This window comes from Argentina silus (genome assembly GCF_951799395.1).
Source record: "Argentina silus genome assembly, chromosome: 20".
Taxonomy (NCBI): domain Eukaryota; kingdom Metazoa; phylum Chordata; class Actinopteri; order Argentiniformes; family Argentinidae; genus Argentina; species Argentina silus.
Window position 1 is genome coordinate 3,765,354 of NC_139674.1, and position 60,948 is coordinate 3,826,301.

Consider the following 60,948-nt stretch of genomic DNA (forward strand, 5'->3'; position numbering starts at 1 on the left):
TTCAAATAAAGGATTCTGATTGATTGGGTGCTCCCTGTTCTGGTTCCTCTCTCACAGGTAGAACTGGAGCAAGAACTTGTCAGTGGGATGACCGGGCTTTGTGGACAATCTGATATTCCAGGTAAATGACAGCATTAGCATATTTATGCTGCTTACCTCAATGTAGCCTCTCAAACTAAATAATGTTACTGCAACGTTATCAACTTGACTGATCGCAAATCAAGCACAGGATACAAAAATAATCAAATACAGTACAGCCAGGGCACTACTCACTAACCACCGCTGAGGACACCGAGGTCATGACCTCTGTATTTGTGAGTCATAGTCATAGACGTACATATTCCCTATGTATATTATATTTATATTCACTTATTGTCCACCACGATTAAATCGGTGAGGGGACTATGGATTGGTCTCTGTCCGTTTCTATGTCACACGCTTTGTCTCCGACACAATTGGGAAAATGTTTACGACAATGGTGCGTCTTGCCACAGAGATGTGGCATTTACAAAATTATACTGATGGGCACAATGCTTGGTTGCTAATTAACGTCAGGCTAAATCCAAGTAAATGACTAAATATTCACATGAAATAGCCTATTTAGCTTGAAGGTCAGGTCAGGGAGGTTGTACTAACAGAAAGGCAGGATGTTAATTTATGACCTGAAATATTTACCTGGCAAACTTAGCCTCAGGGGGGAACAGTTTACTCCTCCACCCTTTCACAAGTGTTTGCAGCTACCTTGACACCATGCAATTTATGACATGGGACAAATGGACCAATTTTGTGATGAAAATGGTCAATTCTACTATTTGCTTTATTGTATTTTTTATCTCTCTCTTGCACACGCTCTCTCTCTCTCTCCTGCGATTTCACCTGTCTACAAATAGCGCTCATAGATAGGCTATATTGGATTATATTTCAGGGTTTTAAAATTTCTGCATGAAATGCAAGGGCGTGGTTAGGAAGTATATTGTGTCAGCGGAGGTGCGTGTGTGTTAAAAGGGGCACTGGGAGCGGGAAGAGGGACGCTCAAGGGTCCCAAAAAAAAAAAGATAAGATCAATGCGTTCTGATCAAATCTATCAAATGATTCATATGTTCTTATGATATGTATGAATTGCATTGACACAGCTTGTTCATTTTTGCGGAGGGGCATTATCGAAGCTGGCCAAATAAAAGCAAAATAGCAAAGTTGCCAAAAAATGAATACAGCTCAGATCCATTAATTGTATACAGTATGAGAGGACGCCAAATTGCAGTTTCTTGCTGTTGAGCTGAAAAAACCCCTCCTGAACCTCCTTCCTCCTGAACCCTTAGGCCTACATGCGCTGTGCCCTGACATGGGCTGTGCCCTGAGTACAGCCAAGCAAAGCGATGACAATGCCTATATTGTATTCTAGGTGTACCCTCATAACATTATCTCTTTGTGTGACGTGTAGATGATCCTCCACGGTTGATTTCAGAGAGTGTGCTTTCTGATGACACTTGTCAGACCAAAGACGCCATCTCCACGGCGAACACGGTGAGTTTACTGATTAAATCCATCTTAATCAATCATTCAATCGTTCACTGAGCAAAATAAGGCAGCTGATAATTGACATGGTACAGTATAGTGTTGTCGATGCTGCCATGTGGCAACTCTTGAGTACTACTGTGCAGTATGATTCTGTATTGCTGTGCGTTGAATTTAAAGGGATTGTTTAGCCAAATTACAAAATCACATATTTTGTTCCTTAACCTGAAAGGAGTCTCTGGACAAGAACTTACTGCTAACTGTTATTTTGTGTTTATTTAAAATCTTTTTCAAAAAACCATCCTTGTCCTTTCAGGGTAAGGAACCAAATATGTGATTTAGTAATTTAGGTGAAATATCCCTTTCATTGTTATACAGCATTTTAGATTTCTGAACAGTAAACTATATTTTTTCACTTTATAATTTTGTAGGTGTGCAGAGAGTTCATGTCCTACACTGTCCAGTGCCTCATGACTAAAACTCCAGACTATATCAAGCTGTGTGAGGAGAATATCTATGGCTATGAACAGGACGAACATGTGAAATGTGTGTTTTTCAAAGAAGTCGCCCAACAGTGTGGGAAGAAAAGCGCTGTTTGGGAATTCTGGAGGGGAGTAACACACTGCTGTAAGTTATTGATATTTAGAAAACCATTAGTCTCTTTATCTCTTAGTCTGTTTAGGCAGACTTGTAATGTGTGACTTGGTATGTTTCCCTGTAATTCATTTCCCTGTTTTGCTTGGTGTACATTATTGTTAGTTCCTCCCTATGTGTGTTTTATTTGTTCAACATTTGGCCCAACCAGTCTCTTTATTTATTAACACTTAAAAATAATGTTGTTTGGGCGCTTAGTGGCGTAGCAGACTAATGCGCATACCAGATAATCCCAAGGTTCCTGGTTCGATTCCGACCCTCGACACGTCTTGCATGTCATCCCTCCTCTATCTCCCATCCTTCCTGTCAATCTCAACTGTCTCTATCCCAATAAAGCAGAAATGCCCTAAAAACATATTTAAAAATAATGTTGTTTATACTTGTCTTCTTTATGTTATTCAGTTATTAAAAGTTATCACATTGATATTTTTGAGTTGAATATAAATGCTTAAAGACTTGTCTATCTGTTCTAATCCAGCTGAGCCTAGTTGTCCAGGCGACCTGAGCTTTAAGGAACAGGGTGAGGCGTTTGTTCCCACCTGCTCCAACCCTACCCCCAGAACCAGCGACCAGGATATCACCAACACCTGTGTCTGCCCTGAAGGTAGAGTACAGTGTAGTAGGCCCTCCATCTTCAATGTTATGTGGCTTCATATAGCCTATATACTGTATAGACTCAATACATAAAGCCTGGTCAATACACATCATTTATACACATACTGTATACAGTAGTTTCTATGGAGCATAGTAAGACAGTATGAAAATAGGTGAATTGTGTGTGTGTGTACCTCTAACTGCTTATGAATAATTTGTACAACATTAAGAAATGTTCTTGGATGTTTAGTTTTACAAATAGTGTTCGCATGTGTTACAAATAGTTTGTAAATGCATTCATTAATCATTTATTATTATTGAACAGGTTGATGAAAACAAGCCTTGTGACTGTCCGAGAGGAATTCAAAGCCATGATTGAATAACGATAATGTCACAGTTGAATCACCTATTATGATAGTCCGACGCTGTGGTAGATTTGTGTGTCAGCTTTTGTAGTTTTGGGAACTATTTCTCAATGCAGGGCAGAAACCACCTTGGCTTACAAATGAAGGTTATTATAAAGTGTTACTGTATATTCTACTGTAGGGAAGGTCTTGAACGATCGAGAGGACGGCAATCATTGTTTGAGAGTGTCAGACTGCCCCTGTGTATACGAGGGGAGAAGCTACTCACCAGGGGAGATACACAATACCAAATGCCAGTCATGGTAAAAGAGAACGAATATTCTGTTATTGTCGTGGTTTCTGATCGGATAACATGAAATACTCAACTCTACATCCTGCATCATTCCTTAATTAATCAGTCTCTCAATTAATCAATCTCTCTTTAGCATGTGTCAAAATGGCAAATGGAGCTGCTCTGAGAACACCTGCCCAACAAGATGTGTGATTGAAGGGCAATTCGTGACGACATTTGATGGAAAGCAGTATACACTTCCTGGTAAATGCACGTATGTGGCTTCAAAGGTAAGCTAATGTTATGTCTCTCCATCAGTTTTCAGTTATACTATATTTGCCAATGTGCTGTATATATTAATTAATCATATTCTTTTTATGGATGCCCATGAACAGGGACTCAACTGGAGTATAACGATTCAGTTTTCTGAGAAGACACCCTCTATCGAAAAAGTTGTGCTTGAGATTTACCAGGTACTGCTTGTTGGCTTGGACTGTAACTGTCACTCAATGTTTCCTGTCAAACTCAATTTTTATGATATAAAAAATAAAATAACATTACCATGTATGTATTTCAATTGCAGGATACCTACACATTCTCTCCTAAAAGTGTACAATTTGAGAAGGAGGAAATCACAGAGCTGCACCAGTCTGGTAAGAAGAAGAGGTTGGAGGACTATACTGAGAGCTAGAAAAGCCTACTGTTCTATTTACCCAGAATAAAACTGAAAATACTCGTATTATCATGGCCAAATGTTATATCAATGACAATGTCATGAATTCATATGAATTCTATATGAATTAATGTTATAACAGTGGAAAAAAATGACTGATAATGTTATTAACAATGTGTTATGTATGGGTCATATGTCCTTTCTATCACTCAGAGCATGTCCAGGTATACTGGCAGTCATCTATGTACGTTCAGGTGCAGACCTCCTTTGGGATGAAGATTCAAGTCCAAATGTCCCCAGAAATCCAGCTGTATATTGCTTTACCAGGAAACAATACTGGAATGATTGAGGGTATTTTGGTCTTCTCACTAATCCATCATAATGGCTTCATTGTGTGTATTCTCATTCGTCAATCAGTGGTTACCCAATGTTCTTAGGTTACACAAACCTTTTGTGTTCCTTAACTGGTCTCTCTCCTCTAGGACTTTGTGGAAACTACAATGGTGACACAAGAGACGATTTCACCACCAGCAGTGGCATAGTAGAGAACTCAGTGCAGCCATTTGCCCTCTCCTGGAGTGTGGGGGATTGCATGGTGAACATACCCAAAGTCTGCGTCAGCACAGGCAACGGTACTGTCACTACACTTAGAAAAAAGGGTTCCCAAATGGTTCTTCAGCTGTCCCTGTGGGAGAACCCTTTGAAGAACTATGTTGGGTTCCATTTAGAACCTCCTGTGGAAACGGTTCTACAAACGGTTCCCATAGGGATGGCCGAAGAACCATTTATGGTTCTAGGTAGCACCTTGTTTTCTAAGAGTGTAGACTTAATGATTTGTAGAGATGTACCTGAAGCTAATGGATTGACTGTTGAAATACAGTATTTGTTTAATAATGGTGTGAAATAATGGTATTTGTTTGTTGCGTACTGTACAAGACTAAGATATACCATGATGATATGCTTCTTATATTGTGTGGATCTCTCAGAACTGTTTGCAGATGAAAAGTGCCAACCCTTGAGAGACCCCAGCGGGCCTTTTGCCAAGTGTCGTGATCATGTACCGTCAGATTACTATCACAAGGCAAGGAAAATGTAGACAGAAATATGATGCATTGTTACAATTGGTTATGTAATAACTTACAACATAATTGTTTTGTAACAATGGTTGTTTTTGGAGGATAGACTTGCTGTTTGTGATGATTTCCTTGCTGTTTTGTAGGCTTGTATCCTGAGAACCTGTACCCATGGGAGTGGCCTACAGCAGGCTCTGTGTGTTGCCCTGGCAAACTATGCCAAAATATGTACCGATGAGGGCATCGCCGTGGGTGACTGGAGAAAGGCCACCAACTGCAGTGAGTATAATTAGGGCACTGAACCTTCCACGTGAACCTTCCTTTTCAACTGATGCATCCAGACCTCTTTTAAATAGGTTTTACACTAGAGTGTTCCCTGCATGGTTGAATAATGATCAGAATTTCAATTCACTTAATACACAGAATGTATTGAAATTCAATAAATGAATTGTTTTCCCAAGAGGATTTCCCAATTTGTGAATTTAATTTCCATTCACTTTCTGAGTCAATCATTTTATCTGACCCCAATCATGGTCCCCTGAGGTGACGCGGTTGACAAAGTAGTGTGTGACACCAGTTCCTGTCAGCTGACATTGGTGTCATTTCATCTCCAGCTGTATCCTGTGAGAAGAACCAGAGGTTTGATTACAACATGCAGGCTTGCAACCGTACCTGCCTCTCCCTGGCTGGCCTCGACCCCAGGTGTGGGGTGGAGGATGCACCTGTGGAGGGGTGTGGCTGTCTGGAGGGCACTCACCTGAACGGGGGTCTCACCTGTACCCCGAGGACGCAATGCCCATGCCACCACTTGGGGGGCGCAACACCACCTGGGCCTGCTGTCATCGATGGACGTCATTGGTGAGTTTCTCTGAGGCCAGGACAGAACACACAGAGCACAATATGGTCAAGCAAAAGCAGGAGTTCCATTATATAGTTTGGACTGATCCAATCCCGTCAGATCAGTGATTACTTTAAGGAAGGCAGGAAGGAAGGATTGTCAGTGCCTTTGGAACAGGACCCAAGTCTCGTGACAGGAAGTTAGAATGCCTCATTCTTAGGTACATTGTGTACAACATTGTACAGTTCAAAGTTTGATACTAACATTATATTGTTTTACAGCAATTGCGAGAATGGAGTACTGCGCTGCTCTGAGGATTGTGGTAAATTGTTTTTACTGCTCATTATGAAGATCTGTTTAATCTCAGCAGCCTTGTCGATAATCAGTTGGTGATGATAATATTCCATTATTTCTCTTGATAGGTATGTTTTTGATGTCATTGTGCCTATTTCAGGTTGCACTAAAGGAAAAGTTTGCGTGCATTGTACACATTCTCCAGTCAACACAGCTCAGAAAACCTGTAGCAGTATGAGCAAACCAGTAAGTCAACCCAACCCTCAGAAATTAGTATCTATTTCAGACATTTTACCCTTCATACAGCACATTACTCTAGTCGCTAGACCCATAACAGATAAGATGAATAGTAGAATTGTAACATAATCACTGATGTAAGTTTCATTCCAGGAAAAAACTGATTGTCAGTATGACAAAAAAATCTGTGCATTTTAAATGAATTCATATTGATTTTATCAGCATTGAAATGCAGTGTGTTTGTATAGCACTGAGAGTGTGATGTAATTATTAGCTATCCAGTCTTCTAATGCGTTGTCCACATCCTTCACTTCCAGAGTGTCTCTTCGACATGTAAGAGTGGCTGTTACTGTCCAGAAGGCCAGTATGAGGACCATACAGGAGTGTGTGTCAGTCTGGAGAACTGTACCTGTGAGTACAGTGGCAAAGTGTTCAGCGCCAGACAGAGTGTAAAGACCAACTGTAAAACATGGTGAGTGTGCTGCCGCCCACACCGTGACCTCACACGTTGAAAGTGTGTAGAAACTGCTGCTCGCGGCGAGTTTGAAACGGCCCCCCAAATCCCTAAGTCCACCCCTGATAATAGGATCATGAATGTGATGTTGACTCTCTGCTTGCCTCTCTTCCTCTCCCAGCTCCTGTAGTCAGGGCCAGTGGACCTGCAGTGATGAGTCTTGCCCAGGGAAGTGCCAGTTGTACGGGAACGGACACTACCAGACCTTTGACTCCAACTGGTACCGCTTTGACGGCAACTGCCAATACACCCTAGTTGAGGTGAGTCATGGAAGATAGTTGGTCATTTGCTGAATATACATTAGTCAATATACCTCCTCTGAAAAGGACTATACATTGTTTCATACCTGGGTCAAAATAGTTTGGGAAATCAATCAAATAAGCATTTGGTTGAGCCTGCCTGGAGTACCAGATAGGCAGCGTTTGCACTTGGTGGGAAATGAAATCATTTCAAATACTATTTGAATCCAGGACTGCATTGTATCAATTGAATGCGGTCTGCTGTGTTTTCCTGTGGCAGGATGAGTGTGGGAGTGGTGCTGGTTCGTTTGCTGTCAGGGTGGAGAGTGTTCCCTGCTGTGACGAGGCTATGACCTGCTCCAGAACCATAGTGCTGGACCTGATGGTACTGAGCCCTGTTCCTCTCTTTAGTGACTTACCTGATAGGCTACTCAATGCTTTCATTCATTTGTTTGTTTGTTCATTCATTCATTCATCCATCCATCCATCCACTCATTCGTCCATCCATCCATTCATTCATTTCATAGTAACTCATCTGCATTCCCTTGTTGTAAGTTGATATGACATGATGATAACATGATCCTAACCGTGACCTCTTGTCTCAGGGTGAAGTCAGCCTGACTCTGGGGGACATGAAAGTGACGAGGCGGCTACTGGGAGGGGCCTCTCTGGAGGGGGAGCCTCAGTACTCCATCCACACCGTGGGCCTCTACATCATGGTCTCAGTCCCCAGTAAAGGGATGACTCTCATCTGGGACAAACACACAAGACTGACCATCATGCTGGACGATCACTGGAGGGTGAGTTATCTAGACATTAAAGCCGCAATGCGTAAGATTTCACACTTTTTAACGACATTGCCAACTACTGGAATTTTTAACCTTCTACAGCCCCTGATTCGTACAGTACATTGCTGTCCATACTATATCATTGATTCTTACAACTACATCATACGATATCTACATAGATGTGTCAAATTGACAATAAAGGAGGTATATTCTGATCTATTGGGGGTTTGAGGAGGGTACAGTATATGTCATAGTTTCCTATAGAAGTAGGACAACTCAATATAGAACTGGTAATTCTGAAGACTTTGAATAGAACCATACTTGACCTCTGGTCTCTGGACTAATATATTTTTACAGTGAATAACATAGCATACCATTGATTCTAACAAGTACAATGGTTCATCAACACCGTTACAACTGAAATCTTAGCTCAGAAATCTAACCTCAAAATCTCCTAATGTCTCTGGTTTTACCCCACAGAGTCGAGTGTGTGGCCTCTGTGGGAACTTTGACTCCAACGAGATGAACGACCTGCAGATGAGGGGCTACTCAGGTAAAAAAAAAAAAAAGAGATTGTTTGACGTTGTTGTTTTTTGTCCTTTGTATTGTGTAATAGTGTTGTATCTAATTTGTTTTACTTTAAAGTGTATTTAGGTGCTGTGAAAACGCATTTAAATAATGTTTGACTTGACTTGACTTTTTTTTAATGACTTTTTAAGGTCTTAGGCTGTTTCTGCCCATTCATTTTGCCATTCATTCCCCTCACAAATGCGTTTCCTGAAACAGGACACTTACACCTTGAGATTGCCTGTGTAAAATTCACACTGAATTGAATGTGTTCAATTGAAATATGCTTATAAAGGTTAAATAAAATAAAGCACACTGTATGAAATACAGATTATTATTTGTATACTTCTCAGTGGTGTCCAGCCCCGTGGTGTTTGGCAACAGCTGGAAGACGGCCACTCCCCCCTGCTCTGACGTGACCACGGAGGTGTTCCCGTGCCAGCGCTACTCCTACTGCTCAGCCTGGGCCGAGAAGCGATGCATGATCCTCACAGGAGACACCTTCAAGGAGTGCCACCTGAAGGTAATGCACTGGTCACGGAAGGTTCCATGCCGTCATCCATCATGCTGTCATCATACCGTGACGGACTGTATACTGTATACATACGATACCTGGCAGAATGCTCTCTATTCAATAGTTATCATAATAGTCATCATCATCATCCTGGTATTCATCTTCATCATCATCCTGATATTCATCATCATCATCCTGATATTCATCTTCGTCATCAGCGTTGTCATCGTCATCATCATCATTATGATCAAGTTTTTTGTGTCTTTATTTTTTACGATTGACCAGCGAGACACAACCCGTTCATTTCCTCTATTGTTGTGGGCCTTAGGTGGACCCGGAGCCCTACTACCAGGCCTGTGTGTTGGAGTCGTGCTCCTGTGAGTTTGAGGGGAAGTTCCTGGGCTTCTGTACGGCTGTGTCGGCATACGCAGAGGCCTGCAGTGACCAGGATGTCTGTGTGAAGTGGAGGACGCCAGATCTGTGTCGTATGTATCAGTCAGCATGATATGTGAATGTAAATGTATGACTTTAGGGTTTCATATTTTAGTCCCAAGCTTGGCTAACCCTCAAAGTTCCACGCGTTTCATATGAAATAGTTAAACCGGCCTTTAGTTTCTGTGCCCCGAGTACTTTGAACAACTTTCAAAACATACTCAAATTAAAGACCTTGATAAAGGATCTGTCATCTGAGGAATGTACATGTTTTAATTGATTATGTTATGTAAATTGTTGTACTTGTTTGTAATTTTGAATCTACTTTTAATTGTTCATTTTGTAAGCAAGGCTCCCTGGAAAAAGAGACCTTGGTCTCTGTGGGACTCCCTGCATGAATAAACATTTAATAATTTTACAAAAATGATGTACACTGCCGTGCATACAATGGGCTTAAAAGATGCTAGTCTCATCGAGAGAGTTGTCTCTTTTCTAATCTCTTTTCCACAGCGGTGTACTGTGACTACTACAACGAGCAGGGCCAGTGTAGTTGGCACTACGAGCCCTGTGGGCAGGTCAAGACCTGCGGCAAAAACAACCTTTTTACCGGCAAGCTGGAAGGTAACACAACGGCTCACAGGTGATGGAGGATCTCAGTGTTAACTAACTGTAGTAATAGGCTGTAATGTTGGTGCCATTTTCTTTGCACACAGGCTGCTACCCCAGATGTCCACCAGAGGCACCATATTATGACGAAAACACTGAGAGATGTTCTGCTCTGAACAACTGCACGTGTTATTCCAATGAGACAGTAATGCAACCTGGGGCAGTGGTGCGGACCCTCACCTCTACCTGGTAAACTACCCAATCTACAGTATATCAGTGCATGTATTGTATGTTTTATACTTACTGTATGTACATGAGAAAATGTACAATGAGACATTGCAATTGAATTGACACACTGGAGATGGAATAGGCTACAGTGATCTGATATTGTGTTCTCTGTCTTCAGCACTTGTGAACAAGGAAAAATGAACTGTGGTAAGTGTGAATACGTTATTCACAAGTTAGAATTTTACACTCCACAACAGTGGGAAAAAATTATCTGAAGTGAATGAGATGGATGTGAGTGTACTCGAAAAAATAATTTTAATATAATAATAATAATATTTGTGTAACATTTCTGTTCAGATCCAGAACCCACAACAACACAAGTTCCTAAGCCTACAACAACTGAATCAACAACCACATTCACAACAACTGCACCTCAACCAACAACCATCTCTATGCAACCCACAACTATTTTGACACCCACATCCACTGAGTCTACAACAACAACAAAACCTACAACTGTAGCAACAACCACATATACAGAACCTACATCAACTACATCTGAATCAACAACCACATTCACAACAGCTTTACCAACAACCACCTTGATGCAACCTACAACTGTCTCAACAACTATTTCCATTGAGTCTACTACAACAACAACAACAACCCCAACAACAATTGAACCTCAACCAACAACTACAGTAACAAAACCCACAACTGTCACAACAACCACCTCCACTGAACCGACAACAACTACAACTGAATCAACAACTACATTCACAACAACTGAACCAACAACCACCTCCACTGAACCTACAACAACCACAACAACAACAACAATTGAACCTCAACCAACAACTACAGCTACAAAACCCACGACTGTCACAACAACCACATCGACTGAGCCTACAACAACTACATTTGAATCAACAACCACATTCAATACAACTAAACCAATAATTACAGGTCCTAAACCTTCAACAGGAAGCCTCGAGACAGCAACCACATTCACAACAACTGAACCAACAACCACCTCTATGAAACCTACAACTGTCTCAACACCCACATCCACTGAGCCTACAACAACAACAACAACTGAAATTCAACCAACAACTACAGCTACAACAACTGAATCAATAATAACAGGTACTGAAACAACAACTACAGCTGTTAGGCCTACATCAGGATCAGTACACCAAGAGACAACAACCACATTCACAACTGAACTTCAACCAACTACAGCTACAAGACCTACAACTGTCACAACTACATATGCAGAACCTTCATCAACTACATCTGAATCAACAACAACTTTACCAACAACCTCTATGCAACTTACAACTGTCTCCACAACCACCCCTACGCTATCTACTACTGTTATCATCCCAACAACATCTATGGGATCGAAGACAACATCAACATCAACAACAACACCCACAGAAGCCACAACCACTTCAGGTACAGCAGATCTCATTTCAATAATTTGGTGTTGAGTGTTGATATTTGTCGATATAGCTGTTCACGATAGCTATATAGATTCATGTTTCATCGAAATGCAATGATGGCAAAGAGATGTATGCAAGAGTTATGAATATGACTGTCCTGTTCCGTCCAGCAGTGTGTGAGTGTAGGGATCTGAGGAGGAACCAGACCTGGGCATGTGGTGATACCTGGACGGAGGACTGCTCAACTAAGATCTGTCTGCGGGGGAAGATAGAGATGACCCCTGTGACCTGTCCAACCACGCCCACCCCCTTCTGCCCCAGGGGACAGATGAGAAAGGTCTCAGACGGATGCTGTGACACCTGGAAGTGTGACTGTGAGTAGTCTGACTGTCTGTCTGTCTCTGTATCTGTCTTTGTCAGTCTCTCTCTCTCTCTCTCTCTCTCTCTCTCTCTAGTGTGGCTTTCTCTGTCTGTGTGTCTCTCTCCCTCTATTTCTTACTCTCTTTCTCAAGTTGTCTGTGTAGCTTTCTCTGTCTTTGTCTCTTTCTCCCTGTCTAACTCTCTCTCTTTCTCTCACTCTCTTTCTCTCACCCTATCTCTCTCCCTCTCTCTCATCTATCCATATCTATCTATCTGTCATTCTCTCTCCTTCTCTCCCGTATTGAAGCAGCCTGTGAAGGGTTTCACCTGTCTCCTCTCATTTCCCCCTCCCCTAGGTCGCTGTGACCTCTACGGAGACCCTCACTACACGTCCTTCCAGGGCACGAACTTTGACTTCCTGGAAAACTGCACCTATGTCTTGGTCGAGGAGAAGACGCCGCATCACTACCTGACCGTTACCGTGGACAACTACTTCTGCATTCCCGGGCTGTTGGGCAGCTGTGCTAAAGGCATCATCATGAAATACCACAACAATACCGCCACCCTCAGCATCATACCGGACGAGTACAGAGTGGAGGTACTCTAGTGGCTTGTTTCCATGACACAGATTAAGCCCAGTCCTAGACTAAAATGCACCTTCAACTGTGATGTTTTATTGGAAAGGTTATGTAGATCGATTTCGCAATTGATTATGTAATTGATTGATTTAGTTTCCTGCTACAATGCAAATTGTCATTGTAGTGTCATCAAAGTTTGAAGTCTGTTGTGTTCACTCTCTTCAGTAGTTATTTCTTCAACATTTACATTTTTTGGGACCCCTGTGACCTGTAATTGAACCATATCTCACTCAAACCTTTCTGGGCCTCTATGACCTAGGCTACTCTGAATGGCGTGACAGTGGAACCACCGTACGAGAAGCATGGCTTCAGGTTTGAGACCACAGACTACATGGTGTCCATATCCATCAGTGAGATCCGCTCCTACGTCTCCCTCACACCATTCAACACTGTGGTCGTCACCGTGGCCACGGAGTATTTCCTCAACAACACACAGGGACAATGTGGTGGGTATCTGACAGAGGTGTGTGTGTGTGTGTGTGTGTGTGTGTGTGTGTGTGTGTGTGTGTGTGTGTGCGCGCGTGTGTATGTGTGATTAATCTGATGTCCATGTCTTTGGTAGGTGTGTGTGGTGGAAGCTCTTGCGTGCGTAGAGATGGCCAGATAGAGGAGGACAGCTGCTGTGATAAGACGGCTTACGATTGGGTGTATGACGACCCTCTGAAACCCTACTGTCGATCTGCACCCAGGGATATCCCCTGTCATTCACCTTCACCCCCACCTACTGTCCCACCTACCACTCCCTGCCCTGGCAGTCCACTCTGTGACCTCCTCCATCACCCGTAAGCTCATCATGATCTCACACCTTGACACAATGATAGGCTTTATAGCCACGGTTTTATTGGCACAACTATTGCACGCAGCCATAGTAACAGTTTCACTGTCTGCACTTAACTTAGCTTACCTTTCATGCAATTACGTTAGCTTTAAACATTACGTAGGCTACTTTGATTGATAACAGGAAATGGGGATATAGCTTCCAACCAGATTTCCACAAAAGGATAAAGATCAATAAAATCCTGGATCATATAGGCCTTGGGATATTAACTGCATACTCAGCAAAAGTTGGGGCCATGTTGTAACAAATAATGCACCCCTTTTTTTAAATCTGTTTGTAACAAGGTCCGTTCGTACACAGAGGCAGACGCAGTATATCGTTAAGGGAATGTTCCCGTTTATTCATAAAGTTTCTCGGGAATACTGTCCGTTGGCTTTCCAGCCTCCTCAAAAGCCACTCTCCACTCTCTCTCTCTCCTGTGTCGCCGTTCCCAGCTCACCTACTGAAATGACAAAGGCACACACATCTTAAGCACTGGCCAACAAGGCTTCATTTGCAACAGGTGTGCAACGAAGCCTCGCCGACACAACCCTGGCCACGGTCCTGTAGCTCCCTCTACAGGCCGAACGCTGCATGTCCCCCCACATACTCCCACCGCCCGACACAGGCCGGGGACACGACGGCCGACAACCTACTCCCCCCCACCTGCACGGGAGAGGAAGTCTGCCACTACCATCTGCGCCCCCGGTCTGTGCACGACCGAAAAGTTGAAGGGCTGCAACGCGAGATACCACCGGGTGATCCTCGCGTTCACATCCTTCATGCGGTGGAGCCACTGGAGGGGAGCATGGTCGGAGTAGAGGGTGAAAGCGCGACCCAGCAGGTAGTAGCGGAGGGCGCCGACCGCCCACTTGATGGCCAGGCACTCCTTCTCCACCGTGCTTTACCGGCCCTCCCTCTCCGAAAGCTTGCGGCTCAGGTACAGCACCGGCCGGTCAGCCCCCTCCACGCGCTGGGTCAGCACTGCTCCCAGCCCCCTATCCGACGCGTCCGTCTGTAGGGAGAAAGGGAGGTTAAAATCAGGCGCATACAGGACCGTTTCTCCACAAAGAGCTCCCTTAAGGGCCTCGAACGACCCCTGGCACTGGCCCGACCATTGGACCGGATCCGGGGCACCCTTCCGGGTGAGGTCCGTCAAGGGACTGGCCAGCTCTGAAAACCCTGGCACAAACTGCCGGTAATAGCCAGCCAGCCCCAGGAAGGCCCTCACCTCCTTCTTCGTCTTGGGTCGAGGAGAGGCGGCGATGGCCGCAGATTGAAAAGGCACCTCCCCCCGACCCAAGTGGTACCCCAGATACCGGATCTCCCTTCGCCCGATCACGCACTTTTTCGGGTTGGCCGTCAGCCCCGCCTGCCTCAGGGACCGCAGAACAGCAGCCACACTCTGCACATGCTGCGCCCAGGTGTCACTGTGAATGACAATGTCATCTAGGTAGGCCGCAGCATAGGCAGAGTGCGGCCGCAGAATACGGTCCATGAGGCGCTGAAAAGTGGCTGGGGCTCCGAACAACCCGAAAGGGAGCACTGTGAACTGGAACAGCCCGAGCGGAGTGGAGAATGCCGTTTTCTCCCGGGACACCGGCGAGAGTGGAATCTGCCAGTATCCCTTCGTGCAATCCAATGTCGTGAAGTACTTGGCCGTACCAAGCCGGTCCAAGAGCTCGTCAACCCGGGGCATCGGATAAGCATCGAACTTGGAGACCGCATTAACCCGTCTATAATCCACACAGAACCGTATAGCCCCATCTGGCTTGTTGACAAGCACGATGGGGCTACACCAATCACTGCGGGACTCCTCGACCACACCCAGCTCCAGCATGGCTTCCAACTCCCTGCACACAATGTCTCGTTTGTGCACCGGCAACCTATAGGGACGCGTGCGCACCGTTAAACCCGGCTGCGTTTCTATATGGTGGTCGATGAGCGTAGTCCGACCGGGCAGGGGAGAGAACACGTCGGCGAACTTAGCCTGCAAATCTGCAACGTCCGTGGCCTGGCTAGCAGAGAGATGGTTATCAATACCGACCGGAGTGCTAACTTTCGATTTTGGGACTTCCGGACCGAACTCCTCTCTCTCTGGAATTACTGTAGCCAGAGCAACAGTGACCACGTCGTTCCATTTTTTTAGGAGATTGACGTGATACACCTGCAAGCTATCCCCCCGGTCCGAGCGTACTACCTCATAATCCACGTCCCCCATGCGACGTGTGACCACAAACGGCCCTTGCCACTTACGCGAGTAATTTCGTGCTGGAGGTGGGTAACAGTACGAGCACCTTGTCTCCGGGTGTAAATTCTCGTAGGGTAGTTCCCCTGTCGTACAGGCGTTTCTGACGCTCCTGGGCTTGCAGCAAACCCTTCCTCCCAATTTTCTTTAAGAAGGTCTAGGACACCCCGGGGCTTACGCCCGTAGAGTAATTCAAATGGGGAAAACCCGGTGGAAGCTTGGGGGACTTCCCGTACCGCAAACAACAGGGGATCTAGCCTTTTATGCCAATTCCGACTATCCTCGTGTACAAACTTCCGGATCATTGACTTCAAGGTCCGATTGAACCGCTCACAAAGGCCATCAGTGGCCGGGTGGTAAACACTGGTTCGAATCGCCTTGATGTTCAACAAGCCATACAGTTCCTTGAGGGTGCGTGACATAAAATTAGTGCCCTGATCGGTGAGAATCTCTTTCAGGATTCCCACTTGAAACTTGAAACCTCTCCGACACAACCCTGGCCACGGTCCTGTAGCTCCCTCTACAGGCCGAACGCTGCATGTCCCCCCACACTGTTTTATGTTGTAAAGTACTGTATGCTGTTTGCCTGTAGTTGTATGCATTATGTAGTTTATGCTGTATGAACTATGTGTTGTAGGTATTATGTATTGTTATGTTGCATGTACTGTATATTGCAGAGTGTTTGCTGAGTGCAGTAGGAAGATAGACCTGAGGCTGCTGGAGAAGAACTGCAGGTTTGACTCGTGTACGAACGGGAACATGTCTTGTTCCCCCCTGGAACAAGCAGCAGAGGAGTGCAAGAAACAAGGCATCTTGGTGATCTGGAGACACCTGACCAATGGGAGTTGCGGTAATTTCTATTCTATTTTATATTGTTCTGTTCTATTATATTATATGTAATATTCTATGTTGTTCTATTCTTTTATACTTTTGAAAATGGAAATATGCACTGTGCGCTGGTATGGTCCTATGGAATTTCATCAAGCTGTGAAAACATAAAGAATCTCGTATTCTCTTTTGTACTCTTGTCATGTCTCTGTTTCAGTCCCGGTATGCCCAGTAGGGTTGGTATTCAGTGAGTATCGACGACGATTGGATGACTTCTGTAGTGGAGGGTGAGTGACATCATTCAAGTTAACAAATATCAGGCATTGATTTCCCAGACACTCCTAGGCAGCATCTTCAAAGAAGACGTTCCACTGAAAGTGCTGTTTAGCCCAGCACTTCCCTTAAAGGGATGCCCAATATATATTTGTGTTTAGCCCAGGACTTACCTTAAAGGGATGTTCTACTTAATTATTTTTTTCCCTGGTTCATGTTCTTTCCACAGACTCCGTGTGAAAGGGACAGTCCTGGAGGAGCTGACGGCAGGCTGCTTCTGTCCTGATGGCCAGCTCCGAGCTGAGCCGCACAAGAAGATCTGTGTGTCTGAATGCACCTGTGAGTGGGCTGAGGAATTCTTGACTTATTCTCTTGTAGTGCCATCCCCCAGCCCCAAGAGGGCAATATAGCACTCGCTCAAACCATGTGTTGTGTTCATAAGCAAATTTAAAGTAAAAAGAGTAAAAATCTGTTGCTAACGGTCTGGAGTGTGGAGACACGTGCAGGATAAACTTTGAATTACATGTTGATAATGTGACAGGTCAGGTGGTCAGGAATTTCTCAGGTCCTTACTCATGATCTTCAGCGAGACAACATGTGTTTTGATGTGTCTTGATTTGATCTCTTTGTCCTTGGATCAGATTATTGATCTCATGAATTAACCTCATCCTTCATCTTTTCTCTCAGACTGTAAGGGACCGCTGGGGGAACCCAAACAGGTGAGAGTACCTACAGTGCTCAGATAATATGGAATTTTTGGCAATGTATTGGGTTTCTGAATGGTTGGCTATCTATGTCCAGCCTGGATATCAGTCTGTTTCTGCTTCGGCCAACCCGCCATAGTTAGATCGGGGTTGAAATAGTATTTTACTTTTTTCAAATACTTTAAGCCTTTGCACAACATTTTTTTTACTTTTTTCCATGGGGTCCATTGTGCCAGGCGAACTCAATGAAGCACCGCAAAGTATTTGAAATGACACTATTTGAACCTATGTCTGACTGTATGCTTGCCAAACAAGGTAGTGTTATTCACTCCAGAAGCAGTCAGGTAGCCTGGCTAGCCGGTGAGAACAGCACCAATTCTGATACATTCATTTTGAGACTGTGTGTTTCTTCTTTGACAGCTTGGAGAGACATGGCAGGCCAACTGTAGTGTGTGTACGTGTAACAACCGGACCAGGTCAGAGGAGTGTCGACCCAAACCTCCCTCCCCCACCCCCATCTGCAACCAGAACTCAGTCCTCGTTCCCGGTTGCTGCAACACACAGAGCTGTGGTAATAATCCAATTGTGATAGTGATGATACTTTCATATTCACACTTATGTTGTGTAATAACATTGTAATTACACTAGTTAGTAACAAGAAGCATGTTACACTAGTTCCTAAAAGCATGTTTCCCTTCACCTATTGTACATTATTTTTACAGTGGAGAAGATATGTCACTACAAGGGAAAGGCATACAAGGTGAGTTGAAGCTAAAGACTATTTCTTACAGTATGAACCACACAAACAAGGGTTTGTGTATACTAGACCTGTTGCATGACTATTGGTTAGCATCCAACCTATTGTTATTTCCATATCATTCATGCCTGATGTCTGTATGTCTGGTCAGGTGGGGGACAGATGGACAGACACCCTCCTGCCCTGTGTGTCCTACCGCTGTACCAGAGAGGGCACTCAGACAGAGAGACGGGTGTGTCCCAAACAGAATTGTCCACAGGTACCTACCTACCTACCGTCTCCCTGACAGCACCCTTAGCCCCTTTCAGAAGGCATTGTTAGAGTGTTATGTGTAAGTCAAACCCTATAAGGTGTTTGTTCTACTGTTTGTTCCTAGGAGTACAGAGTTTGGGATGAGCAACACTGCTGCTACACGTGTAAGTCTTAACCTCAGAGGTTTGTGTTTTGGTAAATTGCACTGCTTGGTTTAATTCACTCTCGAGACCGTAGTGTGGGGGGCCATCTAGTGGTTAAACTCACCCACGCACTACAATGTCTAAGATACTGGTAAACCTCTTTAATCTGTACTGTGTTGAGTAAAACTGCGACTGAAACATTGGCATGAAAAGTTTCTATTCTACCCTATAGCCCTAGAAATAATAAATGACTGTTTAGCAATACTTTTTTTCACGCACTGTCAATGTCTCTCTACCCACCCCAGGTGAACAGTCCTGTGCTCCCAGAGTGTCCAGTGTGAACATCACACTAGACAACTGCACAGCCACCGTCCAGCTGCCCGTGTGTGAGGGCCAGTGTGAGACGCATTCCAGGTAAGAGTGGTCATGGATCATAACAATATGGTCAATGGTCATATTCTTCCAGTCGTTTACACAGATGTATCAGTCACTCTTTTTATAGTGAGGGAAAGCAGGCATAATAAGATGAGTAGATGAGTCCTTTTTTGTCAACAACTTTTTTTTGATGGATTATGACAGTGTCTGAACTTAACATGGCTGTTTGAGCCTTCGTATTTCAATGCACTTAAGACTGTGCAAACTAGCAATGTTGCATGGAGCTTGTCTTTAAAGGTCTTATCGTTTTAATGATCACTGACGTTTCAGTCAAGAGACATCCTTCAGAGTGTCTTAGTTCAATACACTTGTGACTAGAATATGAATGTCGAATATTTGTCTTTCTCCTCTCACTCTCTTCTCTCCTCTCTTCTCCTGTCATCCCCCTCTCCTCTCTCAGGTGGGCTCTCTCGGGGGATGTCCTCCAGGTGAAGCAGAAGTGCGGATGCTGCAGAGAGAAGGATGTGGAGAAGAGATCTGTGACTCTGTCATGTACAGGGGAGAACTCTCCCAAACAGTTTGAGTATACACATGCCCTCAGCTGTGAGTGCAGGGAGTGCAGCAGCATACTGCGCTAACATTAGCTTCCCATCTACTCTATCCCCCTCAGGGTGTTTCAGGAGGGAACCCAGAGCACTTGAGGCATGTCAGATTACATTTTCTTTTCGATCATGTATATTTGCAGGATTGATTAATGTTGAGTCAGATGTTTGGATTGACAGCTAGATATACAGTGCCTTCGGGAAGTATTCAGACCCCTTGACTTTTTCCACATTTTGTTGTGTTACAGGCTCAATTTAAAAAGGATTAAATTAAAAGATTTTGCCATCAATTTCACTAAAATTATTAAAATTGAAATCCAGAAATACCTCTTGTACTTAAGTATTGAGACCTTTGCTATGACACTCTTAAAATTAGTTACAATGCAAAAATGTCATCAACAAATCACTCAATAAGTTGAATTGAGTCCATCTTATTTCCTACAAAATGTGTAAAAAGTGAAGGGGTCTGAATACTTTCTGAAGGCACAGTATCTATAGATCTATCATCTATCAATTCATCCATCCAACCAACAAGCCAACTAACCATTCATCCATCCATACACCCAACTTTCTTTCAACTACCCAGCAAATCTATCTATCGTCCAAACCATCTTTAAACTCTTTTCTACTACCAAAATACGACTTTTCAAGCCCACAAAGTTCATTCTGGAACTTCTTTTTCTAGTTATTATTATTATCATTAGGAACATTGTGCAGCCTCACCAGGGTGCCTTCCTACTCCTAAACATACTGTGTTGGTGAGTTGAGGGTCTACGTGCAAAACAATGGCAAAATATGTTCTTGGTTTATCAAGTTTTTCAAGTTTTTATTGAGTTTTTACCATAAACTCTCACAAGATAATATTAAAGAGTTAAACTCGTCTCTCATTCATGCTGGACACCAGCATATGACTTCACACTCACAGACAAAGAAACTGTTCTGTTATCAAAGGTTAACTACATTGTTGAAGCAAAATGTCAAACAGAGCAAATACACCAGTCAGAATCATCCAAGCTCCACTTCTATATTCTAGGCCTTTATTTATCTTCAATGGCTGCCTGGGCACCAGACTGTTATGTTAACCTATGACCTCTTCTGCCCGATCCTTCAAAAGTCAAGGAAGCCATTATGAGGCTGAAAAACAATCAGAAACATAGCCAAAACCTTAGACTCACCACAATCAACAGTTTGTAACATTATTACAAAAAAAGAAAGCACTGGTGAAGTCAGCAATCACAAACAGGCTGTTGGCCAAAGAAGACTTCTACAGTGGATGACCGTAGAATGCTCACCATAATTAAGGAAAAACCCAAAACAACTGTCCCATTGATCAGGAACACTCTCCAAGCAGTAGGCGTGAATGTGTCAGAGACTACCATCTGCAGAACACGTTACCAGCCAAACTACCGAGGCTTCACTGCAAGATGCAAACCACTAGTTATCCTCAAAAATAAGGTCAGGTTACAGTTAAAAGCTAAAAAGCTTGCAGAAGTCTGGAATATGGTTTAGTGGGCAAATAAGATATGCCCAAGATTTACAGAACACCACCTGAAACATGGTGGAAGGGGTGCTATGGTCTGGGCATGTATAGCTGCCACAAGAACTGTCTGACTTGTCTTAATTGATGACAGCAGCAGCAGAATGTATTCTAAAGTGTACAGAAACAACTCTTGGAGTATAGACCTAAATTAAGACGAAATGCTTCCTCTTTCCAATACTGTAATAATGCTGTTTATGATATTGATGATATACACTCACTGAACACTTTATTAGGAACACTATACTAATACTGGGTAGGGCTTCCCTTTGCTCTCAAAACAGCCTCAATTCTTCATGGCATTGATTCCACAAGATGTTCGAAGATTGCATCACGCAATTCCTGCAGATTGCATCAGTTGCATCAATGAGTTCAGTGACGAACACTGAACTCATTGTCCTCTTCATGAAACCAATTTGAGATGGCTTTTGCTTTGTGACGTGGTGCATAATCATGTTGGAAGTAGCCATTAGAAGATAGGTAAATTGTGGCCATGAAGGGGTGTACATGGTCAGCAACAATACTCAAATAGGCTGTGGCATTGAAGCGATGATTGATTGCTATTAACAGGCCCAAAGTGTGCCAAGAAAACATTCCCCACACCATTACAGCTACCATGAGAAGGTGTACAGGTGTTCCTAATAAAGTGTCATCAATTTTCACATTTCGAATACAGTTAAATCATCTGATGAACTTTGCACCGTTTTATCGTAATGACCTTCATAATTCTCATTGTGTTTTATATTTGATTGTAAAGTACATTGATTGGTGTTTTTAACAAAAACACAACTGTTTGGTTTCACACAATTAAATTACTTTTGATTACAGCACCTATCACTGTCTTTGTCTGTTCATCACTGGGTAATTAGCGGTACCATTAGCATTGATCAGCAGAACGCAGTGAATGGTGCGCTAATCCTATCAACGGTGTGTCAGTGAGTGCACTACTAACGCAGGATGTGAGAGGTGCTTGAAGTTCTGTACTGAAGCAGTCCTCATCCTGTTCATGGAGGGAGACATTCATTGTTAGAAGCTCTATCTGTCGGGAACAGGAAGACTTTGAACAGGGCCTGGCTACACCCTGAGTTACAAAACCCAGTAAAACTCATAGCTTCATAAGGAGGATCTCAGTAGGCTACATGTCAGCAGTAGATTGAGACACATGAAAGGGTTGTAAGGGTTGATTGCAACCCTAGGCGGTTTCCAACATACGTCTTACAGTAGTACAGTAAGACCAAAGCAATGGATCTATGTCAAGAGATCTCTCCTATGTCATTCTGAGATTAGAGTGTGAGTTTGTGTTTTGCACCTGTGTGCCGTAGTATTCTGTGAAACCTGTGAACTCAACCTATTCAGGATTCCATAGATCAGGTACAGTCATGTTTTTTAGGGGACAGATCTGTTGACCTGACCAACAAGCCTGCAGGAGCACTTGGTTACTGATTAGGACTGATGTTATATTGTCTCTATGATAAGGCTTTGCTGTCGACCAAAGTCCTGTCAGTGAAAACTCTCTACTATACTTACCACATACTACCACATCCCTCCATCTCCTCATAGGACATCTGTTGCTCCACAGGTAAAAACTCCTCTTTTTATTTGTTATTTTTTTTAAATCAATATCCTACTACAGTATTTCCATATGTCGTAGATATTGTATTGGCATAGAGAAAAAAATGATGTGATGGTATCATATATAGTTGGACTGTGTGTTTTAAACAAAAATTGTTTTAAATGTCATCACTCAAAAGGCAACTTGGAAGTTATTGATTTGATTTGGGATCATAGTGACTTAAGTTGTTTGGCACTTGTGTTTGACAATCGCTGTAGTCCAACCCGTATGTTTGCTGTACATTTCTAGGTCCTTTTGCTTCTCAGCATTTACCTGTGTCATTTAGCAACATCTACAGAAGGGCATCATGAGTGTGGAGACCAAAGTGCCACGCAAGGCTTGTTGCTCTAAACTCAAGGTCAGTGGTGCCATCCATTTACATTACAGTTACATTACATTTATGGCATTTAGCAGACGCCTTTATCCAAAGCGACTTACAACAAATACATATTAAGTAAGTGAATCATCTATCCATCAGTCATCATAAGATCACTAATCAATGAGAAGATCATTAATGCTCAGAAGATAAGAAGATAATCAATGCTCAGACCAGGGGCCATAGGCAGTCACAATGCTAGAAGGATTTTTTCAGGAGAGAAACTTGTACAGGGGGGTAGTGGGGGTGAAGAGGTCTTTAGGAGGGACGTAAGATGGAGCCTGAAGAGATGGGTCTTCAATCTACGGCGGACCCTTACCTATCTACCATCCCTACCTAACTTGTCTCTCTTTTGTCAGACTCTACTCTCACTCTACTCAGGTAGATACATACATCATATAAACAGAATTATATTCATGGGTTCAGGGATGTGTCCTCCTGACAAGTTCATGAGGTGTATCAGAAGATGAGAAGATGGATATAGGAATGTTTAGTACAAAAGAGAACTTAGTTCTTGCAGCACTTAGATAAAGATGGTAATATAAGTAGTGTCTACAGGTAATAAAGATTATCAAAAGAATAACGCATCAGAAGTAGATACAGTGCAGTTGAATATTGATTTATTTAGCAATACTTAACACATTGTATGCGACAAACATTGAGGAACAAGTCTCTTGAGAAAGTTGAAATAGAGGTTTAATGAGGCTATACGGGTCAAGATGGAAAAAACCTGTCTTTGGTCTCTGGTACTGTTAAATATTACACGACTGGTTATGATTGTGTATGTGTTCAAGGGAAAGCCTATGACCCAGACCTCTGCCTAAAGCTCTTTAATCCTTAACTTTATTTACTGGATATGCATGGAATCAGTCTTATACAAAGAATCCAAGGGGACATTGCCTAATAAAAGAGCAAACAAAATGAACTAAATCGGGGAGAAAGGCCAAATGGTGGGGAGTGTTACTAGTATCAGAGGGAAAGGGCAAATAGAAGAGGTCCAAAATGTGGTTTCATTCAACTGCCAGACCAGAAACATGACGGAGCAGTTTTAAACATTCCTAAACATTCCTAGTCAAAAGATGCAAAACTGCAACATGCAAAACTGACAGACTGAGTAAATTATTTGTCCCCAGAGCCATACAACTATACAATATGTCAATCAAAGGCAAAGAGATGGACTTCTCTGCATAACCTCCACCCTCTGTATCACATCGTATCACATCACTGTCCTGTACCTTACTGTTTCACCTCACTAATTACAATGTTTACTGGCTATGCTAGTCCTTATACACAGCCCCTACCTCCCTCCACCAGCCTGGACTAAATGCACTTTGAACTGTACTCACTATGTTTACATTGTACACTATAATGGCCATATTTATCTATTGTTGTGTTCTTCAATCCATCTCTGCGCTGCCACAGGCCTCTCCTAACAGGTCCACATAATTACCTTATTTAGCCCATATTTAATATTTAATATTTAATATTTAATGCTGGTCTCTTAACTTCTACTTGCACTGCCTTGCCTACTTTTTGCACCTTAACATACACACTGGTTTTTCAAAATAGTCCATATCTATTTAGCCCATATTTAGTATTTAGTTTTTAGTATTTAATGCTGGTCTCCTGACCTATAATTGCACTGTCTTGCCTTACCTTTTTGCACCTCACCAAATCATACTTGAACTATCTTGTACCACAGGGTCAGTCCCTGCCCTGTCACCCTTATCATACAGCCTCAGCACATTAATGTGGACTTGTTTGTTACTTAGTATTTAGTATTTAGTATATTTTTCTCAGTATCTTTATTCTTATCTGTCTATAGTATTCATATAGACTTCTTGTTTACAATCCTGCTTATGTTGTATGTTGTATGTGTATGTTATGTGTGATGTCTCTGTCTTTAAGCTACTTGGAACCTGAATTTCCCCTATAAATAAAGTTTCTATCTATCTATCTATCTAGTCCTAGACATTTACATCGTGGTTGTATTGATTCAGCCATACTGTTCACACACACACACACACACACACACACACTTTTATGGTCACAGTCACAGGCTTGATCACGCATCACAACTGCAATATGTAAGCATCGTCCCACTGAAACTCTTCTGTGTGTTATATTATGTGTAAGTGCTGAGGTGTTGAACATGAAGCAATCAAGGTTCGACCCTCTATACAAACTTGGGAATTAGTGCCATATTTTAAAATATTACATTGCCCTATTGAGTATGCAATCCCAATTGATTATCAATTGATCAATTGATAACTGATCGGATAGATTATACCCCCTCTCTATGATGCTGTTCTTGATAATAACCAGATGACCTGAGCACATGGCAGGGTTTCAAGTGGCAACCAAGATTTCAAACGGGTCAGTCTGTTTTTCTGAGTCATCCTGTTTGTCACTCATTGACACTCAAGACCCCCATGGTCTTGAACTAGATCTCCTATCTGATAGTAGTACAGTAAACTATATGTAGGACAGAGAAAGCGGTGTAAAACTGTTACCAAAGCAATTTTCTGCTGTCAAAGATCCCCCACACCCACCTGTTACAATCTCTTACTGCCTGCTTTGTGTGCTTCTTGTGGAAGTATAGATCTCCCATTTTATGAAATTAAATACTTCCCTAATCCTGAACATTACCATAAGGGGTGGACACAAACACGAATCTGACCTTAGATCAGCGTCTATGAGAAACCTTGTCACAATGGATTATTGTGAATTTCCATTTCCACAGCTCTTCCTGGCCTCACTGTCCTTTGTGTACTTCGCCAAAGCCTTCGGGGGGAGCTACATGAAGAGCTCCATCACTCAGATCGAGAGGCGCTTCGACATCTCCAGCTCGCACATAGGAGTCATCGATGGCAGCTTTGAGATGGGTAGGCCTAAAGAACCATTCACCCAGTCCAAAATCAATTGAGAAGGTGTATTGTCCAGAAGAAATCAACCTCTGTCCTCGACCCACCAGACACTTTTTAAAGTTCAGAGGATCTTAAGGATGGGATAGCTACAGAATAAGCAACACAATAGAAGCTCTGTGTTACTCTCTGGTAGTCTACAGCCTAACCCTAACCCTAACCCTAACTCATAAAGCATAATCATAATGCTCACATTTATCTGATCCTTTCAGATCTACCATAGAGATATCTGGGAGCTAGAGCTTGTTTAAAATCAACAGATGCCACTGATCGTAGACTGTGATGTCCTGCTAACTTAAGTTCTATGTCCTCACTCATTACCTGTCTCTCCCTCTCCTGTCAGGTAACCTGTTGGTGATAGCGTTTGTGAGCTACTTCGGTGCTAAGATGCATCGGCCAAGGCTGATCGGAATCGGCTGTATCATTATGGCTGCCGGAGCCATCATCACTGCCCTGCCCCACTTCTTCCAGGGACAGTGAGTCTTCCTATCACTTATCTTAGTCATCTATTTATTTATTTATTTATTTATTTATTTATTAGCACAAACAAAACAAAAGACTTGAAATGATAGAAAAGATGAACATGCCATTAACATGAACAGTAAAGAAACAACATCTGCTTGAATGAAAACAGAAAATGTTGCTCTTGCTCCTCCGAAGTACCACCATAATGACTGAAGAAATGTTGTTCATCTTGTTTCCCTTTACACAGGTATAAATATGAGACTACCCTCTCACATTCAACTGAAACAAACTCCACAGAGGGCATCCTGCCCTGTATGGCCAAGAAGAGCAGTGCTCTACCCGCAGATGAGATGCCCTCAATAGAGAGCAGAGCAGGTAGCCAGCCAATCACCATCACTGGCAATTAGACTGCAACACCAATGACAAGCCAGATACAGTAATACATACAGTATGGCTTCAATGTGGCCAAACATGTACTTTTGGAGAAAGTGCAATACTATACCGTACCTGTGCATTGATGTGTAATTCAGAACAATAATGATATGAATCGATTATCAATGTAGTATTCCTGTATGCATGAAGATATTAAAATACAAGCATTAGGCATAAATTCATGTTGTCACTAGTTACCTAAGGCCTGATATGCGTTCCCCCCAGCGTGTGAGAAGGAGGCTGGCTCGTCCATGTGGATCTATGTGTTCTTGGGGAACATGCTGCGTGGGATAGGAGAGACCCCCATTACGCCTTTAGGGATCTCTTACCTGGACGACTATGCCAGGCAGGAGAACACTGCCATCTATCTGGGTGAGTAGCTTACGCCTCAGACAGACCGTGTCAGCATGCCAGCTGAGACTAAATGCCACCCTTCCACTGCTATTGTACCCAGATTACCTGACTGTTTCTGCAAACAATACAACACTACAACGCTGCCTTGTGAGAGTTGTCCAAAGCAGTATAAGTTGTCTAAAGCAGATACAGACTGGCACTACATTGTCTTACATCAGGTGTCATACGCCATTCTAGTGCAACACCACTGTGCCAGAGCTACGTCAGCGTGGACGGAGTCGTAAGACAATAGAACACACCCAGGCTGCCAATCATAGTTGTTGTTGTTTTTTTTAATGTAGGCATCTCTGCTGTGAGTAGAGTAGCTTAAACCATAAGGCTAATGTGGTGGAAATCTTTGTCTAGGGGATTTACCACAAATAACGATCTCGGTGAGACTTTGCAAAAATGCACGAACACAATATCTGTTTAGTAGAATTTAATAATGGTTGCAAGCATAGCAATCTGCACCATACGGATAGAAAACACTGTACGAACAGAGAGCCCAGATACAAGTTACAGCATACAATTTATACCCTTAAGATGGTCCGATGATGAGGCGGGGCCCTCACATGATAACAATGTAACCTTGAAAACAGGTGGCATGATCTACAGCGGTCCTAGATAATACCCTGGGGACAGCCTCCAAGAACAATGGTCCTGTAGTTAGAAGTTTTACGTCTCTATCTCCTGGGGACAGACTGAACCTATGAAAAGACACTTAATGTGTATTTTCATCTTCTCCTGTCAACAAGTTGTGTAGGGTACCTCTGGATTTATGCTGGAGTATGTGCATATACAGTTTTTTCCATTACATTCCCTCCTTTTGATCACAACAGTTGATCAATAAAATGAAAACATGAAAAACAGTACATGAAATCACAAACATCCAAGTAAACATAGTACAAGAAAACAACAAGGGATATACGTCATCCGTACTCCATGGAACATTGTTTTTCGGAAAGTCCCCCTCCACCAAGCGCCACCGCGCTCCCATCGCCTTTCTCAACAGTGCTCTTACTTCAGATGTGTTTGGTTTCAGATCGCTGATGAGGTTTGTCAGGTAGGCGCGGAAAGGCACTCCGCCGCATATCTTTAAATCCGGGAAGTCTTTAGCCAGGTCATTCAGCTCCTGGATAGTCCAAGGCCTGTAGACCAAGACGTTGTCCCCTCCCCTGGGATTCGGACACTCGAGTAGCGGGAAGGCTCCCCCCTCGGCTTCAGGCTGGTACTCGGCCTCGGGCTGATTAATGGGCTGTCTGTGGTCATCGACCCAAGAGTGATCCCCCACTCCGCCTCTGCTCCGTGTTGAGGGCTGCACAGTAGAGGGGAGAGAGAGAGAAGGAGAGGAGTGGGGTGGGGTGGGGGCTGCTGGGGGAGTGGAGACGTCGGGGCTGAGGCTGAAGGTCGGGCTGCAGCTGAAGGTACCTCCCGTGGGCTCCCAGACGCGTAGGGGGGTGGGTTGTCTTCGGCTGGACCTGGGGAGGCGACAGCTCGGGGGGGGGAAACACATGTGGTGGTGCATGGTCGAGGGTGTCATCGATTTTAGGCAGTGACATAATCTTAGATGGTGTACTATCACTCTATGTGCCTGCCTTCTGTTGTGCCCGAAATCTCTTTTCTGCCTCCGCAGACCAATACAAAAACGGTTTCCAGTTAACCTTCTTACCCGTTTTCTCTCTCTTTTCTAATTGAGCCTTCAATGCAGCAATCTGTCTCATGCTGAAACTCCCATCAATGGGGAAACCCAACTTTTCCCATTTTTCTAAACACATTGTCCCATCAACACCATATTTGTCAAATATGACTTTAGCCGGTCCCATATAAACGCGAGGAACCCCGGCGTGTTTCCCTTGTTTACCTCCCATGATTATTCCCGATCCGTCAGTACTTTAATTAATTATATATATATATATATATATATCCGTTATTTTAATATCAAATTAGGTATAACACACAAGTAAACTAACAGATATTTATTGTCTCATAAAAAGAATGTCTACCAGAGTGCCAGTGCTTTTTATTACCAAGTACCAACCGTACACACCGTCCCTAGTGACAACTTCACACGCTGTCTCTACACCAGTATTAAATGCGTCTTCTAATACCCCAATGTGACTCCCAACTAAAGCAGAAATAATCTGATCACAAATCCTATGAACCTCAGATGCAGGAGGAAATGCTCCAGAAAAAGTGAAAGTTGTTATGTCTTTCAAAAAACGGACTCTTTGCGCTGATGAAGTTAATGCACGGAGTCTATCTCTCAATGTAACATGAGACATACCAACCCACACAGATAAAGTGCACGTATCAAAAAATGGGTTATAACAAATATGATGAAACAGACAGAACAATTAGACAGACAAAACACACATACAGGTTATTTTAATAAAAACACACTCGGTCCAACCGACACTTGGCGGCCAATATCAAACACACTCGGTCCAACCGAGACTTTAATTTACCAGGCGTCTTTTCCACGTGATAGGCGCGTAAAAGGTTCGTCAACCAGTAATCAAAAACACTTGACTACCCGTTCTCTGGACTCTCACCAGTAGAACATATGTCTCTTCTAGACTGTTATTAATGGGATGGATTTGAACCCCAGGCTCAAACCACCTAAGTCCAACTTAGGATTTCTACAGGTATTGTGTTCTCACCTGAAATCAATTTGATATGATCCTGTACTGGCTATCCTCCGGAAGCCTCCGTCCTCTCAGGCAGGTGTCTGTGCTTCTCACCCTGTTGTGCCTCGGATTACGATGTCTCACAGTCGGGGAGGTATTCAGACGTTCTGGAGGATCCAATCGTCCAGCTGGCCAGTTTAACCTTTGAGAAAAGAAACTCCCAGCATCAAGCCAAGTGAGGATCCCGGACACGAGCCCCCAAATTGTGGTGGAAATCTTTGTCTAGGGGATTTCCCACAAATAACGATCTCGGTGAGACTTTGCAAAAATGCACGAACACAATATCTGTTTAGTAGAATTTAATAATGGTTGCAAGCATAGCAATCTGCACCATACGGATAGAAAACACCGTACGAACAGAGAGCCCAGATACAAGTTATAGCATACAATTTATACCCTTAAGATGGTCCGATGATGAGGCGGGGCCCTCACATGATAATAATGTAATCTTGAAAACAGGTGGCATGATCTACAGCGGTCCTAGATAACACCCTGGGGACATCCTCGAAGAACAATGGTCCTGTAGTTAGAAGTTTTACGTCTCTATCTCCTGGGGACAGACTGAACCTATGAAAAGACACTTAATGTGTATTTTCATCTTCTCCTGTCAAGAAGTTGTGTAGGGTACCTCTGGATTTATGATTATTCTGCTACAGGCAGTAAATATAGTTAGGCTACTAGTTCGGCTTATTGCCTTGTGACTCGATAATGGGGTCGTCTCCTAATGACAGGTCAAAACCTTGGCCAGGGGCACAATCTAATCAATGAGACTGAACACATGATACTCCATATGATCGTCACAGATGATGTAACTACCTAGGGGGTTAGTCATATGGAACACTAAAGCACATTCCAATACATAAAGATGTGTGTTTAATCAATATGTGTGTTAATCAATATGTGTGTGTTAATCATAATGCTGGAGTATGTGCATATACTGGTTTTTCCATTACACTAAGCAGCAGAACTAGCTCAAGCTTTGTGAATGTACTGTCTTGACTGTGGCTCGGTGTTTGAACTGAGCTATCACCCGGTCTCCAAGGTGACCAAGTCTCTCTCCCACCCCAGCATGTATCCAGACGATCGGAATCCTCGGTCCCATGTTTGGATTCCTCATGGGCTCCCTCTGTGCCAAGCTCTACGTGGACATCGGATTTGTGGATTTAGGTAATTGACCCCTGCATTGGATAACATACATACATCATCCATTTGATCCAAGCGTGTGTTGTTGTTGCGAATGTCCATATTTGGCATGTCAGGATATGTGCAAAGTATTACCAATGGTAAGATTGATTTCATTACAACATGTTTCATATGCATGTTTAGTTTCATAACAGTCTATGCAAGGTGGATCTTTTTAAATGATTCATATAAATCTGAACCTGATTGACATCTGGGATATTGCTAAACAGTGTTTGGCATTTGTTTATTTACTGTTGGGTCATAGCGATTTTCCTTGGAAAAGGAATGCTGAAGGACATTTCCCTAAAGATTAGATTCCATTTAATTCAGCATTTTATTAAGCTTTTCCCAGAAAAGGATGGGAGCGGTGGAGGGCATTAAAAGTGTTACAATACACAATGTTGATTGGTATTGACGGGCCCAAAGTGTGCCAAGAAAACATTCCCCACACCATTACACCACCTCCACCATGAGAAGGTGTACAGGTGTTCCTAATAAAGTGTTTGGTGAGTGTATATATATATATCACTCACTATATATATATATATATATATATATATATATATATATATATATACACACAATGTGTATGTATATATATCACTCACATATATATATATATATATATATATATATATATATATATATATATATATATACACAATTCCCTGCAGTGACCATATTAACCCTAATATGACACATCTGTAATTATAATAATATATTAATCATAATGATATAACAATAATAATAATATATCTTTATTCCTCTCTTCACCACACAGCCACCGTGTCCATCAACCACAAGGACTCACGTTGGGTTGGGGCCTGGTGGCTGGGCTTCCTGGTAACTAGCACTGTTACGCTCCTGGCAGCGATTCCATTTTGGTTCCTCCCCAAGACCCTGCCCAAGCCGGGCACGAGCCAGAGCAAGCCCAACAGTACCGACGCCCCAGAGGCGGAGCAGGACAGTTTCTTACCAACAGAGGATACCAGTGACCCTGCAGAAGATAAACCACAGCCTGTCACCATGACAGAACTGGTAAAAGGTATGGACTTGTTCCATTTCGCTGCCTAGCCCCTTTCTGATAGCTCTTACCTCGGTGTTTACAGATCTGTAGGGTGTCCGATTTTTTACCAAAATAGTGATGGCTCCAACGAGTCTTAAATGGAGATTTGTTTTTTTCTTCTATCCAATCCTTTCCGACCTGTGCACCCTGAAGGTGTAGGGGCTAGGGCAAGGGTCCTCCAGCGGAAATGGAACTAGGGCAGAAGCAGTAGAACCCTCACAGTTCACTCAAACATTGATGGACATTACAGGCCAGACAAGCCTCACCCAGACCACTGACCCTGAACCCACAACCTCATTTAGCTACTGTATCAGGCTATGATAAAGACAGTCACATTAGTTCTAGTCAGTGGTAACTCAGGTCAAGGCCGGCACACCCCTGCTTCTCATAGACTATGCTCATAGGCAATGATACCGTGGTATTGTTTTCACCACATTCTTATTCATATAGCATGGCTGACAAATTCATAAGCGGTTTTATTATGGTTATAGATGTTTTATGAATTGTTTCAAATTCTTATTATTTGCGGTGCTGTTATGCTGTTATTAATGCTGGGATACAAATGTTTTGATAGTACTGTACTGTTGATAGTACCACACACACACACACACACACACACACACACACACTACTTATAATGTAGAGAGTAGAGTTTGTTCATGTTTCACTGACATCTATCATTAAATGTCACCCACCTTCACACTTAATTTCATCTTTCCTTATTATTTCTAGATTTCATTCCTTCTCTGAAAAAACTTTTCAGCAACACTGTGTACCTGCTGATCATCTGCACCGTCCTCGTCCAAGTCAACGGCTTCATCGGAATGATCACATTTAAACCCAAGTTCATGGAGCAAACGTACGGCCAGTCGCCTTCAAAGGCCATCTTCCTGATAGGTACAGTACAGTACGCCGCGGCTGCTGCTTACGTCCTGTTCTTTAGAAGTGTGCCAGTACAATGCTGTTATTGAATGTGTGATTGTGAGAGATAAACATTACTTGAAAGGAGGTGTTCCATTTGTTCTAAGTGTGTGTGTGTTTATGTGTTTGTGCGTGCGTGCGTGCGTGCGTGCGTGTGTGTGTGTGTGTGTGTGTGTGTGTACAGAGAGGGGACTGTAAAGTGCATGAACACTTAGATAGATTAGATAGCAGTCTTGTAGCGTGATCTAAAACACACATGACTCATGTCTGTAATGTGTTGCACACTATGTATGGTTATCAATGGCATTAGTATACTCACAGTGTTTATGGTACTGAGTATCATAAACTTACTACAGTACCATGTACCATGTACTACAGTACCATGCATGATTTCCTCTATTTTCCGCTAATTTCGTCCAATTTCATAATGTAAGGCCACATACAGTATCTACAGTACCAGTCAAAAGTTTGGACACACCTTCTCATTCAATGGTTTTTCTTTATTTTTATTATTTTCTACATTGTAGATTAATACTGAAGACATCAAAACTATGAAGGAACACATATGGAATTATGTAGTAAACAAAAAAGTGTTACACAAACCAGAATATGTTTTATATTTTAGATTCTTCAAAGTAGCCACCTTTTGCTTTGATGACAGCTTTGCACACTCTTGGCAAGGTGTGTCCAAACTTTTGACTGGTACTGTATCTACTGTATGTGGCCTTACATTATGAAATTGGACGAAATTAGCGGAAAATAGAGGAAATCATCCATTGATATATTGTATCAATGGAAGATATGTGCACAATTTCCTGCTACGGTTTGTGCATCTACGCACACACTTTACAGTATTGAACATATATACTTTTCAAAAAGGCTTTCAAGTTAGGATTATAATGTATGTATGGATTTCTCCATCTGTGTCTCTCCATCCAGGTATCTTGAACCTCCCTGCGGTGGCGTTCGGGGTCATCACTGGGGGCGTAGTGATGAAGCGCTACAAGCTCAGTGTGCTGGGTGCAGCCAGACTGTCCATGAGTGCCTCCTTCCTGTCCTTCTGTATGCTACTGGTTCAGTACTTCCTGCAGTGTGACAACTCACAGGTGGCAGGCCTCACCGTCTCCTACCAGGGGTAATACAGCACATACACACATATGAGGTTTTGTAATGTTCCAAGTTGATCCCCAGTAGGATCAGACTATGACTACACTTTGCAACACAACCCGTACTGCATTGCTACACAACCTGTTGCGCAACACATGCTACAGTAGGCAGCCTGACTTTGCCTGGCTGTGATTGATCTGACGTGATGACTTGGCTATGTGCTGATTCTGGCCTCGCCGTGTGTCTCCCAGGGATCAGGCGGTGTCGTACAGGCAGGAGAGCATGCTGTCACAATGTAACTCGGCCTGTAACTGCTCTCTGAAGCACTGGGACCCTGTATGTGCCTACAACGGCATGACCTACGCTTCGCCCTGCCTGGCAGGCTGCCAAACCTCCACTGGCGTCGGCAAGGAGATGGTGAGATATCCCTCCCTCCATCCATCCCTCCATCCCTCCCTCCCTCCCTCCAGCCAGCCATCCCTCTCTTCCTCCATCCAGCCACACATTACTCTCCTCCCTCTCTCCTCTCCCTAACTTCCTCAATCCATCCACACATCCCTTCTTCCCTCCCTCCATTCCTCCATCCCACCCTCCCAGACAACATACAGAACTTTATCGCCAACATGATTGCAACAAGTTAATTTCTCCAGTAAATCTCCCTCGGTTGGTTTAAGTTGGTCTATGTTGCTTTCCAGCAAATGTGCAAGTCTGTCTCCATAGAGATAACATTTGAGCGTTGGACATTAAAGAACCCTGCTGATGGTTTTATATACCCCACTCCTGACCTTAAGAGAGACTACATTCAATTCACTTAACTGAGAACTCAAAACACATCTTTGAAGAGGGTTTTACTTGTATATCCAATGCCTAGTGCCATGAAACTTTTGATGTATTGTTTGAGTCGTACTTTACAATAACATTAATTTATAAGCCATTTATAAACGATTTATGGATTCACTATTAACAAATTGTTAACATTAAATGCTAAGTAACTTTTTAGTAACTATAAATATAAACATTTAGCAATTATTTAGAGATCATTTTTGTAAGTTATTGATTTGCTAACATTTATCAATAATTGTTCGTGTAAATGTAACACGATTAGTCTGAAGTTACTATGTCTTTGTTTTCCCCAGGTGTTCCATAACTGTACGTGTGTAGGGGAGCTGATGGCTCCAGCCATGAACATGTCGGCCGTCTTGGGCCAGTGCTCCAGGAAGGGCGACTGTGACAGGATGTTTAAGTTCTACATGGCGATGTCAGTGATCGGTTCCTACATCTCAGCCTGCGGGGCCACCCCTGGATACGTCGTTCTGCTCAGGTGAGAGGCCCTATGTGGCTCAGTTGGTAGAGCATGACACTAGAAATGCTAAAGTTGTCTGTTCGATCCCTGCTGGGAACATACACTGAACAAACACTTTATTAGGAACACCTGTACACCTTCTCATGGTGTGGGGAATGTTTTCTTGGCACACTTTGGGCCTGTTAATACCAATCATCGCTTGAATGCCACAGCCTATCTGAGTATTGTTGCTGACCATGTGCATCCCTTCATGGCCACACTTTACCCATCTTCTAATGGCTACTTCCAGCACCATGTCACAAAGCAAAAGTAGTCTTAAACTGGTTTCATGAGTTCAGTGTTCTTCAGTGGCCTTCCCAGTCACCGGATCTGAATCCAATAGAACACATTTGGGATGTGGTAGAACGGGAGATTCACAGCTTGAAAGTGCGCCTGAAAAATCTGCAGTAACTGCGTGATGCAATCATGTCATCATGGACCAGAATCTCAAAGGAATGTTTACAACATCTTGTGGAACCAATGCCACAAAGAATTGAGGCTGTTTTGAGAGAAAAATGAGGCCCTACCCAGTATTAGTATTGTGTTCCTAATAAAGTGTTCAGTGAGTGTATATACAAAACAATGATGGACTCACTGTACTGTAAATGTTTATATTTATAGTTACTAAAAAGTTACTTAGCATTTAATGTTAACAATTTGTTAATAGTTGGATAAAAGCACCCTCTAAATGGCATACAAGTGAGATGAGGTTGGCCAGGAACTGACCCATTTGGAATTACTTCTTGAATTCTCTTTTTGCTAAATTGTAGTTGTAGATTTGAGGTGTTGGTTCAACGTCTTGCTAACTTGTTTATGTATTCCAGGTCTATACCTCCTGAACTGAAATCACTGGCTCTCGGCATGCATACACTGATAGCCCGAACTCTGGGTAAGAGACAGGAGAGATCGAAAAAAATCTGTGATGAACATAAAATGGAGCAGTAATCATTGATGGTTCAAGAGGACCCATCGGAACATATTGAGAAATTAGAATGCTAATAGTTACTTGTGTTTTGTTTTTTCAGGTGGGATTCCTCCTCCTATATATTTTGGAGCTTTGATTGACAGGACATGTCTGAAGTGGGGCTCTAAACGATGTGGCGGTCAAGGGGCATGCAGGCTCTATGACTCCGATGCATTCAGGTACAGTCAATCAAATCAAATGATGTATCTATCCCAATCATCTAAAATGGCTTCCCCTCCTCGCCTCCTCTCCTCCGTCAGCACTGACAGTGCTATGTCAGATGAATGCTACGATGTTTGCTTTTCATTGGCTGGATCTCTCAGATCAGGGGTTAGGAAGGAAAGGAGGCAAGGAAAGGAAACCACACTCTTAGAAAGGTTTCCAAAAGGATTCTTCGGCTGTCCCTATTGGAGAACCCTATGAAGAATCCTTATGGGTTCTGTGTAGAACCTTTTTTTCTGTGGAAGGGGTTCTACATCAAACCCAAAAGCGTTCTTGAAAAGGTTCTCCCACAGGGATCTAGGTAGCACCTTTTTTTCAAGAGTGCTATGTGCACTGATAAATCCAGCGTCTGACAGATGATAATGATATCATAATGACATAAGATTACTTTATAACCTCCATAACCTTTATAACCTCTTCAGAATGACGTTTCTGGGTCTGATCTATGGCCTGTACTCCCTATCCTACCTGTTCTGGGGAGTACTCTACTACACGCTGGCTAAACGCCATAAGAAACTGGCCCTGAAGAATCAGACCAAAGCCACAGCTCTGGAGGGCAGGAGCATGACCAATGACCACACCTCCAACCAGGCCCACGTCATGAAGAACAAAGAGGACCTGGAGAAGGAGAGCACTATCTAGAGAGTGGAGCGGAGTGGTTTCCATAACTTTGTCTTTGTGGGAATTAGTGAAATGTCACACTTAATAAGTGTTTTCAGTTGTTTTGTGACTTGCAAATGGAAAAATTATGTATTTTTAAGCCACAGCCCAGTTGTAAGCTGAGGCCCAGTAAGAATGGTCCCAAAATAGCCATTTATTTTCTGAAGGACCCTTGTACATACTACAAACCAAATACCGTGTATAACTGCTTACAAAACAGGACTACACCCTGCCTTGAACGTTTGTTACATACTGTATACACAGACTTCCACAGGTCATCTCTTTTTTTTTTTTGTCAAACCTCAAACCTACATTTTTGTGTTGTGCAATTTAGAAACTTTATTCCAGCAAGTATTGAAAAGTGAGTTGGGAAAGTTGGTTGTACTGATGTTTTTACTTTGTAAAGCACTATTTTAGTGGAATCGTCTCTTGTCAATGAAGAGATGTGAGAAGTTAGAACATGTATATACTGCGGTGACTTTTTGTGACATTTTGTGTTCTTTATGTTTTTGTTGATTTCCTAAAACTGAAATTGAAATGTTTGCCTGTAGTTCAATTAGCCTTTATAAATTGATAATTTTGTAACCTAGATTAAAGTCAGCTAGCCCTCTTGGCAGTTCAAACTTGTTGTGATTTGTTTACAGTTGATTATATAACAGTAAATGTAACTCAATTAACAAAATGTCCGCTTTTTGCTTTATGAATACTGGCCCAGGTATTTGACTTCATGGCCCTTACCAGAGAGACGCTAAAGAGAAGCAGTGTACCAATATCACCAGTAGGCGGAGTTGTTTCTGTGTACAACCTATGCCTCTGCCTCAGTGTTCCTTGTCCACTGCTGATAGTACAGTCTGTGGTATTACAGAACTACTTTCTCTTCCAGTAGAAAAAGAAACAGAAACGTAGTACACGTTACATGTTGAGTCTGTACACATATTGTGGTGCAACTAATGCTAATGCCACTCTGCATACAGTACAGTATACAGTGCCTATGCAAAATACCTCTGTCAAAACATCTATGATGATGAATTTATATGAAGCAAAGGGGTTTTGGTTGAGTTAAATATTTGTCGTACACTCTGATACACTCATTACATTCCTAACATCATCCACTTGACACTGTCCCCAGCTGCAATACACACGTCATGTCAGTCTATGCACTATAATAAAAGTATATACGAAAAAAAAAAAAAAAGAAGGTCTGAGAGTTATTTCCCCTCTGTTGCGGTGTAGGAATGTGGAGTTTCTTAAACCATAATCCCTAAAACTCAGACAAAGCTGCTTGGGTGACCTGCCTGCCTGCACCACATGCTGGTAAATTGACTAATAACACATTCCCCTGACTCAGAGCCTGTGGCCCTGTGCGCGCGCACACACACACACACACACAAACATAACAAAATGTTAGCAAGCTACCCCAGTTGGCTCCCTGTAAAGTCTGATAGATTACCCTTTGAACCTTGATTTTACTGCATTAATAGTATATTTTAATTTTTGATTTATATTTATATTTTACCACGTTGTACAACTTTTGTTTTGGTATGTGTATTGAAACCTTCTCCCCAGGGACGTGGGGTTTCTCTACAGTTCTGCTTCAAGGAAAATAGCCTTTGAGAAAGGAGGGTACAGACAATTTAGAGGTCACTTGTCGATTTGTCCCTGGAAGGTCTCTCTCTCTCTCTTCCCAGCCCCCCCCCCCCCCCCCCCCTCATCCCTCTCTCTGTTTACTGGTTGCTGTCCCCTCCAGGACTGGCGTGTGTGTGGAATAGAAATGTGCCAGGCTTTTTGTTTGGCCAGTTCCTCAGAAACACCGCTCTCTGCTGCCCACAGCTCTAGGAACTGGGCCTCAGGAGACTGAGGAAGTCTGCGTTGTTCAGAGGAGGAGAAGGGAGCTCCAACTCAGGCCCCAGGTACTGTATGTCAGGTGCCAGGTACTTAAAACCTTTTTCTTCTAACCAGGTAAGTCATCAGGAATTGATTGTCCTTACAATAATGACTGACCGCGTATGTACTGTAATTGTGTGTGCGTGCGTGCGTGTGTGTGTTTCATTCTTTAGTTTGTCAGCTAAATGTTTTTAGTTGACAAACATATTTGCTAGTAGCATGTCACAAGGCTATTCATGAACATCTGATGCTTGAACATGTCATAAGTTCTGGGGAACATTGAACAAGTTGCCTATAACTCTGCTATCATGAGACTTCAGTCATTTTTTATGAATCGTTTGGAGGGCAGCGCTTTGGGAGAGGGAATTAACCTAAATCTGAAGGGATTATCAGAGTAAGAACTGGCATTAACCAAAAGTGGTCTTGACTTTGGCTCTGCCAGGCCATGTAACTTATGGACATATCTATATTTTTCCCTTCCATTTTCAGTGAACAAATGAAGTGAGAGGTTAGTGAAGAAATACGTCAGGACTCTCAGAGGTAAGGTTTATCTCCCTTTACAAAAGTACTTCACAAACACAGTTATAGTTTGTGTAACACTTGTACTCAATTGTTTGTAGTCATTTGATCTCTCTTGTGATAACTTTGAATTGCTCTGTGATGAGGAAAGGGCAATGTATGTTTGTGATCTCAAGAGTTCAGTTGGATATACTACTAAGAAATTACCTTCAAAGAAAGGCCAGGGTTAGATTATATACATTATAGAATATCAATGTTGCAACCCTGTCATCACCAACAATTGCTCTCCCTTGAAAAAGAGATTCATACCTCAATGGCACTTACCTGGATAAATAAAGGATTAATTAATACAAATGTATTTTAGTGTCCTGTGTTCAGGTTCAGGCTGAGCGACCAGTTCCTGTATCTGACTGTGGAGGATGGGAGACCCAGCGGAGGACAGAGAGAGGCTGACCAGTCAGGAGGCTCTGTGTGCCTCTGAACAGAATGCCACCACCAGACGCTCCCGCTGCTCCACTCTCAAGGTGCTTAAAGGGATACTGCACCACGAAGTTAAAAAAAGAAACGTTTTTCACACCTCAAATGTGGTCGAGTGGTAGAGCTGAATCCAGAATCCATATTTTCAGTGTCATTTGTTGTGTGTTTCACCATATACAATGTCTTTGTACATATGTATATTTACAGAGATCTTTACAGGCTTTGATCCCACCAAAAAAGGAAAAGATTGCCATCATCTTTGCGTGAAGTGGTGAAGGTGTTATTAAATGCAGATATTATTCATCAATGGGTCTGTGGGCTGCTGTACACTCTTAGAAAAAAGGGTTCTACGGTTGCCCCTGTGAAAGAACCCTTTGAAGAACCCTTTTGTGTTCCATTTAGAACTCACTGTGATCTCACCTCTGCAGTAGGTGTGCCTAACAGGGTTGTTTTGATGTTCATTCGTGCTTCTCAGATGTTCATCGTGGCGCTGTCCTTCGCCTACTTCTCAAAGGCCTTGTCAGGGACCTACATGAAGAGCTCCATTACACAGATAGAGAGACGCTTCGACCTGTCCAGCTCTCTCATTGGACTCATCGACGGCAGCTTTGAGATGGGTATCAACAAGTCTCCTGAACGTCGTGTTTTAAAATTAATAACCTTAGCCCACTAAGGCACATAGCATATCATCGCAAGGTCCCTGGTTTTGGCCATTGACATATCCTGCATGTTATCCCCCCTCACCCATCCTTCCTGTCAATCTCTACTGTCTCTCTCCAGTAAAGCAGAAATGCCCTAAAAAAAACATATACAGTATACATATTTTTTTTATTTTTTTTTAATGAGAACCTGGATAAAACCACCATATTTGTTCTCTTCTCTCTCACTTCTCCTCTTCTCTTCTCTCTGTATTGTATTTTCTCCTCTCCATTTTCACCTTCAGTGAGTGAACCAACCATCCACAACTCTTTAGTCAAACGTAAACCTCTTTACATTCTCTGTTGTGTGCTCTTCTGCACTCCTACATGGATTTACAAACAGGATTGGTCTCAGAGCCCATGGTCACACCAATCCCATGCTATTAATTCCATGTAGGGTAGTTGTATTATGTACTGTGTCCTGGTCCTCTTGCAGGTAACCTGCTGTTCTTGGCTGTTGTCAGCCATTTTGGGGCCAAGCTGCACCGGCCTAGGCTCATAGCCATGGGCTGCTTCCTCATGGCAGTGGGATCCTTCCTCACTGGCCTGCCACACTTCTTCATGGGACGGTAAAATACACCCAGAAATACTGTTACAATGATACAATAAGATAGAGCTGAAGTGCCAAGTTGAAGTCCTACACTCATATCAGGTGAAGAGATGAAAAGTAAAATAAACAAAAAAAACCTAAATGTAGACAGTTGTTGCTCAATATCTCATCAATGTGATTTGTGTGTCTCCTATAGCTACAAATTTGACACCGTCATCCAAGGCTCGTTGAATGAGAGTTTCAGTATTACTTCCTGCCTGGACCCTCTGAAACAGTCAGACATCCCAGAGATCCAGATGGAACCATCTCTAGATGACAACCCAGGTACGACTCACACCTGAGTGGCCTTTCACATTTACCTGTCTCAGAATGCTGGGTGTAACCAGGTATTGAACCTGGGTGGTGTGAGTGACTCAAGACGATGTCAGCCCACTGAGCTAAAGCTTGTGTTGGGCAAGGCTACTCATCTCTTCACAACTCATAAGAGTTTAGTTGTAATGGTTGTCCATACACTTTAATACTAATTGAACACTGTGTGTGTGTGTGTGTGTGTGCAGGCTGTGTGAGAGACTCCAGCTCCTACATGTGGATCTATGTGTTCCTGGGCAATGCCCTGAGGGGGATAGGAGAGACCCCCGTCACTCCTCTAGGGATCTCATACATCGACGACTTCGCCAAGGCTGAGAACTCTGCATTTTACATAGGTGAGTTAGATAGGTGAGTTAGACAGGTGAGTTAGATAGGTGAGTTAGATAGGTGAGTTACACAGGGGAGTGACATAGGTGAGTTACATAGGTGAGTTACATAGGTGAGTTACATAGGTGAGTTACATAGGTGAGTTAGATAGGTGAGTTAGGTAGGTAAGTTAGACAGGTGAGTGACATAGGTGAGTTAGACAGGTGAGTTACATAGGTGAGTTACATAGGTGAGTTAGATAGGTAAGTTAGACAGGTGAGTGACATAGGTGAGTTACATAGGTGAGGTAGATAGGTGAGTTAGGCAGGTAAGTTAGATAGGTGACTTCTAAGCCCAGATATAGCCCTCGTACCAGGTGGTCTGTGGTATCCATGTGAGAGGGCCATGGTTCAAGCCCAGCCGGTGACAGACGCAACACTTCAACATGTCATTCAACAATGTAAATGTTACAGTCATGTCAATTTGAAGAGTAAATGTGAATATGTTGTGTGATTCCCAGCTTGTCTACAGACCATCACACTGCTGGGTCCCATGTTTGGATTCTTACTGGGATCTCTTTGTGCCAGGCTGTATGTAGATATTGGCTTTGTCGATCTTGGTAAGAGACTCACAAACATCAACTTAGTGTATGAACATGTGTGTCCTAATGTAGCTGCGGTGATTCAGAATCACGCTCACGCTCTGTTGATGTAGCCCTGCCTGAGACATATAAACTGAAGTGTCACTCTTGAGGATATGCTTTTGGCCTAATGGTTGACACGTGTGTCTTCCATGTGGGAGACCCGGGTTCAAACCTGTGCCCATCACACTTAGTATGAACAATGTTTATCTGTGTGTCAAAATGTTTTTAAACACTGTTTGTCTACTCAATGTATGTACAGTGTATTATACATTACATGTCATCATAGCTATCATTAGTGCCAGTGCTGCAGACAATAAGATGTCTTTCCCCCAGAGAGTGTGACCATCACCACTCAGGACGCCCGCTGGGTCGGGGCCTGGTGGCTGGGCTTCTTCGTGTCGTCTGGCATCATGCTGGTGTCGGGCATCCCGTTCTGGTTCCTGCCCAGGTCCCTGCCGAAGCAGGGCGAGGAGGACAAGCTGCCGCACGCACCTCAGGACGGGCCGGGGAACGCCCCCGCCAATAACATGACGCTGGCCGAAATCGCTAAAGGTAGATGCTATGACATCGCTAAAGGTAGATGCGATAATTAGCTGGCCTGAGGTAATCTCAGATATCGGAAAAACAGAGTCCACCTCGCTCATCTTTAATGATAGAAATCTTTTTCAGCTATTACATTTTTTGTCAGCACACACATACCGTTTAGCAAAAAGAACATGGTAAATCCACATTTGTTTAGAGTGTAAACCTGTGTCAGTGGGTTGATTAGAAAACTCTCACTAACTGAAGCGCGCACAACGCATCATGAAAGGGTAACTGTGGCCTTTTCTTGTTGACTTCCCCAGGCTTCCTGCCCTCATTGAAGAAGCTGCTGAGCACCCCGGCCTACTTCCTCCTGCTGTGTGGAGGCATTCTGAAGTTCAACTCCTTCATCGGCCTGCTCACCTTCAAAGCCAAGTACATGGAGCAACAGTTTGGACAGTCTGCAGCCAGAGCCAACTTCCTCATTGGTTAGTAGTTGCAGCGTTTTTGAAGTTATCCACACCCTTTGTTAAACGATTGTACATTGTGGCGCATTACACCAATTCAACTTTGTTAGATCAGTGTTTATCTAAGACAATGAAGGGAGGTAGGAAGCATGGAAGGAGGACGATAGGAAGGAGGGAAGGAAGGAAGGAAGTATAGAAACAGAGCCAAAACCTGGACAAACTCCAAACAAAAATGTCCATCTGGCAGCTTTGATGCTGATTGGTCGTAAAGACTTCACTGTGCTTCCCTGCAGGTGTTTTGAACCTGCCTGTGGTTGCCGTGGGGATATTCCTGGGCGGGTTGCTGATGAAGAGGTATAAACTGGGCGTGGTCTCTGGCGCCCAGCTCTCCTTCATCACCTCCTTCATGGCCTACCTCCTCCTCCTCCTCCAGTTCGGCACCAAGTGTGACAACGTCCATGTGGCCGGCCTGACAGTCTCGTACAATGGGTAAACATCCCAATATAACACTAGTGCTGGTATTGGTAATATATATTTTTGCTGATCCCCAAAAAACTGTTTCTTCATGCTACCTCAGTGAAACAAAAACAAGCATACAACAAGAGGATGGTTTTATAAGATGCTTTATAGGATTCTATTATAAGTTAATAGAAATTAATATTTTTTTGGTGATCCTTAATCGGATAAAAATAGAATAAGAATGGTCAGAGTTCGTATGAAGGTCAAGTCCAGGGGTTATGTTAAAAGCGTGGGAGAGTCTAGTAGTTAGACTGTCTGCAGCGCTCCATCCACTTAGTCGGGACCGCGATGGGCCAGGTCAACGCCATGGCGGACCTCTCAGGGGTGTCCGGGATGGGGGCCATGTCGGTAGGGGTGTCCCTGTTGGCACTGTGATCTGGGGGGCGGTAGTACACCCGGGGAGGGGCTATGCCATACAGCGTGACCATCTCTGGGACAGTAGGTTTGGACTCTGAGAGCATCAGAGGGAGAACAGGGGACAACAGTGAGAGACAGACATAACGGTGGAGAGGAGCAACGTAAACCTCAGTCAACTTGGCTAACAGCCACTACACATACACCATATACACACACATATACCATATACACATACACCATATACACACACATATACCATATACACACACACCATATACACACACATATACCATATACACACACACCATATACACACACATATACCATATACACACACACCATATACACACACATATACCATATACACACACATATACCATATACACACACACCATATACACACACATATACCATATACACACACACCATATACACACACATATACCATATACACACACATATACCATATACACACACACCATATACACACATATTGACAGGCATGTTTATTTCACAAGGCCCTTGAAATTATGGATGCAAAATATAAAAAATACAAATACAAATAAAAAAAAGTTGAATGAAAGGTTCCCATCTATCACTCAGTGACACCAAATGCATGTAATTCCTGTCTCTTACTCTTATTGGACCTCCTGAAGAGACGCTTCAGTCCTGCTAGGCTAAAGCACTGGCAGGTGTTGGTGGTCTTCTTGTGGTGGTTCTCCTCCGCTTTTGGCTTTCTTGCACGCATCAGTCCTGCTAGGCTCATGCACTGGCCTGTGTTGGTGGCCTTGGTGCTCCTCTTGTGGTGGTTCATAACAGCACTGTTCCTTGCTGCAGGGTGCGCGTCTGCCTGGTGAGGGGTGGTCGTTTCTAGACAAAGAAGTACAGAATGATGAAGTGTTATAACATGAATCGTGAACTTGTAGCTCCATAGACTTACAGTCAAGTTCTCATAGACGTGAATCGATGGAAAGACATTTTCACATGACATACGATGGATCTTAGTGTAAATGTGTACAGAGGAAGTGACATTGTTTTCTAAGTGATCATTCTCAGGATAGGGGGTGGAGAAGGGCTACAGATCAAGGTGTAATGACAGCACGGGGGGGAGTTAGGGGGGGCTCACTTTTCTGGAGAGTGAGTTCGGTCTTCATCTTGGTCAAAGCGTGTTCGGTAGCAGAGGCCTTGATCAAAAGACAAGAAATGTAAAATTACACTTTAGAGTCAAGACCAGCACCCTATAAAAGATGGTAAAAAGGGTTTCAATTGAATGTTCTCCTTACCGAGATCTCCTGGATCTTGTTCTGGAGGACCTCAACCTAATACAGAAAAAACAACATTAAAAAAAAGGGAAGAATAAGGAAATAAAGCCTGAATGAATAAGGAAGTAAATCCCTTGAGACAAAGGAAGTAAATCCCTTTAGACAAGACCAAACTGATGAGTGCTGATGTAGAGTGTGGTGTCTCAGTATCTGACAGACGTCCTTAGCGTGATGTCAGTGTATTTGTGGTGAACAGTGTAAGTGACAGGCTGGTTTACCTCTTTCTTGTGGTTGCTGCCTGTTGATAGGAGCTCCTCTTTTAAGTCTGAGATCTGATTTTGAGAGACCTTCAGCTCATATGTGTTGTTGGAAGGAGTCTTCAGGGCATTGGTCCTGTGAGGACACACAATTTAAATGCTGTGTGAATGGGAACAGATTCTACTATGATACAAAAAAATGTATTAATACTAGTAATATCCCATCCACTTACAGGGTGGAAACTGTCGGGTGGGAGATGCTGTCCGTTAGGCTCAGCTTCTTTTTAAGGTTGTCATTGTCTATTTCTAGAAAACTGTTCTCCTCCATGAGCTGATGGACTTGCGCTGTGACAAAATAAACAGTCACAAGTTCATGGATGATACAAATAACAAAAGGTTGAATGAAAAGTTCCCATCTATCACTCAGTGACACCAAATGCATGTAATTCCTGTCTCTTACTCTTATTGGACCTCCTGAAGAGACACTTCAGTCCTGCTAGGCTAATGCACTGACCTGTGTTGGTGGCCTTGGTGGTCTTCTTGTGGTGGTTCTGCTTTCTTGCACGCATCAGTCCTGCTAGGCTCATGCACTGGCCGGTGTTGGTGGCCTTGGTGCTCCTCTTGTGGTGGTTCTTAACAGCACTGTTCCTTGCTGCAGGGTGCGCGTCTGCCTGGTGAGGGGTGGTCGTTTCTAGACAAAGAAGTACAGAATGATGAAGTGTTATAACATGAATCGTGAACTTGTAGCTCCATAGACTTACAGTCAAGTTCTCATAGACGTGAATCGATGGAAAGGGTTAGGGTTCCATTTTCACATGACATACGATGGATCTTAGTGTAAATGTGTACAGAGGAAGTGAGATTGTTTTCTAAGTGATCATTCTCAGGATGGGGGGTGGAGAAGGGCTACAGATCAAGGTGTAATGACAGCACGGGGGGGAGTTAGGAGGGGCTCACTTTTCTGGAGAGTGAGTTCGGTCTTCATCTTGGTCAAAGCGTGTTCGGTAGCAGAGGCCTTGATTAAAAGACAAGAAATGTAAAATTACATTTTAGAGTCAAGACCAGCACCCTATAAAAGATGGTAAAAAGTCATCAGGGTTTCAATTGAATGTTCTCCTTACCGAGATCTCCTGGATCTTGTTCTGGAGGACCTCAACCTAATACAGAAGAAAACAACATTTAAAAAAAGGGAAGAATAAGGAAATAAAGCCTGAATGAATAAGAGAGTAAATCCCTTGAGACAAAGGAAGTAAATCCCATTAGACAAGACCAAACTGATGAGTGCTGATGTAGAGTGTGGTGATGTAGAGTGTGCTGGTGGAGAGTGTGGTGATGTAGAGTGTGCTGGTGGAGAGTGTGGTATCTCAGTATTTGACAGACGTCCTTAGCGTGATGTCAGCGTATTTGTGGTGAACAGTGTAAGTGACAGGCTGGTTTACCTCTTTCTTGTGGTTGCTGCCTGTCGTTATGAGCTCCTCTTTTAAGTCTGAGATCTGATTTTGAGAGACCTTCAACTCATATGTGTTGTTGGAAGGAGTCTTCAGGGCATTCGTCCTGTGAGGACACACAATTTAAATGCTGTGTGAATGGGAACAGATTCTACGATGATTCAAACATTTTTATTAATACTAGTAATATCCCATCCACTTACAGGGTGGAAACTGTCGGGTGGGAGATGCTGTCCGTTAGGCTTAGCTTCTTTTTAAGGTTGTCATTGTCTATTTCTAGAAAACTGTTCTCCTCCATGAGCTGATGGACTTGCGCTGTGACAAAATAAACAGTCACAAGTTCATGGATGATACAAATAAAAAAAAGTTGAATGAAAGGTTCCCATCTATCACTCAGTGACACCAAATGCATGTAATTCCTGTCTCTTACTCTTATTGGACCTCCTGAAGAGACACTTCAGTCCTGCCATGCACTGGCCGGTGTTGGTGGCCTTGGTGGTCTTCTTGTGGTGGTTCTCCTTTGTTGCATGCTTCAGTCCTGCTAGGCTAATGCACTGGCCTGTGTTGGTGGCCTTGGTGGTCTTCTTGTGGTGGTTCTTAACAGCACTGTTCCTTGCTGCAGGGTGCGCGTCTGCCTGGTGAGGGGTAGTCGTTTCTAGACAAAGAAGAATAGAATGATGAAGTGTTATAACATGAATCGTGAACTTGTAGCTCCATAGCCTTACAGTCGAGTTCTCATAGACGTGAATCGATGGAAAGACATTTTCACATGACATACGATGGATCTTAGTGTAAATGTGTACAGAGGAAGTGAGATTGTTTTCTAATTGATCATTCTCAGGATGGGGGGTGGAGAAGGGCTACAGATCAAGTAATATATGCCATTTAGCTGACGCTTTTATCCAAAGGGACTTACATTGCAGTGAGTGCATACATTTCAGTATAGATATGGTCCCAGCAGGAATCAAACCCACAACCTAAGCGTTGTTAGTGCCATGCTCTACCAACTGAGCCATAGAGGACCAGAGGATCAAGGTGTAGTGACAGCATGGGGGGGGGGGCTCACTTTTTTGAAGAGTTAGTTCTGTGTTCATCTTGGTCAAAGCGTGGTCGGAAGCAGAGGCCTTGATCTAAAGACAAAAAATGTAAAATTTCACTTTAGAGTCAAGACCAGCACCCTATAAAAGATGGTAAAAGGTCATCAGGGTTTCAATTGAATGTTCTCCTTACCGAGATCTCCTGGATCTTGTTCTGGAGGACCTCAACCTAATACAGAAAAAACAACATTAAAAAAGGGAAGAATAAGGAAATAAAGCCTGAATGAATAAGGAAGTAAATCCCTTGAGACAAAGGAAGTAAATCCCATTAGATAAGACCAAACTGATGAGTGCTGATGTAGAGTGTGCTGGTGTAGAGTGTGCTGATGTAGAGTGTGCTGATGTAGAGTGTGGTGTCTCAGTATTTGACAGACGTCCTTACTGTGATGTCAGTGTATTTGTGGTGAACAGTGTAAGTGACAGGCTGGTTTACCTTTTTCTTGTGGTTGCTGCCTGTCGTTATGAGCTCCTCTTTTAAGTCTGAGATCTGATTTTGAGAGACATTCAGCTCATGTATGTTGTTGGAAGCAGTCTTCAGGGCATTCGTCCTGTGAGGACACACAATTTAAATGCTGTGTGAATGGGAAGAAATTCGACTATGATACAAAAAAAATAATTAATACAAATAATATCCCATCCACTTACAGGGTGGAAACTGTCGGGTGGTCGATGTTGTCCGTTAGGCTCAGCTTCTTTTTAAGGTTGTCATTGTCTATTTCTAGACAAAGAAGAACAGAATGATGAAGTGTTACAACATGAACCGTGAACTTGTAGCTCCATAGCCTTACAGTCGAGTTCTCATAGACGTGAATCGATGGAAAGGGTTAGGGTTCCATTTTCACATGACATACGATGGATCTTAGTGTAAATGTGTACAGAGGAAGTGAGATTGTTTTCTAAGTGATCATTCTCAGGATAGGGGGTGGAGAAGGGCTATAGATCAAGGTGTAATGACAGCACGGGGGGAGTTAGGGGGGGGCTCACTTTTCTGGAGAGTGAGTTCGGTCTTCATCTTGGTCAAAGCGTGTTCGGTAGCAGAGGCCTTGATTAAAAGACAAGAAATGTAAAATTACATTTTAGAGTCAAGACCAGCACCCTATAACAGATGGTAAAAAGTCATCAGGGTTTCAATTGAATGTTCTCCTTACCGAGATCTCCTGGATCTTGTTCTGGAGGACCTCAACCTAATACAGAAGAAAACAACATTTAAAAAAAGGGAAGAATAAAGAAATAAAGCCTGAATGAATAAGGGAGTAAATCCCTTTAGACAAAGGAAGTAAATCCCTTGAGAAGACCAAACTGATGAGTGCTGATGTAGAGTGTGGTGTCTCAGTATTTGACAGACGTCCTTAGCGTGATGTCAGCGTATTTGTGGTGAACAGTGTAAGTGACAGGCTGGTTTACCTCTTTCTTGTGGTTGCTGCCTGTCGTTAGGAGCTCCTTTTTTAAGTCTGAGATCTGATTTTGAGAGACCTTCAGCTCATGTGCGTTGTTGGAAGCAGTCTTCAGGGCATTCGTCCTGTGAGGACACACAATTTAAATGCGGTGTGAATGGGAACAGATTCTACTATGATACAAAAAAAATTATGAATCCTAATAATATCCCATCCACTTACAGGGTGGAAACTGTGGGGTGGTAGATGCTGTCCGTTAGGCTCAGCTTCTTTTTAAGGTTGTCATTGTCTATTTCTAGAAAACTGTTCTCCTCCATGAGTTGATGGACTTGCGCTGTGACAAAATAAACAGTCACAAGTTCATAGTGAGAAAGAATTAAGTCAAAACTGGCTGATGGGAAATATTGTGAGCCTATAACATAACATACCCTCGAGACCTGTCATCTGCTTCTCCTGAGATGCAGTTTTGACCTGTGGAAAATGATTCTTTACTTTACAAAAGCAAGCAACAGACTGATTGCAAAATAACAGTGTTTTAAGGGAAACTGAATAGCAGGTGCCTTTCTGCAATCCACATCAAATTTTCCATTCACAATAATTTCATCACCTAAAACTATACTAACATCTCATACTGTGTGACTTAACACTACACCAACTTACTAAGACAGCATTCATCATCTGCTCCTGACTCTTAGCATCTGCAACAAAGTTGATGATTTTACAAACAGCAACAGAGAGCTTAGTGGTCAATCATTTGTGTGTGCTTCTACCCTCAGGCCATCCTGACAAAGACATCTACCAGGTAGATTGTCCAACAGTTTGTATGTTTTTTGCATGCTAACAACATTGTGTGGTGGACTCACCGGCGGTCTCAGTGCTGGTGGGAACCTTAGCATCGCCACGATGGTGGTGGTTGCTGGGCCCCTCTTCAACACTGTTGTTGTCCATCAGTCTAATCTATTAGAAGAGGGATCAGAAACCTTGTCTTAGGAAGACAGCTACATTTCATCATTACGCCTCAAAAGAGAGTTTGAGCAGTAATTCACTCACTAAATCCTTAACCGCCTCTAGGTTTCGCCTTTGTCCCAGAGTAGCAAGTCTCAGTGAGATCATGTCTGCAGATCTCTGGTCATTCGGTTTGTCCACAACTCTCAGTATCTCCTTGGGGGGAAAATCAGAATCAGAATCAGAATCAGAATTCTTTTATTTGGCCAAGTATATTTGCACAAACAGGAAATTGACTTTGCATGGGACAGGTTGTTGCATGGGACATAAAAAACAACAGCAAATTTTGACAAGAAATTAGTAAAATATTAGCAAGATAGCAATAACAAATTTACAAATTTACAAAAAAGAACAGCAAAACAGGAGATGATCTTGATATTACAGTAACTGTAGGATACTCGTCTGTGTGTGTGACAATTCACATAACAGATGAGAGAGAGAGAGATGGTCAATATAAGAGGTAGAATAAAAAAGAATCAATGACTTCCTGGGGGAAGTCACTTCTCTGAGTCAATAAAAACAAATGTTCAGCATTTAGTAGGAAACTAAAGGGCTATGATGGACTGCTTACCTGATTCAGGTTCTCTTGGGACTGACTCAGAATGTCTTCATATTCCTGCACCTAAAATCAAACAGATTTACAAAATAGAATATGATCATTCGGGATGTTATGTGTGGTTATTCAAATTAGTCCCAAAAAGTCCCACATTACGTACAAGTAGTTCTATTCTGGAGAGCTTCACCAAGGAGTCGCAATTGTCATGTAGAAGTTGCATGATCCGTTGTTTGAATTGCTTATGCAACGCTATTTAGACACAGTGGAGAAAATGTGATATTAGTCTTGGCTTACATATAGCAGCTATCAATATTGAAATAATAATAAATAACGAAAAGTAGGATTACTCACATTGGTGTGTTCTGCTTGGCTGTAACACAGAGAGAGCCAAGGGCAATGAGAAAAATATGAAACCATGGACTAGATTTAGAGTTAATGGAGCATTTATACAAAAAGAGCCCTAACCTTAACACAATAATGGTTGTGAAACCTATAGTAACATAGTCATAAGGCAAACATCATACCATCCAGAGGAACACCAGGAGACACACCACTATAGAAACCTCGTAGTACCATGTTGGTCCAAACTGCCATTCCTCAGGCAGAGTGGAGTGAAACTGCATAGAGTGGAAAATAGTACATAGCAAGTAGCAAGTCATTGGCCCAACAGCAAACGAGAAAGTAAGATATAGGAAGGGAGACATCACATTGGAGCATGTCCCAATTGCACTCAAATAAGCAGTATAAGAACATATATCCTATCTTTAAAACCTTAATGTCCAACAATTGCATAAATTACATTAGGCTATAACGAAAATGCATCTTCCTAACTTCGTGGCGGCTACTTACATCCAATCCGGCTATAAAAAACGCATATAAAGTCGTTGTTAGGTAGTTAACAACCCCCGTAGCGGGCACGGGGGATGTCCCGTTGAAATACATATTGACGACTGAGCTCAAGTCGTTTCGTTCTTACGTTTTCATGGTGTATTAGAATAAACGTCATAATAGTTGACGTTTCGAACATGACGTCATAATATGGTACGCATAATAGGTAACTTTCTGATGTTACCAGGGTGCGGCGCAAGTTCTGAAACCTGGTTGGTTGCTTATGAATTTATAGAATGAGCGATCAGGCCCGCAGTAACCTGGTTTACCTGTAAACAAGGAATACGCGAGAAGTGAGGCCACTGGTCAAAAAATGTCATACACTACATCATAAACACACAGACACAATGCCAACCTCGTGTTCTGGGTCATAGGCTACTAGTTTGTCGTGTAGTTCATTTGTTAGTTTGCCTCAGTGTGATTTTCATGTGTTTTGATGATTTGAAAGATTACAGAAGAAAGATATTACGAATGTATATTCATTAATTTCCAAAGATTTGAAAAAGGTCGAAAAGGGTTGTAAAAGTTGAGTATAATACATAGGATAGACCCAAAATCTCTCATTGGCTTGGAGAGGTCTCCCTCCTGTGGAGTCCTACAGTACTTGCCCAATTTACACCTGTGTCTAAGACAGCACAATGTGGAGCAAGTGTGTGTTACTGAACCAGACTGTGTCCACTAGGACCCCAGGCATATCAGACAATGGGAGCATGCTGTTGTCAGAGTGTAACAGAGACTGTTCGTGTTCGGCGAGGGAGTGGGAACCTGTGTGTTCAGAGAACGGTATCACATACATGTCCCCGTGTCTGGCAGGCTGCTCCCGATCCACGGGATACGGCAAGAACACGGTAGGTTAATAATCAATAACATATGATGTATGAAAACACAGTGTCATATTTATCAATTATATATGCATGAAACACTTATCAAAGTCATGTAGACTGGCTTGTGTCAGAGAGGTATTCAGTGTGACTGATATTGATATGAATGAGTGAGTGAATTAATGAATTAATGAATGATACGTTATAGTAAAACTGTCCCAAGATTGTTACTCAAAAATGTTGTGTTCGTTGTTTTTCTGGCAGGTCTTCCACAACTGTAGCTGTGTGTCATCCTCCCCACCACCAGGGGGCAGTATGTCAGTGACACTGGGCCAGTGCCCTCGTACCGGAGACTGCAGCAGGAGTTTCACGTCCTACATGGCTGTGTCAGTGCTCAGCTCCTTCATCAACTCTCTGGGGACCACACCCGGTTACATGGTCATCATACGGTCAGTGTCCTTAGTCCAATACTCCTAACAAGAATCCTCAAATGAATCAAAGGCCCACCCTGTTCCAATTCTCCTAAAATGCGTCCTTCCTACTTTTCTCCCTCCCTCGGGGAATCTCTATCAGTTAAACACCTCCTTCTTCCCTTCTTTGATGTGGGTCAACCCCTGTCATATTGAGGTAACCCCTGATTCACTTGTGTGTGAGGTGACTGTGGTTGTGGTATATAATATCCAGCTGTGTTTTAGGTGCATCAAGCCTGAACTCAAATCCCTGGCGCTGGGCATCCAAACCTTGGTGATGAGAACCCTCGGTAAACTAGACTATCATTTTCATTGGTCTCTTATCTCGGTTTTCCAATCTGATAATGCAGATCAAGTAGTGACAGTGGAACGTTTATGAGAATCTAGTTAGGTGTCTTTTGTTATCACGGCCTACTCTACCTGACCCTGTGGCATCATGTCCTGACACTGCTCCCCCTGCAGGTGGTATTCCAGCACCTGTATACTTTGGAGCTTTGATTGACTCGACCTGTTTGAATTGGGGGGTCAAGAAGTGTGGGGGCAGGGGTGCCTGTCGAATGTATGACTCTGATATGTACAGGTAGGGATATTTTGTTTGTTTGTGTGTGTGTGTGTGGGGGGGGGGGGGGTATGGGTGTGTGTGTGTGTGTGTGTTTGTGTGTGTGTGTGTGTGGGGGGGGGGGGGGGGGGTTGGGTGTATGCGTGTATGTGTGTGGGTATGTGTATGTGTTTATGCGTTATATCTGATTTGTGATGTGCCCTGTCCTCTGAATGCAGGGTGATATTCCTGGGCCTGATCACCTGTCTCAGTGGCTCCTCCTACTTCTTCATCATCGTTGTCATCATCCTGCTCAGGAGGCAGTTCCGGAAAGAGGGGGGCAAAGCCCAGGAACAGCCCAACGCACAAAGGGAGATCGAACTTCAGACCCACAAAGCCCCTGACCAGCCCAGCTCACAGCTTCAGACCCCCAAAGATGGTGAGGGAGATGCGGAAGGGGAGCACAGTCACCCCCTGGGAGAAGAGGGGAAACCCCTCCCCACTCAGAAGGACACAGAGGGGGTGCAGCTACAAGACACCCAGGGAGAGAACCCCAATGAGCCCCTGAGAAATCACAGCCAGGCTGGGGAGGAGATGGAGAGCCAGCGGTCAGTCAGAGAGGAGGCGGATGTTCCCTCTGCTGCTCCTGAGGGGAGGAGGAAGGAGGGGGAGGGTGAGCCCGCTGAGCAGGCCAACGGCCAGTCTGAGGGGGAGGCCCTGCTGCAACCCCAGAGAGAGAGCTCCAACCCAGAGAACCACCTGGCTGAACACAGGCACACAGAGGGGAAAGCTGAGGGTCCTCAGGGCTAGCAGCTGCGTTAGCTTGTTAGCCTGCTCCCACTGCAGAGAGACACAGCACTGACAACTTGGTTCAGATGGTTGGGGACAGTCTTGGCCATGGGGAGGTGCGTAGCGATGTGCACTGCAGACGTTTGCTCTAGCCCAGCACTAACGTCTACAACTTGGTTTTAGCATTAGTGCTAACCTGAGCTAACAAATGATGATTCATTGACCATCATTTCTGTAATAAAGCCTGAATTATGTGTGTTACTACTGTAGTGCTGGGCTGGTCCTGCACACTCTGTGGCCCTCCATGGTCAAGAATGGCCCCCCCTGTGCTGAGCAAAAAGACGTCACCCTTCATGTCGTCATAGACTACGTTTGTATTCTTTACTGTAATAAAGGAGGCCTTGAGTATTATTGACGTATTTCATCTTTTATAATTGAACTCACTTGGAAATGGATGAAGTGTTTCCAGGAAATGAGACACTGTGTATGCCGCTATATTTAGTGTGAACATTATGGAGGACAGCTGTAAGCACAGTGTGGGTGTTGTGTTGATTACTGAAACAGTGTGTGTGTGTGTGTGTGTGTGTGTGTGTGTGCATGCGTGCATGCGTGCGTTCATGTGTGTGTGTGTGTGTGTGTGTGTGTGTGTATGTATGTATACTCTTATTTGTGTGTTCTTCATGTGCAGTATGCATATGCCTGTGTGTTAGTGTACACAAGATGACCCTGATTGACAGTAACCACTCCTAACCTCACAGTGTGTGTCGTGAATCGAGTGAACCTCCGCACATTTGTGGACATCCGATTATCAGAGAGCCCCCACCTCTGACCCCATGGAGGCTTGAAGATAAACACTGAACATGTCATTTGTTGATATCATGTGTTGTAATCACACACACACACACACACACACCCTTATTTCAAACCACAGTCATTTATCTTTCTATCTATCTATGTGTCTGTCTGTCTATCTGTCTGTCTGTCTGCCTGCCTGTCTGTCTGTCTGTCTGTCTGTCTCTGTCTGTCTGGCTATCTTTATGTAATGAACATAAATGACCACTTGGTGTCAGCATAGAACAGGTGTCTACATACATATCATCCTCTTGCTAATTTTCTACACTTGCCTGCTCTTCTGTGTCTCTCTACCTCCCACTCACACTGCACCCCGCCTCTCTTCCCTCCTTCATCACCAAGTCCTTCATCACGTTCTTCTCTGCCCCATTCTGATCCCCCTATCCCTCTCCTTTTCTCTCCCTCCCTTTTCACAAGATTGCCTTCTCTGTCTGAACCTCCCAGAGTGACACTCTTCTCCTCCTCCTTTGCTTTTATTCGCCATCCGTAAATCAAAAAGGAATGAGAAAAATGTGGTAGAACCATTGGACACAGTGCTTTGTATATTGTGAATAATACATAAACATGATGTGACTTGTTTTGATATGTGTATGTAGCGGAGGTGGTTTGGAATCACACGCTCGTGTTGAGGTAGCCCTATCAGAGACATATAAACTCAGAGACATGTGTTACCCTTGGGCCTTGAGGATGTCCTCTTAGCCTAATGGTAGATGCTTGGATCTTCCATGTGGGAGACCTGGGTTTAAATACTGTCACATGTAGAGGAATCTTACACCATCTCAAAGATATCATTGTCTTATCAATAATAATTGACATTATCAATACATTGGTCATTATATTACTCTCACACAGCGTAATCAAAGGTGTCAAACATCATGAACATCATCTGTAGAATATGTTAAAGCCCTCTGGCCTTGTTTATAAAGACGGTTGGGTGAGGGGAAAGCTGGGGACGGTCTGGCTTCCATAAGTGGGTGTTTGTGTGATTGAAGTGTGCTAGGAGATGGAGCTGGTCAATGGGGAGACTGGTGGTGAACATCCAAACAGCCAGGACCAGGAGTGGGCGTTCGACAGAGCTCCATTAGGACTGCAGTAGCCTCCTACTCCCCCAGCTCAGGCCTGTGGTTAAGACCCTGCACTTACCAGGAGCACTGCCTCCGTCTGTGGACCCCTGGGCTCTGGTGGTTGACTGTGTCTGGTGATTGACCTTCTCCATCTGAGCACACGCCCACACAGAGTAACCATGAGGAGTCATTCCAGAAACTTCCATGGAAGTTGGACTGAAACTTCTGGCTACTGTAGTGAGAACCAAACTCTCAACTCATGTCATCCTGAACTCTGCCTCATCCATTTATGCTCACTTGCGTACTCTAAAAAATAAATAGGTGCTATCTATAACCGTAAAGAGTTATTCGGCTGTCCCTTTGGGAGAACCCTTTTGGGTTCCATGTACTACAGTCCTCATTTGGGTTCCATGTAGAACCCTTTCCACAGAAGGTTCTAAATGGACCCCAAAAGGGTTGTGCATGGAACCTACAGTATTCAGTAAGTGTTCTCCAAAGGGTTCTCGCACAGGGACAGTCGAAATACCCTTTCAGAACCCTTTTTCTAATAATGTGGAGTGCGATGAAGTGAGGAGTACATTGGGGTGGGCATTGGGATTAAGGAGACGTAGATGATGTGATACTGCACTGATATAATAATGTAGCATATCAGAGAATGCTTTGATTACAAGATGAAGTGATTGAATATGCTATATAATAATATATTAATGAGAGCTCCATACACTCTTTGTTACAGTAATTGAGTTAGAAAATATAAGAGATATATGACTGTTATTGACTGTTTTCATCCTTATGAATAATTATCCTATTCCTCATGCAATTGCCTCAGGACTAGTGAGAACTGTGGCCGTGGAAGTTGGTGCGCAAAAACTTGCAATGTTTTGATGTAATGTTTTGATGTAAAATGAATGTCTGGTTTCTCCCTGGGCTGTGTAAATTATCCAGAGTGCGTATACGGCAGGTCAGCCCAACCACAGTCGTGATGATGATGATGACGAAGATGATGACGTTGGTGACGTGTGTGTGTGTGTGTGTGTGTGTGTGTGTGGCGTGTGTGCATGTGTGTGGGTGTTTCTCACTGTGGATTGAGTTTCTTCAAGTGAATCCCCCATCTCTGATAATGGAAACACAGGGCTATATTTGGAGAGGGTGATGTCACAAGTGGTTGACGGTGGAGCCTATAACAGTCAGCCGGTGTGTTTGGCAGCCTGAGAGACCTGCCAGCCACAACAGCACCAGTGTCTTTTGGAACTACTGGCTATTGGCTTGAACTACTGAGGGTGAGTATAGCCTGTTCTCTTTTGTTATATCTTTGAACTGAGCATGTTATGATAGGAGTGTACAGAGGCAGGTGAAGTTAACGGACTGTACCCCTCTGCCGGTTCAGCTGAGAGCGTCTCTGTACTGTTTTCTTGATGACAGTCTAGTCTTTTCACTCTTTTCACTTGATGACAGTCAGTCTTTTCACTCATCCCATTTAGGTTTTGGGGTAAACTGTGTTAACATAGCGTGTATATAGTGTGTACTACCCATGGAACCTTGGCTTCTACAGCTCCCCTGTGTGTAAGAGTATGTTCTGCAGGGGTTGGGGAGCTAGACGGGTAGGTTACTGCACCAAGCAATATTCCTACTGTAGGCATATGCACAGCCACCCAGCAGCTGTGAGTGTGTGTGTGTGTGTGTGTGTGTGTGTGTGTGTGTGTGTGTGTGTGTGTGTGTGTGTGTGTGTGTGTGTGTGCGAGAGAGAGAGAGTTACTGAATTGGGAGTCTGTGTTTTTGTGTCCTTTCAGGGAACCCTCGTGCACTATGTATCACCTGAGGCTACCCGTGCTACTGCTCATGCCACTCGTGCTACTGCGCTGCGTCGCCACCGCCCCTAGCAACAGGTGAGTGCGCCTACTGAACAATTTTTTGCGCTTTGGAGAGTCAGTTCTTGTGGAGTGCAATGACTTTAAAAGTTTCGTGGTGTCTTCCGATTATGTTTAATTGTTCTCATACGTTTAGGTTAAGAGTAGGGGACGAAAGGGAAAATGTATCACTCAACTGAAACACCGACCGATTATATCAGATTGGCGTAATTGAACTGGCACAGTCATCTTGAACTGAAAGGAATCAAGGACTTGAGATAACCTGCAGTCGGCTTTTGAGATTTAGTATTTTTGCATTTGCGAGATCCGTGAGGTCGGGTTGTGTCCTTATGAAGTAGAGGCAGCGGAGCGTTGCGCGCGGGAAGGAACCCAAGTGCGCTCTCGTGGGGGACAGAGTGGCCACTTCTCGTTACGCCTCCGGAGAATCGAGCAGTTTTTTGAAGTGGGTATCAAACAATGGTGTCAACTAGTTTGCCTCTTTTTTTGCACTGAGTCAGGTACTTCAGTTCGTCGTCCAGTGAGCAGGAAAGCGCGCTCAAGGACAGAGAAGGTTGGCTGGTGCCTGAACTCATCTACAACCCCTTCCTCAGCCTTATGGACGCGCGGTCCCAGAGAGGACTCACGGCGGTCAACAGGTTTACATTTTTACATTTACATTTTTTACATTTAGCAGACGCTTTTATCCAAAGCGACTTACAACCACTACATTTGTCTAAAGTAATTGAATCATCTATAAATCAGTCATCATAAGAAAAAAAACGTACCTTTGTTATTAGACCACATTGCTTTCAGGAGTAGGTTCTAGTCATGTGGGGTTGATTCATAAATGTATAGACGGAATTAATTTTTATTTCATTTTATACTGATAATAATATTGAATTATAAAGTAAATGAGCATATGATATTATACTCATTTATATTCATATGGTTTTATACTGTATTAGTACTATTTCTATCATTACAATCATAGTTATGGCTATTGTTGTTATTATTATTTCATTAATAGTGGTTGATAGGCCTACTATATAAGAGAATGAGTTCTCAATAACCCACTGGGTTAAAGCTAAAGTCGATGTACTGTGTATATTTAAGTCTGACTGATATTGTGTCACTTTGCTACATTGTTCTGAACTGTTGCAATAGGAGGCAGTTTTGATGTGTTGTTTCATTGATTGACAGGTTGATTGATTGCTCTGTTATCCTCTCTCCCATCAGCCACCACATTATGAAGAGGAAGTGCAACACAGCCACCTGTGTGACACAGCGACTGGCGGACTTCCTGACCCGCTCCAGCAACACCATCGGCACAGTCTACGCCCCGACCAATGTGGGCTCCAACACCTACGGCAAGCGGGACCTACTGCAGCCTCCCAGCTTCCTGCCTCTCTAGTATTGTATGCCCATCTGAAATGACCACACCATGTAAAGGCAAATGTATACTGTTCAACCATGCTGGTGAAGATCATTACTTTTTTTTTTTTTTTTTTTTAACTCCAAACTCCAAAAAACAGTGCCTTTTGGTAAAACATTAAAGAAGTATTTGTTACACAAATCAGAGGCGAGTGTGATGCAAGTCCCTGCTCTGTGAGCCTGT

General features: G+C 43.3%; 4 protein-coding genes and 2 long non-coding RNA genes across 7 annotated transcripts; 4 read left to right on the plus strand and 2 right to left on the minus strand.

The window, feature by feature from the left end:
• Nucleotides 1-17,247: 17,247 nt before the first annotated feature.
• LOC310820151 lies at nucleotides 17,248-18,241 on the plus strand. The gene is made up of 3 exons (XR_014554803.1): nucleotides 17,248-17,350; nucleotides 17,699-17,730; nucleotides 18,136-18,241. It is a non-coding gene; the product is annotated as an uncharacterized lncRNA (long non-coding RNA).
• A 5,059-nt stretch (nucleotides 18,242-23,300) lies between these two features.
• slco1d1 (solute carrier organic anion transporter family, member 1D1) lies at nucleotides 23,301-37,716 on the plus strand (the record flags this gene model as incomplete). The annotated part of the gene is made up of 14 exons (XM_083691839.1): nucleotides 23,301-23,351; nucleotides 26,113-26,254; nucleotides 26,637-26,769; nucleotides 27,006-27,133; nucleotides 27,416-27,562; nucleotides 31,339-31,437; nucleotides 32,234-32,497; nucleotides 33,251-33,415; nucleotides 34,379-34,574; nucleotides 34,798-34,963; nucleotides 35,683-35,867; nucleotides 36,713-36,777; nucleotides 36,914-37,031; nucleotides 37,497-37,716. 14 exons carry the CDS (start codon nucleotides 23,301-23,303, stop codon nucleotides 37,714-37,716), a joined length of 2,079 nt encoding a protein of 692 aa, XP_083547965.1.
• Nucleotides 37,717-41,089: 3,373 nt separating this feature from the next.
• Nucleotides 41,090-55,591, plus strand: slco1e1 (solute carrier organic anion transporter family, member 1E1; the record flags this gene model as incomplete). Its single annotated transcript, XM_083691840.1, has 13 exons — nucleotides 41,090-41,231; nucleotides 41,749-41,881; nucleotides 42,059-42,186; nucleotides 42,420-42,566; nucleotides 43,058-43,156; nucleotides 43,514-43,732; nucleotides 44,026-44,190; nucleotides 44,463-44,658; nucleotides 53,635-53,800; nucleotides 54,038-54,222; nucleotides 54,469-54,533; nucleotides 54,706-54,823; nucleotides 55,021-55,591. The coding sequence occupies 13 exons, from the start codon at nucleotides 41,090-41,092 to the stop codon at nucleotides 55,589-55,591; spliced, it is 2,334 nt and encodes a 777-aa protein (XP_083547966.1).
• On the minus strand, nucleotides 49,079-49,832 carry LOC310820417. Of its 2 annotated transcripts, none has more exons than XR_014554813.1 (3): nucleotides 49,755-49,832; nucleotides 49,543-49,657; nucleotides 49,079-49,142 (listed from the first exon to the last, which is right to left on the minus strand). It is a non-coding gene; the product is annotated as an uncharacterized lncRNA (long non-coding RNA). The 2 variants fall into 2 exon arrangements; XR_014554814.1 differs by lacking the exon at nucleotides 49,079-49,142 and adding an exon at nucleotides 49,243-49,278.
• On the minus strand, nucleotides 50,050-50,884 carry LOC310820234 (uncharacterized protein; the record flags this gene model as incomplete). The annotated part of the gene is made up of 4 exons (XM_083691818.1): nucleotides 50,726-50,884; nucleotides 50,514-50,628; nucleotides 50,258-50,293; nucleotides 50,050-50,151 (listed from the first exon to the last, which is right to left on the minus strand). The coding sequence occupies exons 1-4, from the start codon at nucleotides 50,818-50,820 to the stop codon at nucleotides 50,050-50,052; spliced, it is 348 nt and encodes a 115-aa protein (XP_083547944.1). The 5' UTR covers nucleotides 50,821-50,884.
• A 3,701-nt stretch (nucleotides 55,592-59,292) lies between the features above and the next one.
• On the plus strand, nucleotides 59,293-60,744 carry iapp (islet amyloid polypeptide; the record flags this gene model as incomplete). Its single annotated transcript, XM_083691997.1, has 3 exons — nucleotides 59,293-59,372; nucleotides 59,852-59,989; nucleotides 60,570-60,744. 3 exons carry the CDS (start codon nucleotides 59,293-59,295, stop codon nucleotides 60,742-60,744), a joined length of 393 nt encoding a protein of 130 aa, XP_083548123.1.
• Nucleotides 60,745-60,948: the final 204 nt, after the last annotated feature.